The following is a 69,762-nucleotide window of genomic DNA, read 5'->3' as shown; positions in this document are numbered from 1 at the left end:
GCCTGTGCCTGGAATCTACCAGTAAGGGGGTGGGGTGGGGCTCAGTGATGGAGCTCCTGCCTGGAATCTTTCAGTGGAGCTTGGGGGCATGGTTTATAAGTGGACTGCTCATGCAACATCAACAAAGCTTTACGTTCCATTTCTCCCCAAACTACTGCACCAAGAAGGTGGAGTGGCTGTCTTCCCATCTCTGGACGCCTTTTAAACAAAGAGATAGGTCCTGCATCCACCATTTCAGCAAGCCTTAGGAGCTTGCCATAATGTAACAGTGCTTTAGAAACAGCATCGTATTTATTTTTACAGCTGCCTTATGCTTCCCTCAAGGACATACAGCATTTAAATCCTCTTTTTCTTTTTGATATAAAGTGTCACTGTTTAGTCTAGGCTAGCCTCCAACTCTGGATCCTCCTTCAGCATCCCAAGTGCTGGGATTACAGGCGTGAACTACCATCTAGCGGACTTCCTCCCTGCTTTTCTTTTATGAGACAAGAGCTTGCTATGTAGCCCAGGCTGGCCTTGAACTCACTATCCTGCATCTGCTTCCCAAATGCTAGGGTTACAAGTGTATGCCACCACACCTGGAAAAATTCCTTTAAAAGACAATTCTCTAGTCTCTGCCTTTGGCCTTCATTTTCTCCAGCAAGTGTGTGTCTTGGGCAGATCTCTACTGCTGCCAGCATCAAGGGCAAAAATGGGATCTGAACACTTGATGGGTAAGGCGTATGAACAGGGGTAGCATCGGTTCACTCAAGTTAAAGAATCACTCAATTCTAAAACTTTCGGCTAAAACCAAAAATAGAGGCTAGCAGCATGGCTCAGTGGATAAAGCCTAATGACATGAGTGTGATCTCTGGGTCCACTTGGTTGGGGGAAAGAGAGTACTGACCTCCACACAGGGGCCATGGCACACACTAACTAAGCAACTAACTAACCAACCAACCTACTAACTATGCAAATCAATCAATCAATCAACCAATCAGACTGTAGGTGAAGGGCTTGGCAGAGCCCTTGTTGATGCAGCAGCTTGAGGGGCCTAAGTCTAGCTCACCCTCTCCCCATAAGCCCTGAATCTTGTAGTGGGGTGCATCACTGAGAGGGACCCACTTTTCACATTCGTTCAGAGGGACCTGCAAAGCTGGCTTAGTGGTTTAGATCACTTGCTGATCCTCCAGAGGACTAACTAGTGCCCAGCACCCACATCAGACAGCTCACTACCTTCTATAACCCCAGCTCCAGAGGATCTGACATTTCTGGCCTCTGTGGGCAAACTTGCATCCATGTGTACATACCCCTGTGCGCGCGCGCGTGCGCACACACACACACACACACATAATTAAAAAGAATAAAAACAGATCTAAAAATGTGTTCACAGGCAGTTTGTTCACAATGTTGGCCTAGATCCACACATTTTCATCCTTGGAAAGGTTTGTTCAGAGCTCAGGAGACAGCTCCGTCTGCATGAGGACCCCAGTTCAGATCCCCAGCAGCCACACAGAAGACAGGGGTGGTAACACATATATCTAACCTTAGAGCTGTGGGGGATGCAGAGACAAGTAGGTCCCCAGGACTCACTAGCCAGCTGGTCTATCCAATGGGTGTGCTCAAAGTTCAGTGAGAGACTCTGTCTCAAAAAAATAAGGTGGTTGGGGTTGGTGATATAGCTCAGCAGGTAAAGGTGCTTGTCATACAAAACAGGCTTCCTGAGTTCAATCCCCTGAATCCAAATAAAGGTGGAAAGAGGGACTCAACTCCACAAAGTTGTCCTCTGTGCACTGCGGCGTGCGCTTCCCCCCCACAAACACACGCACACGCAAGCACACACACAGATTTGTTCTAAGCTCAGCGTGTGGTGGCACATGCCTGTAATCTTAGTACTCAAGAGGCTGAGACAGGAGAGTTACCGCAAGGTCAAGGATGACTTGGGCTATACTAAAAGAAAAATCCCATAAAAAGAGAGTCCATAGCTCAGGGCTGTGGATGAAGCTCAGCTGGCAGAGTGCTTGCCCAGCATGCACAGTACCGTGGGTTTGATCCCCACCACTGCCCATACCGAGCATAGTGGTGCACACCTGGAAGCCCAGCACTTGGGAGGTGGAGGCAGGAGAATCAGAAGTTAGTTCTAGGCCATCCTCTGCCATACAGTGAATTTGAGACCAGCCTGGGCTACACAAGACTGTTTCAAATGACAAGAGAAGTTACAGGCAAGACGTAGACCGCAAAGTTCAAATTACAAACAGGACGCGACAGTATTCTTCACTTTATTTTCCATGTTCTGTTCCTCCCTTGCTGGCACGTGTATAAAATGTGTCAGGCTGTGCTAGTAAAGGAGAAGCATGGGAGGCAGAGACCGGGCAGGGCCTCAGCCGCCACAGTGGGCAGTCAGGTTAAGTGGGGGCAGGCAGGGGCTGGGGGCCAGGGAGGGCCTCCTCCACCTGCACACCTTCCCACACGATGGTCTGCTCAGACAGTCCCTGCCCCCCAGATTTGGTAAACATGGTTTACAGCCTTTCTGAGATCCCCAGTCCTTGTCCCCAACATTCATCTCACACCCCGGCCAGGAGGTCAGGTCTCCTCTGGCCATCCCATAGCCTGGGCCAGAGACTGCAGCCCCTGGGTCACACGGTGCTGACCACTTGGGCAGCACCTAAGCAGCTGAGGCTAGGCGGGGACTACCCAGAAGTTCTCTCCAGGTTCTTTCCTTCTTGGAAATCTCTGCTTCAGCCACAGGCTCTTATACCAGGGGACAGTAAGGAGGTACAAATGGCTTGGGGACAGTGCAATGGCGGTCCAGAACCTGCTTCTAATGTGTGTAGTCTGGACTCCTGAGGAAGGAAGGTTTGACCTTCCACCTGGAACACGACTTCCTGGCTTTTATTTGCACGTTGGTCCCATTGCCACTGTGACCCTGTGTCTGTGACCACGGGCATTTGCAGCAGAACTATGTCCACCCTCCGGCCTTTCATTCCAACAAGTATTTTCAAAGTTTATGTTACTTACGACAATTCACTGCCTTGACCAAGTTCGCTGTCTTGTGCAGACAGTTCCCTTTCTTTTTTCTTTTTCTTTTCTTTCTTTTTTATTTTTTATTTTTTTGGAGGCAGGGTCTCAGGTAACTCAGGCTGTCCAACTCACAATGTGGCTGAAGATGGCCTCGAACATCTGATCCTCCTGCCTCTACCTCCCAAGTGCTGGGATTACATGTGCCAACCCACGTTTATATTTATATGATGCTGAAGGTGGAACCCAGGGCTTTGTGCTGGGCAAGCGCTCTACCAGCTGAGCTACACCATCTGCCCCTCTCTTCAGGTCCACCTTCAGTATTCAGAATGATCCATTCACTTCCCAGCTCCCCCACACATTGCACATTACATTTGCAGGTTAGTGTTTGGTCGTATCAAACCTCACAAATTATTTGCCACCGGGCAAGTTCTCAGTCCGATGTTCCCAGGATGGGGGTAAAAATCCGGTAGTCCCTCTCACCCACATGGAAATGTTCCCTTGTGCGTGGTTTTGTGGGGGAAGAGTGAATCTGTGGACTTGGTGCATAGTGGGGTCAGGTTTGGGAAAAGATGGAAGTCTTCCTTTCCGAAGGATAATTCAAGATACCCAGAAAGACCCCAAATTGGAGTTAAGACCATGACCTAGGGTCCAGGTGTGGATGGCTCTCACACCACTCAGGGCTTCCCGGATACAGAGGCTTTCTGGGCCCTTGTGGAGGCTCGCGAGGGCGCTGGCCTGGAAGACCGCAGCAGGCCCAGACCTCGGGAGCGGCCTGCCCCGTGCAGCTGGCGCTCATGCCTACGAATCTGCACCTTGTGCTGGAAGCGCTCCCCGCAGTCCTCGCACACATAGGGCCGCTCACCCGAGTGGGTGCGGCGGTGGCGCAGCAGGTTGGAGGAGACGCTGAAGCGCTTGCCGCAGTCGCCGCAGGCGTAGGGCCGCTCGCCTGTATGGGTGCGCTGGTGCTGCACGAGCGCCGAGCTCTCGCTGAAGCGCTTGGAGCAGTAGGTGCAAGCATAGGGCTTCTCGCCCGTGTGGATGCGCTGGTGGGTCACCAGGTTGGAGTGCTGCGAGAAGCTCTTGCCGCACTCGCTGCAGAGATACGGCCTCTCCCCAGTGTGCGTGGCCTGGTGTCGCACCAGGTCTGTGCTGCGGCTGAAACCCCTGCCACACTCCCCGCAGATGGTCGGCCTGTCCCTGCCTCGCCGCTTCCTCCGCTGTTTTGTGGGCGTCAGAGCCCCATCCCCCGTGGGGCCCTGGATGGCCACCACAGTGGGTGTGGCCACAGTGGGCAGCACCATGAGCTCTTGCAGCACCACATAGCCTGGAGGGGCCACCACGACGGTGGCTGGAGCTGGCGCTGCGCCACCTCCCAGAGCAGACACCAGCTCTAGCTGCAGCTCCGGCTGCACGGAGGTCAGCTCCAGCTGCAGCTCTTGCTGCTGCTGGGTGTACAGCTCCACCGGGGTCAGCTCCAGGTGTACCTCCTGTTGCTCCAGCTGCTGCTTCTGCAGCTGCTCTAGCAGCTCCTGCTGCTCCAGGTGCCGCTCCAGCTGATGCAGTTGCTCTTGCAGTTTTAGCTTCAGCTGCTGCTGTTCCTGCAACCTCTCCAGCTCCTGCTGCCTCTCCAACTCCCGCCGCTGCCTCTGACGCTGCCTCTGACGCTGACACTGTCGCTGACGCTCCTGCTCTGACCCCATGTCCACTGGCAGGAGCTCCAGTTCTACCTCTTCCCCCTTGTCTGGTTCCAGTAGAGGAGGCTGCAGCTGCTGCTGTTGCTGCAGCTGTTCCTGCTGATGTTGCAACAACTCTTGCTGCTGCAACTGTTCTTGCTGAAGCAATAGTTGGTACTGTATCTGGGTCTGCTGCTGCTGCAATAGCTGCTGCAGCAACAGCTGCTGCTGTAGCTGTCCCTGTGGCTGCAGCAACAGTACCTGCTGCTGCAATTGTCCCTGCTGTTGTAACAGTAGCTGCTGTTGGAGCAGCTGCTCCTGCTCTAACTGCCCCTGTTGATGATGCTGCAACAGCTGTTGTCCTTGCACTTGCTGTAATTGCTGCTGCAATGCTTGTTCTTGCACAAGCTGCTGCAACTGCTGCTGCAGCAATTGTCCCTGCTCTTGCAGTAGTTGCTGCTGTTGGAGAAGCTGCTGCTGTGACTGTTGTTGCTCTTGCATTGGCTGCTGCTGCAGCAAAGCCTGTTCTTCCAGTTGTTGCTGCAATAGCTGTTGCTGTTGCACTTGCTGCTCAAGTTGTTCTTGTACTTGCTGCTGCTGCAGCAGCAGCAACTCTTGCTGCTGCACGAGTTGCTGCTGTTGAACTTGCTGCTGTTGACACTGTTCCTGCTGCTGTTGTAACAGCTGTTGCTCTTGGCCTTGGGGTTGCATCATCATCATCATCATCTGCTGCTGCTGCTGCTGCAACAATTGTTGCTCTTGTCCAAGTCCCAGCTGCTGTACCAACTGCAGCCGTGGTTTTGGTTCCTGATGACGCTCGGACTGGAAGTTTTCCTGTAGTTCTTGCTGCCCATCTTGCTGCTGCTGCAATTCCGGCTGAGATCCTAACAGTGGATGCGGAGGCTGCTGCTCTTGCAACTCCTTGTGCTGCGGCTGTCGTTCCAGCTCTCGCTGCTGCTCTAACTGTTGCAGATGCAAGTCCCGCTGTCCTGACTGCACTGCCTCGATGCTGTTCCTGGCCCCTACTGGAGCTGTGAGTGCTGGCGGCTGTGGGCTGCTGCTCCCCTCCTGAGCCTCTTCCTCCTCCTGGCTCTCACTCCCACCACTGCCACCTGTAGTGGAAATGGCAGGACGCCAGGAGAGAAGGATCGATGGACAGCTACCTGGACCAGACCCTCGAAAGAATGTACTCAAGATCCGCAAAGGGGCTCCTAGCAGGGACCCCAAAATGAGGGATTGAGTGGCAATGATAACAAGACACACATTTCTAAGGTCCCACTGACCACCTCATTCAGACCCTCTGCTTTGATACCAGCACGAAGCTTTGGGCTCCTGACACCATTCCCCAAGAGGTCTCTAGTACTTCCTCCCCATTCAGGAGAAAGCAGATATTGCAGCAGCTGAACTCTGACCGCATTTATGGTCACACTTTCTTTATTTATTCATTCGTTTGTTTGTTTGTTTGTTTGTTTGTTTGTTTTTCAAGACAGGTTTTCTTTGTGTAGCCTTGGCTGTCCTGGAACTCACTCTGTAGACCAGGCTGGCCTCAAACTCACAGAGATCTGCCTGCCTCTGCCTCCCTGAGTGCTGGGATTAAAGGCAGGTGCCACCACCGTCTGGTGATGGTCACACTTTAAGTGAAATTTGCCTTGTCTATGAATAGTGAACATTTCTGTAAAGATATAGCAAGCCATTTCTAGAAAGCACTGAAGGAATTCAGGGGTCAGGTAGGGAGTCTGTGCCTCCAAATTGGACTGAAGAGCCAGGCACAGCGGGCCACCTGTAACTCCAGTCTCAGAGGGTGCAGAGAGAGGAATCCCTGGAGGAAGCTGGCTGGCAACACTAGCAGTATAGGCAAGCTTTGGTTTTGATTGAGAGACCCTGCCCCATTGACTAAGGTGGAAGAGCAATCAAGGATGATTCATGACATCAACCTGGGGCCTCCAAACGCAGGGGCACACATATCAATGCACATCAACATGACTACCCAAATACAGACAAGAAACATGAATACACGCATACACACCACACATAACCACATACAAAAAAAATGTGTAGATAATTATCTTTTAGGGGAAAAAATCTTTCCAATCACCTTTGCCTCATGAGTCCATTTAAAAACATCTGTGTGTCTTGTATGCTCATGTGTGTGCTTGTGGGAACGTATGTGTCACAGCACACCCATGGAGGTCAGAGGACAACTTTGGGTGTCGGACATCGCCTTCTACTTTGAGGCAGGGTCTCTCATCTGCCACTGTACAGGCCAGCCAGGCTAACTGGCCCTGGAGATTCGAAGGGATTCTCCTGCCATTGACTCCCATTTCAGCATTGGCGCGCTCGGGTGACAGACATGCAGTACTATGCATGATTTCTGGGGATTCAAATCCTCAAGCTTGTAGGGCGAGCACACTCCCCACTGAGGTGCCTCGCCAGCGCCTCAGGTGAATTTTTCAGACACACTTCCACAGAACAGCTGGGATGCTGGGTGGTAGATGAAGACAGCTATGGGACCTGTCTCTACAGCAAGTTCAACTCCACCTCCTCTGCAGGGACAGACCTCACCTCTGTGTGAATCTCCACATTTCTAGCTTGGTCACGTGGTCACTCTGACTTCCTGGGACAGCAGTTTCCACAGAAGCATTTTATTGACCATGTAGTTAGATGTCACCTGAAGTGTATGCCTGCTAGAGTTAAATTTACAATCGGAAAGAGTTTTTGTTCAATTCATATGTTCTCATTTGATCATTTTATCCTTCCATTTCCTGATATTCTCTCTTGTTCATCTCTCTCTCTCTCTCTCTCTCTCTCTCTCTCTCTCTCTCTCTCTCTTTCTCTCTCCCCACTACTATCTCATTGTATAATCCTTGCCTGCACATCACAGGCTGTCAAACTGGGGCCCTCTTGCCTGAGCCTCCCAAGTTCTGGGATTCCAATTATGTGTCCCCATGCCCAGCCCTCCCTGGTTCTCACTCTCAACTCCCTTCAAGACTGCCCCCACACTGTCACGCACCACCTTTTAAAGCACAGAATGTGAAGGCTAACTCTTGTACATCCTTGAGGGCTACCCCTGCAAGGGGCTCAGGGAGAGCACTGGGAAGCTCCACAACACCATGGGTGCCTCTGAGTGGCAGGTGGAGGGAAAGAGATGGGGACAGATATTGGGGAAATGGGAACCAGGGTCAAGGTCACTACAGGCAAGAGGCCATGCAGCCAGTGTCTGAGGCATCAGAGACAGAAAAACCCTCCAGCCCCATGGGAGACAGTGGAGGCCACCTGGGAAAAGCAGGTTAGAGCAAGCCCAGATGTGGGACTCAGGGCTGAGGCTACTAAATCTGTCACATTGTCTCCCTTGGCCTGACAGACACCTCAACAGGTCCCAAGTCAAGTTTCAGGGTAGCTGGGGTTAGCAGGTGTTAGTGTTGCTGGCCACACAGGGGTCCCTCTGTTTTGGCCTGGGCTGTGACAGCTTACAACTCAACTAAAGAATCCTTGCTGGGGGCCCCATTGTCTCCACCCCCCAACCCTCACCTGAGAGGGTGTCAGGCCCTGGACCCCCATCCTCAAGACATCGAAGCTCCAACACAAAGGTCATTGCCGTGGAGCCAAGCTCCATCCTGGCGATCCCACCAGGGTCCTGGGGAGCAGGCTGTGCTAAGAGGAAAAAAGGAAGCTGTTCAGAAGGGGGATGGTGGTGGCTGAACCCCTTCCTACACAGAGTAACCAGCGCTTTTATTTGCTGGACATACACAGGGATCCACCTCAACTGACCAGTGACCTTCCTGCCCTCACACCGAAACGTAACTGTGGGAAACAGCCTCTCCCAAGGCTGGGAAGCCTGAGGGGCGCCTGAGGGTACCCATGGCACAGTCCCTTGTCCCCTTCCAAAGCATGACCATCCCCCAAGCTTCTAAGGTCACATATGTCAGGTGTCATCCAGATCCCTGGGAAGGCAGGTGTCCAGAGCACTGTAATCCATGGCTGGGGCCTTCTGCAGGCCTGTGCCCCTGTCCTCCGTCCACTCTGAAGAAGTGGTCTCCACAATCAGGCGTCCCCACTCCCCCATGCCCGCTGACTCCATCTCCCTCTGGCTTAGGAGCCCTCCTGTAGAGAAGCGCCCCTGCGCCCAGCAGGGCTCTCCCTCCAGGCCTCACCTGGCACAGCATTTCCCGCCGCCGGCAGCAGCCTCTGCGCTAGGGGAGGTGTGGTCACCAGCGCCTACAGGGTGAAGGCCACGGCGGTTCAGCCAGCTCCTTCCTGAGATGCTCCATCTAGAATGAGCCAGGGAGGCTCTGACCACCCCCGGGGGAACCCTTTACCGGCATTTCACGGGATCTTCACTCTCAGAGCTGCCGAGGTCGCCCTGGGCCAAGACAAGGTGCAAAGTGGAGTTTCCAGGCAGAAGTTGGTGAAGGGACAGGGAATGCAGGCAGGACTCCAAATCCCGAGCTGGGATCATGGTTGGTTCGGGTGGCCATGGCGCGCAGCAGGGCCCAAGCTGGAGCCCTAGGTCGGCTCAGTGGGAACCGGGTGACAAGGGTCTTGTGTGATCTCGGGCCACAGGTGCTCGGGGAGCGGGGGGCGGGCGCCGCGGCCGGGCCAGGTCCCGGATCGCTCGCCCGCCCTCCGGTGCTGTGCGTCCGTGCGGGAAGCGGCTGGGCCGGGGCGGGGGCGCTGGGGGGCCGGCACAGGAAGTCCCCCCGGCATCCGCATCCTGTCCCCCGCCCCTGCCGCCCGCCGCGCCCCCGCGCCCCGGCCCCCGCCGCCACCACCGCGGCCGCTGCCTTCGCCTTCGCCACGGTCGCCGCTGGCCTCTCTAGGCCGCGCCGCCAGCTCTGTGGGCTTAACCCTTCCCGGCCCGGTCACTCACCAGGGCCCCCCCCCGGGGGGGAGGTGCGGGTGGGGATGGGGACAAGATGCGTGCGTCCCAGGGCCCGCCGGTGCTGGGCGCAGCGCACGCTGCAATGCATCGCCCGGTGCGGTGCGCGTGTCCGTGCGCCACGGTTGGCGACTGTCACTGAGGCTGCACGGATGGAAGAGAAAGGGGCTTCCCAGCCAACACCCCCACTGTCCTCTGAAGCGTAGGCGTGGCTTCAGGGCGCCCCTCCCCGGACGGGGTTACAAATTGGGTCTAATTGGCACTTAATCAACCAGTTAATGGGGAAGGACCCCCCCCCCCATTCCAGCAGGTCCAGAGCAGCCAACCCAGCCCACATCTGGACCCTTGAGTTGGCTAGGATAGACAGGTGGCGATTGTGCCAGCTCCATCAGGGCCACCTTCAGGAACTGGGGGACCCGTGGATATCTCTTTGAGTTCTTGCTTCCTCTAGTAGCCGCAGGCCCTGCCTCCTCCAGCTTCTATCCTTCTCCAGCCCTTCTTCGCGTTCTGAGCCACAGCAGTCCCAGGGGCTTCTCCCTGTTTGTTTGTTAACATACGCGTTGTTGCCTGTCTAGGGGTGGGATTTGGGGTGGGTGGGGAGTGTTTCCTCCCCCAGGAGGCTTGAGCTGAATGACCATCTGCATGTCTCTCACTCATCTTTAATGGCAGACCACAGGCTTCTCCCATCTGGAGAATTCACTTAAGAAGCATTGCCCAAGTTCTCTTGAAAAGAGGCTGGGGGTGTGGCTCAGTTAGCAGAGTGCTTGCCCTGGCACTCAAAAAGCCCTGGGTTCCATCCCCAGTAGTGTCTAAAACCCACATGGTGGTACATGTCTGTCATTCCAGAACCCAGCAGGAGGATCAGGAGTCCTAGGTCATCCTTGGGTACATAGCAAATCTGAGGCCAGCCTGTCTGAAAGAAGGAGGAGGAGGAGAAGGAGAAGAAGAAATTCTGAAAAACTCAAAGATCTGGCAAACCAGAGCTGCTTCTGATGGAGATGTCCCCTGGAGGGGGACAGGAGCCCTTCATGTGATCACAGCCCCGCTCCTCTTCCTGTCTCCCCGTTTACAGTGCAGTCTCGAATTCACACACCATTACTGTTCCGGCAGGCTTTCCCTGCAGCCAGGCTCAAAAAGCCTGAGTCTGGAGGCTTGACTTGCAGACCAAGCAGCCCACCTTGAGAGGCAAGGGTGCAGAAGGACACAGCTGATGCACTCAGCCACAGGTGCAACAGTACGGACCCAGATTTGGAGGCAGGATAATTTGGAGTCATGAGGACCTCTGGTAGCCTAGTAACTTTTGAGGCACCATATAACATTCCACTGGTGAGAGTGGAAGCAGGCTGGCAGGCAGCAGATAGGACAGCCGAGTAGGCAGTGAACACACAGGTGAAGGATGGGTGTGCATCTTCCCCTGGCCCTAACTGGATGGGAGCCTCCTCCAGAGACATCAGTCTCCAATGTTTCCCTCCTCCCTGAATCTTGTGTGTGTGTGTGTGTGTGTGTGTGTGTGTGTGTGTGTGTGTGTGTGTGTGTGTCTGTCTGTCTGTCTGTCTGTCTGTCTGTCTGCCTGTCCCCACATGCTCATTCAAAGAGATCAGAGGTTTGGATGCTTTTTATCACTCTCCAACTTATTCCCTTGAGACAGGGTCTCTCGGTGAACCTGGAGCAAAGCCAGAAGCCAGGCAGCACCAGCACCCTCTTATCTCTGCTCCAGCCCAACCCTTGGGTTACAGGCACACCAGTATCCATGCCTGGCTTTTTACATGGATGCTGGAGATTCTCATGCTCGCCCTGCAAACTTTCGTACCTGCTGTCGTCAGATCTTTCACCTCTCCCTCTCCTCTTCTGCTGGATTCTTCCCAGGAGTGTTTACACACCCACAGGACCTTTCCATCCTCAAAACAGGCAGCTCCCACTGCTCTCTCATCTGCCCATCCCTCCTTCCCTTCTCCCACCTGGCCTGAGCCCCATCACTTCCAGACAGACGTGTTACTGTTTCACCTTGCCTGCCTAAGGCACCTGACAGTCTAATAAAAAGCTGAATGGCCAATAGCTAGGGAAAAGAGGGACAGGTGGGGCTGGCGGGCAAAGAGAATAAATAGGAGAAAACTTGGCTTGAGAAGGAAAAGGAGGAGGAGAGGGACACTCCCAGGGCCAGAACCTAAGCATGAGAAGCAGGAAAAGTAGGAAAGAAAGAAAGAGAGAGGGAGAGGAGAGAGAGAGAGAGAGAGAGAGAGAGAGAGAGAGAGAGAGAGAGAGAAGAAAGAAAAAGAAAGAAAGAAAGAAGGAAAGAAAGAAAGAAAGAAAGAAAGAAAGAAAGAAAGAAAGAAAGAAAGAAAGAAAGAAAGAAAGAAAGAAAGAAAGAAAGTTAAAAGCCCTGAGGCAAAATGTAGATGAAGAGAAACAGGTTAAGTTATAAGGGCTAGCAAAAAAATGAGCCTAAGCTAGGCCGAGCATTTATAACTAATAACAAGTCTCCATGTCATGATTTGAGAGCTGGCTGGTGGCCCCAAAGAAAAAGCCGGGTAGAGTGCGGACATTAGGATCACTGGGGCTCACTGGTCAGCTAGTCTAGCCAAAAATCTTTGAGCTCCACGTTCAGAGAGAGACACTATCTCAAGAGAATAAGTCAAAGTGTGATAGAGATGGACAGCAGGCATCATCTTCTTGGCCTCTGCATATGTGTACACAAACAGGCGCACGCATGCACGCACACACACACACACACACACACACACACACACCACATGTATGCACCATACATATACACTGCACACATGCACACATGTGTGAACAGATGGAAAGAACCTTATTTCCATCTTGGTGTTGCTGTGTTATTTCTCTCACTGCTGTGATCAAATGTCTGACAAGAAGCAATTAAAGGGAGGAATGGAAAGTTCTGGCTCACACTTTGAGAGGGGAAGGCAGGGCATCATGGCAGAAGGCATCTCAAATGTGGCAGCAGGATGAGGCTGCCTGCCCACATCTAGGATGATCAGGAAACAGAGGCTAGGCAGGACTTGGTCCGGGTGTGGCTATAAACCTCAAGGCCCACTTCCTGAAACTGACTTCCTCCATCTATTCCCCACTTCCCAAAGGTTGTACGGTGTCCTAACTCAGCACCATAGCTGGAGACCAAGTGTTCAAACTCAGGAACTTGTGAAATGTGGGGGTCTTAATGTAAATGTCCCCATAACCTCATAGGGGGTGGCACTATTGATTGTGGCTTTGTTGGAGTGGTTATGGCCTTGTTGGAGGAAGTGTGTCACTGTGGGGGTGGGGTTTCTGGTTTCCTATGCTCAGGATACAGCCCAGTGTCTCAGTCAACTTCCTGTTGCCTACAAGATGTAGCAATCTCAGCTCCAGCATGTCTGCTCCCCGTCATATGATAATGCACTAAACCTCTGAACTATAAGCCAGCCCCAATTAAATGTCTTCTTTATAAGAGTTGCCATGGTCATGGAGTCTCTTCACAGCAATAGAAACCCTAACAAGACATGAGGACACTTCACATTCAGACTGTTGCACTTGTCAGTGCTCACCTGGCCAGACACCCACATTTATCAGCAATCAGTTCTATGTTCTCCAGTGTGGTGCAGCACTCAGTTCTTCCTAGATTCTCATCCTGGCACACAATGACGCCAATGGACCAGTCTCTGAAGACTTAGGTGTTTACAGCCAGGTGACCTGTGTGATGGCTGTTTTGGCTAACTTGATAGTCTAGACCAGTGGTTCTCAACCTTCCTAGTGCTACAACCTTTTAATACAGTTCCTCATGTTGTGGTGGACCCCAACCATGAAATTATTTTCATTACTACTTCATAACTGTAATTTTGATAGTTATGAATCATAATGTAATATCTGATATGCAGGATCTCTGATATGCAACCCCTGTGAAAGGATCATTGATCCCCCCCAGGAGTATGACCCATATATTGAGAACCACTGTTAGTCACCTGGAGAGAGCATCAATGAGCAACTGTTTAGGTCAGCCTGTGGACGCACCTGTGAGGGATTTTTAACTGGGTTGTGATGGTGAGCGCCCCCCACCCCCGTGAATGTGGGCAGCACCATTTCATGGGCTGAATCTTGAAGAGCGTGAGCTGAGCACTAGTGTGCATTTTTTATTCATTCTCTCCGCTCCTGACTGTGGGTGTGATGTGATCAACTGCTTCAAATTCCTGACGCCTTGGCTTCTCTGCACTGACGGAATGTGGCCTGGAGTCATGAGCTAAAGAAACTCTTACTCCCTTAAGTTGCTTTTGTCAGAGAATTTTATCACAGCTATGGGAAAGAAACAAAGACACCTGTCTCCTATGGATAGCTACTCAAGCAATTTTTTTTCCTAATTAAAAGAATTCTGCGCCGGGCGGTGGTGGCGCACGCCTTTAATCCCAGCACTCGGGAGGCAGAGGCAGGAGGATCTTTGTGAGTTCGAGGCCAGCCTGGGCTACCAAGTGAGTTCCAGGAAAGGCGCAAAGCTACACAGAGAAACCCTGTCTCAAAAAAAAACCAAAAAAAAAAAAAAAAGAATTCTGCACTTACCAAGTGGGTGCAGTGAATCCCAATAGAATTGGCATGTGCAAACTAAAACTTATATACAAATGTCCATGGCGACTGTGGTGATTTGAACAGGAATGGCCCCCAGAGACTCATGAATGCTTGGCCCATTGGGGGTGGCATTATTAGGAGGTGTGGCCCTGTTGGTGGAAGTCTGTCCCTGTGGAGGCAGGCTTTGAGGTCACATATGCTCAGGCTAGGCCTGGAGTGGCAGGTGTAGTGGCACACACTTTGAATGCCAGCATTTAAGAGGTAGAGACAGGCAGATGTCTATGAGTTCTGGGCCATCTAGGGCTACACAGTGAGAACTCTTCCCTAAATAAATTAATAAATAAAGGCTGTAAAGCTGGCTCAGTGGTTAAAAGTACATGCTACTCTGGTAAAGGATCCAAGTTCAGGTTCTCAGTACCCAAGTCAGGCGGCTCACACAGCCTGAAACTCCAGTTCAGATGCCCTCTTCTGGCCTCTGCAGGTACTACTGCACACACATGGTGAACAGGCACACATGCAGACAAAGCACCGCCACACACAACAAAATCCTTGAAAACTTCAGACCAAATGAAAGAAGCCAGGCACAAAGCCACATTCTGTACAATTCTCTATTTATCTCCAGAAAAGGCAAACCCATACAGAAAAAGGGGATGGGCGTTGCCCAAGAGGAATAGGTACTGAGGTGTATGGCCATCTTTTGGGGATACTGAAGGATTCTAAAACAGGTGATGCTGGAATGGCCATGTGGGGATACAGTAAGAACCACTGCACTGTGCGTTTCAAATGGATCAACTGCGTGTGTGAATTCTAGCTCAAACGGCTACTTACAAAGCAAACACTGGGGATCAGGAGGGTGGCTCAAAAATGTTGCTTGCTACCAAGAGTGTCGACCCGAGCTTAACCCTGAACCCACCTAATAGGATAATGTTGTAGAATATAATTGGTTTTGTTTTTGCTTTTTTAAGGCAGGGTTTCTCTGTGTGATTTTGGAACCTGTCCTGGATCTCACTCTGTAGACCAGGCTAGCCTCAAACTCACAGAAATCCACCTAGCTCTGCCTCCCAAGTGCTGGGATTAAAGGCATGCACCACCACCACCTGGCTATGGAATATAATTTAAGATGTGTTACATCCTATGGAACATTTGTTTAATGGTGCAAAGATGTGTTGCATTCTTTTTTTTGTTGCATTTGTTTAACTCTGTAAAGCTGTGTTACTCTGCCTGTCTAAAAGACCTGATTGGTCTAATAAAGAGCTGAACAGCCAATGGGTAGGCAGGAGAGAGAAATAGGCGGGGCTGGCAGGCAGAGAGAATAAATAGAATGAGAGGAGAGGCAAGAGTGAAAAAAGGAAAAAGAGGATACCAGGGGCCAGCCACCCAGCCACCCTGCCACCCAGCCACCCAGCCACCCTGCCACCCAGTCACCCAGCCACACAGCCACACAGCCACACAGTCACACAGCCACCCAGCCACCCAGCCAGCTATGGAGTAAGAAGGAAAGAAAGTAGACTAGAGAAAGGTAAAAGCCCAGAGGCAAAAGTTAGATGATGCCGGGCGGTGGTGGCGCACGCCTTTAATCTCAGCACTCGGGAGGCAGAGGCAGGCGGATCTCTATGAGTTCGAGGCCAGCCTGGGCTACCAAGTTAGCTCCAGGAAAGGCGCAAAGCTACGCAGAGAAACCCTGTCTCGAGAAAAAAAAAAAGTTAGATGATATAATTTTTTTTTTTTTTTTGGTTTTTCGAGACAGGGTTTCTCTGCGTAGCTTTGCGCCTTTCCTGAAGCTCACTTGGTAGCCCAGGCTGGCCTCGAACTCACAGAGATCTGCCTGGCTCTGCCTCCCGAGTGCTGGGATTAAAGGCGTGCGCCACCACCGCCCGGCCTAGATGATATAATTTACGAAAAGCTGGCAAGAAATAAGCCCAGCTAAGGCCAGGCATTTCTAAGAAAGAGTAAGTCTCCATGTATTTATTTGGGAGCTGGGTAGCAAGGCCCCAAAGAGTAAAAGAGTTAAAAAAAAAAATCAACTACAGGATAACCAATGCCCACAAATTGTTCTCTGATCTACACACACACACACACACACACACACACACACACACACACACACACACATAAATGCAAAAGAAGTTCAAGGTCATCCGTGATTATTATAGAGTTCAAGCTAAGGCTGGGCTATACAAGACCGTTTTGAAAACAACAAAAACAAACAGGGCTGGAGAAATGGTTTAGCAGTTAAGTGTGCTTGTTGCTCTTCCAAAGGACCTGCGTTCAGATCCCAGCACCCATGTCAGGCTGCTCACTGTGGTGATGTTTTATTTGTACTCTAACAAATACAATTTGCCAGAAGATCAGAGGACAGAGCCAGCCACTAGATTAAACATAGAGGCCAGGCGGTGGTGGCTCACACCTTTAATCCTAGCACTCAAGAGGCAGAGATCCATTTGGATCTCTGCAAGTTCAAATCCACCCTGGACTACACGAGATTAATCTAGTCTAAGAGAAACAGAGCCAGGCAGGAGTGGCACACACCTTTAATCCCAGCACTTGGGATCTCATGCCTTTGCTCCCAGTATTTGGGAAGCACACACGCCATCAATCCCAGCACTAGGAAGGTTGAGACAGGAAATGATATAGCTGGGCGGAGAAAGGCATATAAGGCATGAGGAGACAAGAACTCAGTCCTTTCGGCTGAGGACTCAGAGGCATTCAGTCTGAGGATTTGTGGAGACAGGATCTTCCCTTTTCCGCTGAGGAGTTGGCGAGGTAAGAAATGGCTGTGGCTCGTTTCCTCTGATCTTTCAGCATTTACCACAACATCCGGCTCCTGGGTTTTTTGTTGTTGTTGTTGTTTGTTTTTGTTTTGTTTTGTTTTGTTTTTTCCGAGACAGGGTTCCTCTGTGTAGTTTTTGGTGCCTGTCTTGGATCTCGCTCTGTAGACCAGGCTGGCCTCGAATTCACAGAGATCCGCCTGGCTCTGCCTCCCCAGTGCTAGGATTAATGACGTGCACCACCACTGCCCGGCAGCTCCAGGTTTTTATTACAAGACCAATTAGGATTCATGCAACAGCTCACAACCATGTATAACGCCAGCTCCAGGGGATCCAATGCCTTCTTCTGGCTTCTGTGTGATCCCTGCACTCAAGTACACATACCCACACACACATATACATACATATAATTTAAAAATGACCAGAAACTCCCAAAGGAACCATTCTCCTAGGTCCGAGTCTAGACCAGGCGAGTTTGGTGGAGGCCACGCTGCCCGGAGAGTAACTGAACTTGGAAACTAATGAGAACGGATGGTTCTTTCTGAAACTGTGTGCACCAAAGCCAACCTCCCAGACTAGCCCAGCACTTCTCTCTTCAGCCTCCAGGAGGCATCCCAGAGAACATTCTTCAGTTCCATGTTAACAGATTTACACATAACTATGAAAGACATTTAAGAGGGAACGATAGAGCCAAGCCCCACCCCCTTTTTAAAGCCTTTATATATAGTTCATGGCTCTTTCAACAATTTTTGTTGTTGTTGTTGTTGTTTGAGGCTCAGTCTCATGCATGCTGGCCTCAACCCACTATGTAGCCAAGGATGACCTTGAATGTCTGATCCCCCTGTTACCACCTTCTAGGTGATGGGATTACAGGGGTGCCCCCACATGCCACTTTGTGCGTGCATGTGCACATGTGTGTACAGATGCAGGTACATGCATACAAAGGCCAGAAGACAACCTTGGGTGTTGTTCCTTATTTTAATGTGTTTTTGCTGTCACTGACCTGGAATTCATCAAGCTGGCTAGACTGGCTAACCCATACACACCAATTTTTTAAAACCTGATTAATTAAATATATATATATATATTCCACAGAGCTGGGAGTGCAACTCATTGAAAAAACACCTGCTAAGTATGTGCAACACCATAGGTTTGAATCCCAGCGCCACAAAAAGAAAATTCCATAATGCCTATAAAACTGTTTAGAAAAAATTTATTTTGAACACATGAAAGGAAAATTGAGAGATACCCCAAATAAAACACAGAAGATCCTTTCCAAGGTGACGGGGACCCACAGGTGTCCCTGAGCAGTGCCCGGTGCTGCACACAAGCGCGGGTCTCTCCCTCCGCACTCTGAGCTCATGGAGCTGCCCAAAACTTGGGTTAATGGCAGAGACACGTCACATTCCTGAGGCAGGGCAAATGGACCCGAGAGGCGGCTTACCCGCCAGCATTCCCTGGTGGCGGGCTAAGAGTGTCTGTGCGTGAGTGATACCATCACTCTGGGACCGGCATATTTAAAAACACCCGCAGAGCTCTCGGCAGAGGGTTGAGTGCGCTCCCTTCCATCCATCCAATCTGGATATTTAACAGGACCAGGTAGGAAGCACCCAGGCAACGGCAACTTGGGACATCAGTACCAAGATGGTTCTGCCAGCTGGAAGGACCACCCGCTGCCTTCCAGGGGTCCTTGTTCATGGGGCCAGCACCCCTCTCTGAAGGCTTCCTTGGCCCAGGTGCAAGGCACACAGCCGCTTGGCGGCTCAGAACGGCCAGCCTAGCGGATGGGCCTGAATGGAAATGTCACGCCTGAGATGAAGGTGTGCCCTGGGTGTGTAGGCAGGGCTGGGTGGGCAGCTGGGTGGGCTGGCACAGCCCCATAGGCAAGCGGGGGTGTGTGGATGTGCGGGTAGAAGCCAGGGGGAAGGGCGGTGTGTGGCGACTGCTGCACTGGGCCTGAGATCACCAGCTGGAGTAGGCTGCAAACACAAGGAGAGAGATTAGGACTGAGGCCCCAAACCCTGTGTGGCCACTTGGGCCTCTGGCCTGCTCTCCCAGACTGTACAAGCCTGACAGCACAGGCCTGTCATCCCAGCACTCCAGCTGTTCTGTCTCCCTGAACCTGGTGCCTCACACAGTTCATGAGTCAGGGGCTCCTGGCGGGTGAACTTGAAGCACAGGAGACTAGGGAAGCGATCTGCAGGATCTAGGCCAGGACTGAGAGAGAAGGACCTGCAGGGATAAAGCTACAGGCCCACCAGGGATGGGTAGAGGTGGTCTACACTGGGAACCATGGGCCATGTGAAACTATCCATGTGATGATATCCACACCCCTCAACCCTCAGAACTTGAGGCTCAAGGAAGTAGCCTCTGTGCTGGCTAGTTTTATGTCAACTTGATACAAGCTAGCATTATCAGAAAGGAAGGAGCCTCCATTGAGAAAATGATTCCATAAGATCCGACTGTAGGGCACTTTCTTAATTAGTGACTGATGTGGTGGGCCCAGCCCATTGTGGGTGGTGGCACCCCTGGGCTTTCTATAAGAAAGGAGGCTGAGCAAGTCATGAGCAAGCCAGTAAGCAGCACCTCTCCATGGCCTCTGCATCAGCCAGACTTCCTTTAATAATGAACAGTGACATGTCAAGCCAGGTGGTGGTAGCACACACCTTTGATCCCAGCACTCAAGGGGCAGAGGCAGGCGGATTTCTGTGAGTTTGAGGCCAGCCTGGTCTACTTAGTAAATTCCAGGAAAGGCTTCAAAGCTACACATAGAAACCCTGCCCCCCAAAAAAACAAACAAACAAACAAAAGTGTAAGCCAATTAAAATAAAGCCTTTCTTCCCCAAGTTGCTTTGGTCATGGTGTTTCATCACAGCAATAGTAGCCCTAAGACAGCTTCCATGCCAGCCTGGGCCAATGCCCATTCACAGCGCTATCTGAGGACAGCAACATGGCCATCAGAAAAATGTCAATCCTGATTGAGTCTTGACTGCATTCCATACATAAGCCCCACAAAAGTGGCTTTTCAAACGACCCTGAGATCCAGAGTCCAATGCATCTCAGCCCCTGGTAAGCTGAGGCGCCTACTCCCCAGCCCCAGGACCCTCTAGGCCAGCCCACACCTTCCCCACTCAGGACCCCGAGGCTCTATTGTGAACCTCACCAGCACCTCTTCTTCCTTCCCTTCTCCATTCCCCACCTTCTGGAATTCCCCATCAGTGCTGCTTTGAAACTCTGGTTCCTTTCCAACCGTTGGCGTGATCAGAACCTTCCTGCTCTACAGCTGAGCACATCCATCTTCCTGAACTCAGTCTGCAGACCAGCCCGGGCTCTCCCTACTGAGGTCACAGGCCACCTCCAGCCTCCGGCTTAAGTCTCTGCTACTGACACAAGATCTCTGCTCACTCCTGTCCAGACTCCCTGAACCTCAGCCTGGCCATGAGCCTGGAGTCCATGCTGCTCTCTCTCACCACCAAATCCAGCCTTCCAAGTGGTCCTCTCACCCACTTGGTCCCTAATTCCACCATGCTGCACCTCCCAGCATGCTGTCTATATGATGCAGCTGTATGCAGTGACAGCCTGCCCCCAAGTGGACCCTCCTGCTCTTTGGATGCTGTCTTATCCTTCTCTAAGGGGGATGGTGGAACTGTCACAGACCCTCCTGCAGCATACATGACCCAGCGCCCACAGGAGATCTCAGACAGTACAGTACACTGTGGGTGTGAAGAGAGCTGGCACAGTTAAGGGGCCGAAGCTCCTCTAAGGCCTTTTCAAAACCCCAAAACCAACAACAAAAACCACACAGATTTATTTTTATTTTATGTGTATGGCTGTGTATGTAGCCTGCAAGTATGTCTGTGTACCACATGCATGCAGTACCCACAGAGGTCAGAGGAGGGCACTAGGTCGCCTGGAACTGGAGTGAGAGCTGGTTGTGAGCTGCCAACCCAGGTCCTCTGCAAGAGCACCAAGTGTTCTTAACCACTGAGCGCTCTCTCCAGCGCCTCTCAGCTATTTCATCACGTTTTCTTTTTGTTGAGATAACTCTGGCCAGCAAGCAGGGCCGTGGTGGTGGTGCACACCTTTAATCCCAGCAGGCTGAGTTCAAGGCCAGCCTATTCTACAGAGTGACTTCCAGGATAGCCAGGGCTATGCAGAGAAACTCTGTCTCAAAAAACTAAAAACCCAAAACCAAACAAAACAAAAACCTCTGGGCAAGAAGCTCAACTAAAACATTTACAAGCCAAGTGATTCCAGACCAGCCTGGGCTACATGAGACCCTGTCAAAAGAAAGAAAGAAAGAAAAAGGAAAAGGAAAAACAATGTATCAAGCCAGGAGAGCAGCACTACGGCTGCCAAACTGGCACGCCCTTGCAGAAGTGCCCAGTCCGGCTGGACAGCAGACTCACAGCAGTCCACGTGAGGTTCAGTTGTCTTCTTTCCCAAATAACGACCGTGACTAGGGAGAGACCCATGGGGCAGAGGAGACAGACTGTCAAGCAGCATTTCATCTTTCCTTCGCTGTCACCCCACGAGGCAGACACCATTACCAACCCAGAGGGAAACGAGACTCAGAGACACACACAGAGAGACTGCCCAAATGCCACCAAAAATCTCTCAGGAGCCAGGCCCCTGCTGAAAGAGGCCACCAGCACACCTGGCTCTCGGGTGGAAGCCCTGCCCCTTCCAGACAGAGATGTAACTCGAAGTCACCAGAGAGTGACAGCACACCGTCCTTAGAACATACCAATTTTGGCTTCACTTCTAAGGACGGGTTGCGAGGGACATTTGACCAAGCACTGCACCAACAGCAGCACCCTGGTCTTGCAGCTTGCAGTGACAATGGGGGGGGGGGTGTCACTGTGGCCTCTCCCACTCCAGCAGCAGCAGGGCCACTCTGAGAGCCTCTGCTCTCCCCTGCAGAAGGCTCATCAGTGGGAACTCTGCCCCCTGCAGCCCAGCTTTTCCCAGGACCGACGGGTCTGTCCTGCTTTGCCTCCTACCATCCCCACCCTGTTCCAACAGCACCAACCCACTTAGAGACTGGGACACCTACTTGTTGTGGGGTAGCCGGGAGCACAAGGTTCTCAGGTCATCTGAAACCAAGGAGACATGAGATTAGATCTGGGGAGACCTGGGTGCTGAGGCCTCAACAAGAATACCGCACAGCCGGCAGCAGAGACTGTCGCAGCAAGTTCCCAGCCCTTAGAAGCTGGGCTCTCCTGGGTGGCAGTTTTCACTCTAAATAACAAACCCCACACGGAAGGAACCATTTGGGAAGGGGTTAGCCCTACTGCCAATTTGTTGAGCATCTGGAAAAGAGCCCAAAGTCAGGGCTCTCGTCGACTTATCAAATGCCCAGAGTAAAATGGGGAGCTCATCACTGGTAACCCTTTGCTGAGGATGCAGGCACAGTCCATCGGACAGCAGACACAGGGCTGTCGCCGCCGCAGCTCGGGGTAGAGTGCTCACCTAGCACGCACGAGGCCCTAGCTCAGCCTCTAGTACTGCCCACCCTCCCGCCAAAGGAGGCAACCGGACAGCAAACGTATCTGGGCATGGTGGCTCACTCCTGCATTCCTAGCTCTCAAGCGCAGAGGCAGAAAAAGTGCCACGAGTTTCAGGCTAGCCTGGGCTACAGAGCAGGCCCCTTTCCCCCTCTCTCTGTCTCTCTCTCTCACACAGACCCCAAACCTTAGTCCTCCAGAGGAAACATTCTGTGTAGAAACATCCAGCAGCCCTGTGCCAAAGAGCCAGGCAATACTAAATGTCCTAGCTAGAGCACATCAGCACCGATGAGGGGACTCTGGGGATATCCTAGGACTTTCCACCAGCCTCCCTTGTAGTCACCAGGACGGGGAAAAGTCCTAAAATAAGCAAAGGAGGTGTCTGTCTAGGATGCCCTGCCTTCCTGCCTACACCACGGGGCCCCGGGGTCAGTACTCACCTCTCGTGCAGAGCAGGGCTCCTGATGCCATGGCGACCTGCAATGCCTGGGCCAAGCGGTCCAGTGCAAGCTCGATCTCCTGGGAGGCATTGAGGGGGTTCAGTTCATCTGCCAGTCTGTTGATCTCCTCCACAAGCGGGACCATGTGGTCAAACAGGATGAGTCCCAGGCGCCCATACAGATTCTTCTCGGTCAGGTGCAGTTGGAGCGTCATAAGGACCTGCAGGACACTCAGGTGAAGCTTCGAGTACAGCAGGTGTGAGTCTCTGTCCGTGCCTGTGCCTGAGTCCTTGGCGGCCTTGTGACCAATGTGGCCGTTGGAGAGGCAAGGCTTCTTCCTTTTGTAAGCCAGAGGGGCCTTCACGCACCAGCGGATCAACCCAATGAGGGGTGTGAGCTCTAAGAATCCTATGGGCAGGTTGGCGGCAATGGGAGTATTTAAAAACGTGATGAGAATCAACCTCGGGTCCTCGAAAATCCAGCCGACAATCATTTCAAGCAAGTCCAAAGGTGGGATGAGGTCATCTGCAAAGAGACATTCAGTTGGGAATGGTTCTGGCCTTGGAGACAGGAGCCGAGTGGACAGTGGGCGATGGATGGAAGTTTACGGCCTTCCTGTCTGGTGCCCAAATGTCTACTGCCCAAGGTCCCCCATCTTCCACCTTCTTTCCCACACCTGCTCCATGGGTTAATGTCCTGTCCCCGGTGTCCCGACCCTACGGCCAAGGTCAAGACTCAAACACATATATACACACACACACACACACACACACGCACACAAACCTCAAAGCGCCCCAGTAAGCTGAACTCCATTGAACTCCATCACTCCCCGACACACATGTATTTAGTTTTTTTTTGAGGAGGCGGCTTGTGTGCCGTGGGGCACATGTGGAGGTCAGAGGACAACCTGCAGAGCCCCTTCTCGTCCCCCTTTATGAGGGTCCCAGGGATTGTCAGCTGGGTGGCACACGCTTCTACGCACTGAGCCCTCCCACCCACCAGCTCCTAGCTCAAAACTACTGGCATACGTCATCTGTCTCTGGGTATAGGTTTCCACCCTATATCCAGTGTCTCCTCCACAGTACAGTGAGAGCTATGGCGGCCTTCAAAGAGTAGCCTGGAGTCTTGTCAGGCATCTGCCAACTGCCAAAGGCCACCTCAGCTCCAAAGCTGGAACCCTTATCAACAAACCAGCGGGACTCCTGAACAGCATTGATGAGGACAGAGTTGGCACTAACTCTGGGCCCATTATGTGTCAGGTGCTGGTCCTGGTCCTTTATACAGACCCAACCACTTAACCCACGCAGCACCCCAGACTGATGCCCCAGAAAACACAGGCAAGGTGCTGTTGAGTCCTTTCTTGGGACTCTAAGAAGCACACGGTGGGCTCGTATCTGAGCCTGGCTTTTACGCCACCAGGCTTCACTGCCCAATCAGCTGGTATGTGCTCAGGCTGGCTGTGGCCCAGCCTCCTCTCTGGGAAGAAGCATTCATTCTCAGCTCACGGGAAAACAAAGCACGGCAGGGCAGGACTTGGGGAGCACAGCACATGCTCCCTCTATTGGAATAAGGTCTCCAGCCTCGTCCCCTGCAGACGGTCCTTTCTCAGACTGTCCCTCCTCTGTGGTACACGCGTCCCTCCAGCAGTGGGTAGCAGCTGTAGTCTACAACCTCCCTATGGCAGTCCTGCCTCTGCCCCTCGATTCCCCAAGGAGTTCCTCTCTGAGTAATGCCATCTCCATTCCCAACATGTTCCCAGGCCTCAGTAGAGACACTCGCAGTGGCCAGAAGGCAGCATGTGCATAGGTGAAGGTGTGCATCTGCGCCCTGGGCATGCATGCACAGGGAGGGCATGTGCTCAGTGACTGAATTCCCCGTCTCCACACAGGAGACCTGTGCTCTTGAATCTGTCTAGCAAGAGGTGGTGCCGCGTGGTTAGGGGATTCCTTCCTTTTGCTGGCTTGCAGAAACAGACCACCCCATATGCTGGCGGCGGCAGCATCCAAAGGCAGCACTGCTCGCCATTCTGACAACTGTCTTCAGGGCTGAGCCAGTGCTGAGTGGCTGGTCACTGTGGCTTATATGAAAATATCCTGTCTTGGACACACAACACAACAGTGGCTCCCGAGCCTGACTTCCCATTCCAGACACAGTTCACCCGCTCTCAATGTCAAGGCCAGCTTCCATCCTGTTGGTCTAAGGTCTGTAAGGAACTGCAACGAGGTGAACTAGGTCTAGTGACATCTCTGCCACAGGACCTGCCAATCTCAGAGGCAGACTGCTGGAGGAAAGAGCATGGGGCTACAAGGGAATGCATCCCCACACTATTTCCAAATGAATGTTCTAGAGAGTAACACAGTTTAGGTTTATTTATTTTATTTTATACACAAGTGTTTTGCCTCCGTGTGTCTATATGCACTATATGCATGCAACTCAACCTGCGTCCTCTGTAAAAGCGACAAGTGCTCTTAACTGCTGAGCCATCTCTCCAGCCTGAGAGCAATAAAGTTTAAATGCAATAAAAAGGATAAGAAGGGAGACCCACATATAATAAAGGGGGTTGATGAACAGAAATAGGAAATGTTCCCGAAGGCTCTCAAACAAGTAGTGTCCTGTGCATCTGCCTCTGCCCCTGAGCACAAAAGCAGGCCCAGAGCTTCACTCCACAGAAAGCCACACATACACATACCTTTCCATTGTGGGAAAACAGTGAGCCTGAGCCACACAACACTGCGGGGGCCACAGGGGCCACAGAGGTGCACAGACTTACGCAGAGAAGCCCTATTTATTGACCTTGTTCCTGGAAACCTGTCCATGACAGAGGAAATGGCTGGCAAAGCCTGGGCTGTGGAGGCCTCAGCCCTCTACCCCCATTTAACCAGTCAGTCGACTTCTACTGTTTGTTTTTAATGGGGAATCTGACCAGAGAATGCTACTACTCGACAGGGACAAGGGACACTTGGGATTCCCTGCTCAAAGCCAAATCTCATGGCTCGCCTGGGAATCTCTACTGACAGCTGCTGAGGAAGTCTCAAAACTGTCTTAAATAGAAAAACTGGGACCGAGGAAGAATTGCAGCTAAAAAGGTTTACCTGACAGCGCCATGGTGCAGGGGGCAAAGGTACTTGGCGCCAAGCCTGACAACCCGAGTTCCACTCACAGGACACAAATGGTGGAAGGAGTTGTCCTCTGACCTCCTCACACATGCAGGGGCATGCAAGTGCCCACACATATACACACACAAAATAAATAAATGTAACATGAAAAAAAAAAAGGTTTAACTCCAAGGCTGGAGAGATGGCTCAACAGTTAAGATCACTAGCTGCCCTTCCAGAAGACCTGGGTGGCTCACTACTGTCTGTAATTATAGTCCCAGGGCATCCGACATCCTCTCCTGGTCTTCATGGGCACCAGGCATGCATGTGATGCACAGATATACATGCAGGCAAAACATCCACACACAGAAGAAAAAGAGGAAGAGAGGAGGAAGATGGGGAGGAGGAGAAGGAAAAACCTTAAAAAATAATAAAATAGCCAGGTGGCGGCAGCGACGCACGCACACCTTTAATCCCAGCACTCAGGAGGCAGAGGTAGGCGGATCTCTGCATTTGAGGCCAGCCTGGGTTACAGAGTGAGTTCCAGTCTGGGCTACAGAGTGTGTTCCAGGACAGGATCCAAAGCTACACAGAGAAACCCTGTCTCGATAAACCAAAAAAAAAAATAAAATAAAATAAAAAATAAGGCCGGGCGGTGGTGGCACATGCCTTTAATCACAGAACTCAGAACTCGGAGGCAGAGGCATGTGGATCTCTGAGTACCAGGCTAGCTTGGTCTAAAGGGTAAGTTCCAGGACAGCCAGGGCTACAGAGAGAAACCTTGCCTTGAAAAACCTAAATAAATAAATACAGAAATAATAAAATAAAAAGAGCACTTGCTGCTCTTCCAGAAGACTTGAGTTTGGTTCCCAGCTCCCACAAAGAGCAGCTCACAACTATCTGTGACTTCAGCTTCAAGGAACTTGCACCCTCTTCTGGCCTTCCTGGGCAACCACTCTTACCTATACCTACACCTACACACACACACACACACACACACACGCACGCACGCACGCACGCACGCACGCACGCACGCACGCACGCACATAACTAAAAATGAATCTTGGGGGAGGCAGGTCATATGTCTATGGAAAAGGACCCATCTCAGCCCCAGGCCCTAGCTTTTTATGCTTATTTTCACCACTCAGACCCAAGCAACTGAGAAGAATTTAACAAAGTCCCTTTTAGCAAATGGAAGAGGTCTAGATGCCAACCTTTAGGCTTAGGCCCACAATAAGGATGCATATTTCACAGTTAAAAGTCAATGCAAGGGGCTGGAGAGTGGTTAAGAGCACTCATTGCTCTTTCAGGACCTGAGTTCAGTTCCCATGCTGGGACAATCTGTAACTTAGCTTGAAGGGATTTGACATCCTCTTCTGGCCTCTGTGGGCACTACACCCTTGACACACTCATGCACACAAAAATAACAAATAACAAAACAAAAGCCAATGTAGTCACTGGTGCACGGGATGCAGTTCCATGGCCGAAGGCTTGCCTAGCATGCATACAACCCTGGGTTCCACCCCCTGCACCGCTAAGAGATAAATACACAAGGCTGGCCTTCACGAGGGGCTGCTTTGACAGGAACAGCCTGCTTGACACTTACCTGATGACAGGTCATAGAGCGCAGTCACGGACGTTATGAACTGGCAGCAGAAACGGGGACTGGCACTGAAGATCTGCTTCAACGTCTGAACCGAGCCTGGCACCAAACAGCAGTAGTCATCCACTAGGGCCCTAGCAAGTCTCACGCAGTAGACCACAGGCGTCCGCTGGAAAGAAGCCACAGTCCAAGTCACTAAGGGATCCTGAGCTAGCAGGTAATAGCAGCATTTAAACAGTGAACCTACATACAGGAGTGGATGGAGGCACTTGGAGGACAGGGAGAGGGGTGTCCACGGAAGCAGTCTGCCTCCTACCCATGCATGAGCACAGCTCCACTGGGATGGCCATGTTCCTCCGCCTGCTATCTCAGGCTGCTCCTGCACTTGAGGGCAGAGGTGAGTCCTTACCACAGGGATCATGCAGCTACAAAGCTGGAATATTTATGTAAACATTCTGCAGAGAAGCCAATTTTGGTAAGATGGTTGCTGAGGCCAGACACCACAGATCAAAGTTAACCATTATTACCACTCTGAGGTTCGGAAGAGTCTGTGAACTGTCACATGATGAAATGTTTGTTACAGCTGGGCATGATGGTCCATGTCTTAATATCAGTGCTAGGATGTCAGAGGCAAAAGGATCAGGAACTTTAGCTAGCCTAAGCTACTTAGCTAAATTTGTCTTAAGATTTTTCGGTTTTTTTTTTTTTTTGGTTTTTCGAGACAGGGTTTCTCTGTGTAGCCCTGGCTGTCCTGGAACTTGCTTTGTAAACCAGGCTGGCCTCAAACTCAGAGATTCATCTGCCTCCCAAGTGCAAGAGTTTTGTTTTGTTGTTGTTGTTGGTTTTTTTTTTTTTTTTTGGTTTTTCGAGACAGGGTTTCTCTGTGAAGTTTTGGTACCTGTCCTAGATCTGGCTCTGTAGACTAGGCTGGCCTCGAACTCATAGAGATCCGCCTGGCTCTGCCTCCCTAGTGCTGGGATTAAAGGTGTATGCCACCACCACCCAGTAAGATTTCATTTTTTTTTCTGGTTAAAATTTATGAAATTATTTATTTTCTTTCCTTTTATTTTATTTTACAATACCATTCAGTTCTACATATCAGCCACGAATTCCCTTGTTCTTCCCCTTCCTGCCCCCCTCCCCTTCCCCCCAGCCCACCCCCCATTCCCACCTCCTCCAGGGCAAAGCCTCCCCCGAGGACTGAGATCGACCTGGTAGACTCAGTCCAGGCAGGTCCAGTCCCCTCCTCCCAGACTGAGCCAAGCGTCCCTGCATAAGCCCCAGGTTTCAAACAGCTAACTCATGCAACGAGCCCAGGACCTGGTACCACTGTCTAGATGCCTCCCAAACAGATCAAGCCAATCAACTGTCTCATCTATTCAGAGGGCCTGTAAGATTTCATTTCTAATGGTATGTATACCTGTGTTTCTGTGTATGTGCATTCATATAGACCAAAAGAGACGGACTGATCTCTTGGAGCTGGAGTTCTAGGCAGTTGCAAACTGCCCGAACTGGGTGCTAGGAACTGAATGTGGGTCCTTGGTAACAGCAGTCTGTGCTCTCACGCCCTCCCGCCAGGCAGGGTTTCTCTCTGTGTAGCTTTGCGCCTTTCCTGAAACTCACTCTGTAGCCCAGGCTGGCCTCGAACTCAGAGATCTGCCTGCCTCTGCCTCCCGAGTGCTGGGATTAAAGGTGTGCGCCACCGCCGCCCGGCCATTCTGTGCCCTTAACCACTGAGTCATCCCGCCATCCCTCTGCATACCATTAAGATCGAATCATTTTGCCTAAGAAACAGATTTTTCATTTATTCTGAAGATGAGGCATTTTTCTTTATTAAAAAATAATTTGGGTGTTACAACCTTTAATCTCGGGAGGCAGATCTCTCTCTGAGTTAGAGGCCAGCCTGATCTACATAGTGAATTCAATGTCAATCAAGGTTATACACTAAGACCCTTTAAAAGAAAAATAAAAATGGGGGGTGGTGAGATGACTCAGCCAGTAAAGCTCTTGTCCCACAAGCCTGACAACCTGAGATAAAACCCCAGAACCCACATAAAGGTAAAAGGAGTTGGGGCTGAAGAGACAGTTCAGTACTTAAGAGCACTGGCTGCTCTCCCAGAGGACCCAGGTTTGATTCCCAGCACCCACATGTTGGCTCCCAACCATCTGTAACTCTAGTTCCTGGGATCTGAAACCGTCTTCCAACTTCCTTGATTGGTGCACCAAGCATACAGGAAGTGCAGACATACACACAGGCAAAACACCTACACATAAAAAATACTTTAAAATCAATAAATAATAATTTAAAAAAATAAAGGTGAAAGGAAGCCAGGTGTGGTGGCCCACATCTTTAATTCCAGCACTTGGGAGGCAGAGGCAGGTAGATCTCTGAATTCAAGGCCAGCCCAATCTACAGAGGGAGTTCCAGGACAGCCAAGGCTACAAAGAGAAACCCTGTCTCCAACAACAGAAAATAAAAAAAGGTGAAAAGTAGTGAACTGACTTCACAAAGTTGTCCTGACCTCCACAGATGTGCTGTGGTACAGGCAACCACACACATACACATACACACACACACATCATACACACACAATAATAATAAAAATTTTAAATAAGCTGGTTGGGGGGGAGGCATATACCTTTAATCCCCAGCACTGGGGAGGTAGAGGCATGTGGGTCTCTGTGTGTTTGAGGCCAGCTGGTCTACATTTCAAATCAGACCCTGTTTCAAAAACAAAACAAATTGTAACCATTTACTACTGGGTGCATAAGAAGGCTACAATTCCAGAGCCAGGCACAGTGGTGCCTCTGCTCCTCAGGAGACTCAGGCAGAAGAGTCATGAGGTTTGAATCCAGCCTGGGCTACATACCAAGTCCTTGTTTCAAACTAACAAACGTTATCGTCCATAAAAAACGGGACTGGGTGTAGCACACAGGCAGCAATGATCCACTTCATCACACACGTGTAAAATACCTCTACTGACATCCAGCTACGTCCAAACTCTTGTTATCCTGTCTATGGAGACTGGGAAGTAAAACTACTTTGAAAACAGTACCTGGAGCCAGGAGGCCGCACATTCCAACACCGGGATCCGACACACAGCCACGGCCATGGAGACCAGCTTTCCCAACAAGCTCATCCGGCTATCGTCGGCTTTGTTCCCTTGGGGGCTGAAAAGGGAGGAGAAAATGATCTGCCGCACAGAGTCCTTGCTTTGCTCCTGGAAATAACTGCACATGATTTCAAGAAGCTGGAGCTCCTGGAGCGAATTCAGTCTCTGTAAAAACAAACCCGGGAGAGAAGCTGTGAGAGATGGGGGCCTGCACCTGTCCCTTAGTTCCCACAGTAAAGGGTGGCTGCTCTTTAGTTCCCACAGTAAAGGATTCGGGGAGTGAATGCCTGAAATCCCAGCACTTACGAGGCTGAGGCTAGAGGATCTTGAGTTCTAGGCTGGCCTGCGCTACATAGTAAATAGTGAAGCAGTGTTTAAAAAAAAAACAAATTCTGTTTTCCCCCCCCCGGGAGTACTTTTTCACCTTTCTGAAGCCTTAAGAAAAAGCCGTGCATCTAATTAAGCAACATCCCAAAGGACTCAGGTTGGAAACTCTAGTGATGTTAATTAAGTAGCCAACTCCCAAAATTCTTCTCCTGGATCCTTGGTAGGCGACTGTCACACGCCTGCCCAAAAAGGCACGCGGCTGAGCATCGCCGCGGGGCTGCAGGACCGGGGGGCTGGAGGAGAGAGACCTCGGGGCGAGCGCTTGTCACCGAGCGAAGGCACGGTCGGGGCGGGCACCTTGGGCTGCGCGCCGCGCTCCTTGGGCACCTGGAACACGAACTCTTCCAGCAGCTCCACGGGGCCCTTGTCCACGATGGGCAGCGGCGCGCTCTGCAGCTGGCTGCTGAAGTAGATGTCCAGGTGGTACAGCACCTCCTTGGCGGCGCTAAGCGCGTCGCGCCGCAGCAGCGAGTGGCGGATGTCGCTCATGGTGCGGCCGCCGCGTCCCCGCCGCGCGTCCCACTTCCGCCCGGAGACAAAGAGGCGCGACCAGCCCTGGGCTCCGACGCGGGCAGGGCCGCGGCTCCCGCCCGCCCGCCGCTACCTGGCGCCGACCTGCTCAGGGGGCCATCGTCGCCGCCGCCGCCTCCGTGGGCCAGCGGGCGCCCTGGGTCCGACTGCGGCGCCGCCCAGAGCCGCGGGAGCCGACGCCGCTCGGCCGAACCGGCGGCGGAATGCCGGGGCGGCGACGGCGGCCCGCAGGGGCCAAGCTCAGGCCGCGGCCGCGCGCTCTCGTGGGCGCCCCCTGGCGGTGAGGTCCGCACGGGCAAGCACGAGGGCACGAGGCCCCGCCCCGCCGCCTTGGCAAGTGTTTCTGATCCTCCACCGTGTAGGCAAGCCTTTTGGTGCTCCCCACCAACCGGGGCATGCTCTTAACCCCGGGGGCCACTAGGGTCGATGATGCTGGTAAGCACCACCGCCCAACCCCCGACCTAACGTCCTGCTCCCACCTTCTGTTCCCAGAGCCAGTGTTTCCAAACTCTCTCCTGGTTGACCCCTAGGCTCTAGCCTAGCCCAGGAGGACTATGGGAATCTTAGCACAAGGTGCAGCCCACATGCCTCCTGCTCCTGAAAACCCTACCACCCTACAACAAACCCCCACTCCCACTCCAAGATTTTTATACAATCTATGGGCAATCATTTACACTTTATATTGGAGATTTCTTAACATAGCCGGAAAAGTCTTGAATGTGGCCCACAAGTACAACAATGAATAAGAGGCCTATGGCTGCCGAAGGTAGACCTAGGCGAGGATTTGGTTAAGGTGATGAAGAGCCCCTGGACGAGAACATACTAGGGAGAGAGTGCCCCAGGGCACAACCCTGAGACGTGGAACTACCAAGATCCTGTTATACATCCAGGAATAAGGTCGGATGGTCCTTGTTCAGATGAGAGAATGCAGTGAGAGACAAAGGTCTCCTGGTCACCCATTTGGACAAGATATCTCTCGACCCTCCTGACACGAGGCCCTCAGAAGCTATTGGTTCTAGTAGAAAATCAGCGAGCCGGCGGGCAATCTGCCACGGCGCTGGGCAAGGTCCACGGAAATCAGCAATTTCCCTTCCCTTCCTTGCTTCCCCATAAACGCCCATTCACACTCACACAGCAGAAACCAACACAAACAGTGCTTAGAAAATAAATATCCATCTGTACAAAGAGATGTGTACTGTATTCAAAAGAACACTTCCCGTTCTATTTCTTCTTTTTCTCATAGCAGGGGATGGCAGGTAGAAAGATCTCTTGAAGGTTGCTCCAAAACCCATGGGAGTGAATGTTCTGGTAGATGTGAGGCTCAGCTGGTGGGGACCGGGCCACTAGAGGGCAGTGCTGGCACCAGGCCCAGTCACCTCTACACCACTCATTTGTGGTCTGGTTAGTGGCAGCCAGGTACAGAGCGAAGCACAAGTAGCCGGCCAGGAGCAAACTCAGAACCATGACAAAGCCCAGCAGGAAGATGATCCTTGGGAAAGCCAGGAACAGGTACTGGGGACAGAAAAGCATGAGTGTTAGCAAACAGACAATGACACCAGTGAGCAGCAGCCCTGACTCAATGTGAAGACGCTGAGTCACCTCCTCAGCTCACCCCCTGCATCACATCTGACCCACCAGGCAGTACATACAGCTCAGAGTTACAGCAATGCCATAGCATTCATGAGGCCCTGGGTTCAAAACTCTCTTTCTCTCCTCTGTGTGTGTGTCTCTCTCTCTCTCTGCTGAACATAAATATGAGTCATAGTCAAAACAGAAAAACAGCCCAGGAATAATCCTAGTGTGTGCAGGGGTTTCTTGCCGAATAACTGAGGTGTTCACAACCCAGGCGAAAGACGACTCGAGACACAGCCCTTTGCCAGTGCGATATTTACAAGATAAATGGTGAAGACATTTCATGCATGAAACTAAAATCCTGCAAGGCACACCAGTGCCTCTCTTAAACCACTGAGCACAAAACACCAGCACAAGGACACTGATGGCAGCGCCAGCCCTTCCAGACTCTTCTTACGCACAATGGTGTGGGCTGGTGGGCACAACACTCAGAAGGCTGAAGCAGGGGAATAGGAAGTTTCAGGCCAGCCAGGTTGCAGATACCTTGTCTCAAAAAAAAAAAAAAAATCAAATGACCATGCATAAAGAAGAGTAAAACTTTGGGTCTGTCACACTACAGCACATCAAGGAGCCATTAAAAATCAAGTCAGGTTGTGGAATATTGCCCAATGAGATAGGTAAGCCTCAGGGCTCTCACTGATTCGTTATGTGAGTACGGCACAATGACGGTGAGGGTATAATAAAGGCAGTCTGGGAGTCCATGCCCAACTTATGTGCCAACTAGAAGACGGACTACCTCTGGGAACTGAAACTGGGGGTAGGGGTCTCACATTGCAGTTTTTCTTTTAAACACTATTTTTTTTTAAATCTCTGGGTGTGAGAGTTCAGGTGCTCCTGTGCATGTAGAGATCAGATATCAGGGTCGGGCGTCCGTCCTCGCTTTCTGCCTTGCCTGAAGCGGTGTCTCATAGATTGCCGCTGTATTGCCACGTCAGCCTGGTTTGGCAGCTTCTGGGATTCTCCTGTGCCTGCCTCCCAAACTCTCACCTAGCTGCAGGAGTGAACTACCACACTGTGCATGGGTTCTGGGACCCAAACTGAAGTCCTCAGGTTAGTGTGACATGTTCCTCACCCAATGAGCCACCTCGATCCCCAAGCCAAATACGACTTCTTGGTTATTTGAATATCATGTTGTTTTTATAAAACGCAGGGTGAAAAAATTTAGAAGGATTTCAATGTTTTTGGAAGTCAGAAGAGGAAAAACCACTCATCAAAACTCTTGACGAGAGCAACTGTGTAGCTCAAGTCACAGAGAGGAGAGACATGTGAAGGATGACTCAACTTTCTTATACCAAAACTCGTACACCAACTGGGCATGGTGGTAATACATGTATCCCCAGCACTTGGGAAGCTGAGGCAGGAGGATTGAGTATCTGAGCAAGCCTGGGCTACATGGTGATACCCTACCCCCAAACCAAACAAACAAAACCTTTAAAGGTAGGGAGCTAAAAGTATTGGTGAAAATATAAAAAAAAAAAACCTAGAAGCCATACACTGCTTGTAGGAGACATTCGGGCTGCTGTTCAAGTGGTTAAAAGCTCCCACGTGACCTTGTAATTCAACGCCTAAGCACACACCCAAGAGAAGACATGTTGACATGAAATGTATATGCACTGTTCACAGCAACATTACTCAAAAATAACCAAAAGTGGAATAGCCAAATATCTGCCAACTTCTGAACATATAAAATATACTATATATAATATAGTATTGCCTGGCCACAGAAAGGAATGAAGAACAGACTCCGGCTACAGAATGTACCTTCAGAGCACTGTAAGGAGCCAACGCATAGGGACACATACTGCATGACTGAATCTATGAAATGGCCAGTTCAGAGGTTCTCAACCTGTGGGTGGGGACCCCTTTGGGGTCAAATATCAGGTATCTCACATATCAGATTATTTACATTACGATTCATAACAGTAGCAAAATTACAATTATGAAGTAGCAACAAAAATAATGTTATGGTTGGGGGTCACCACATGAGGAACTGTGTTAAAGGGTTGGAGCATTGGGAAGGTTGAGAACCACTGGTCCAGTTAAAGGAAATTCATAAAGACAGGAAGCAAATGAATGATTCCCATGGCCCCAGGGAGGATGGAATGAGGAGTGATTTTTCAGGGGTAACAAAATGTTCTCAAATGTAAAAGTGGGAATGGGAACACCACCCTGCTACCCTACCACCACTGACTTGTACATTCACATAGCACTGAGTTTGATCCGCAGCTCTGCATAACCCAGGCTTGGTGGTACACACCAGTTATCCCAGCACTCAGGAGTGGGAAGCAAGAGGATCAAAAATTCAGAGCTAGCCTGACGTATATGAGACCCTTCACAATAAATAAATTATATTAGTTTAAAAAAATGTCAGCTAAGTGTAATGGCACATACTTTTAATCTCAGAACTCTGAAGAGAGATAAACGCAGATCTCTCTGAGTTCAAAACCAGCCTGGTATACATATCAAATTCCAAACCAGTCAGTCAGAGACTGAAGAAAATAAAAATACATAAATAAATGACCTAGAACCCAAGATTGGGAGCTCAACACCCCCAGGGATGAACCTACTACTATTATTTTGCTAAATGGACACAGTATCAAACTACCCTCTAAATTCATATTTCTCTACTCATAGGTTCGTGAAGATCTCAGGCCTCATCAGAGAAAAATCTTCCTAGTGGACAGTGGCTAGTGCAATCAACTGGTCAAAGTGCAGAGTCTGTGGAGGGCTCAGCTCTAAACAGGACTGAACCCCTCTCTCTCTCTCTCTCTCTCTCTCTCTCTCTCTCTCTCTCTCTCTGTGTGTGTGTGTGTGTGTGTGTCTGTCTGTCTGTCTGTCTGTCTCTCTCTCTCTCTCTGTGTGTGTGTGTGTGTGTGTGTGTGTGTGTGTGTGTGTGTGTGTCTCTCAGAGGACAGGAAGGATTGGAGTTAAGCAGTGTCTTCTGGACATGACAGGATCATGATCTCAGAGCAGGTGAAGTTGTTTGCACAAGATCAAGCCAGGCAACATTCCAGCATAGAGCAGGGAGGGACACACGCCCCCACCCCTAGCGAGGAGCTGTAGATGGTTGATGGCTTCTGGGGGAGGGGGCAGTCAGTTTCCTTTACGGGTGTGGCTCCTGGGAGGGAGGTTGACATGATCCAGTGAATGACCTCACCACTACGAGTATATGGGCAGCACAAACCAGACCCCATGGGTTTAAGAAAAGAAAAGAGAAAAAAGGACACAAAGTTGGGAGGGGCAGAAAACACTGTATGTGTGTATGAAATCCTCAGAGTTCATCAAAATAATGGAGTTTTTAAAAAGAATAAAAGAGTAGCTTTACGTTTTACCCTGGGACCCAATGCAAAATTACCTGAATAAGAAAGACTGTGTCCACAGACTGGAAATGCCCAAAGTCATCAATGTAAGTTTCCTGGTACAGATCCGACACTGCCACTAGTCGGACCAGAAAGGCAGCGCTCAGGGTGGCTATGGTGGCAGCCGATGCCGTCAGCGTCAAGAGGTAGATGAGGAAGTACCTGGTGTTCCAGGCCCCGATGCAGTTGTTCACCCAAACACAGTGATGATCGAATCGGTGCACGCACCAGTCACACACCCCTGCAAAGAAAGGAAGGTAGCACAGCCGGTCTGCCCTTGCTGAGACAATGAAATCAGGCGCCCTCCCTGAGCCCTCACTGGAGCAGGCGGCTCTTGTCACCAAGCTTCTAGAGCTGCAGCTTCTGATGGCTCAGGGTGTGAATGCTTGCTAGGTGAGCATGCCAGGTTCACAGACGCACAGACAGACGCCAGGCGGGTTTGCGGCCTCCCTGAGCAAGCTGGCTACCTAGACTGCCTGAACGAATCAGAGCGCTCTGGTTCAAGTAAAAGTCCAACCGTCAATATATGTGGTGAAGAACGATAGAAGACTCCCAGCGCCAACCTCCGGCCTCCACAAGCACAGGCCACACACCTACCCACACCCACGGGAACATGTGCACGCACACACGTGTATGTATTTAAAGAAGAACTGCAGTGTGTAACTACTACAGTCACTGAGCACCAAGTAGGGACAAGAAAAATCTGAAAAAAAAAATCGTTTCCTGACATTAACAAATTTAGTGGTTTTTTTACTTATGCAAAACTCTTGAATTCAGTGTGAACACCACAGTGGCACAAGAGTGAGTCTACTACTTATTGTGGACAATTAGCTTCCTTTTTCCCTGGAGGTGGGGATGAACTCAGGCCTTGTGCTTTTGTGAGGTGTGCATTCTACAACCTCTGACCCCCATGTCAGTCCACTGTTCCACCAATCGTCTCCTCGTCAGTGTGGCTGCGTGAAGGGAAATGTCTTGGTACTGGGTTCAGCTGTGGGAAACCGTGGAGAGTGGCCAACACGGAGCTTGGTGTGCACTTCCTCAGCTAGCATGGCCTTGTGGCTAGATGGGTGTGTGCTGGGGAGGGCAGTGGAGCCCCAAGAGACACACTCACTGCAGTGCTTGGACCGGGCTGGTTTCCTCAGGTCACAAGTGGAGCACCTCGAGTTCTCTGGAAACATTACATCATCGAATTCATAGACTTGCAGAAGTAACGACTCGTTCATTTTATTGATGGTGCCTGAGAAGAGAAGGGACGTCAGTTTTAAGCAATATGGTTGACCAGGCCAACGAAACCCAAACCGGCATGATGCAGCTAAACTTGCGGTACTTACTATTTAAAAAAAAATCACTTTACGTTCTGTGGTGTTCATGTGTGTGGATGCACGCGTGTGTGGAAGCTGGAGGCCACCTCCAGTTTTGTTTCCTAGGTGTCAGCCAGACAACTTTTTTCTTTCTTTTTTTCTTTTTCTTTCTTTTCTTTTTTTTTTTTTTCTTTTTTGAGCCAGATTCTCTCACTCACTCGGAGCTCAGCAATTAGGCCAACCTAGCTGGCCACCAAGCTCCAGGGCTGCTCCTGACTCCGCCTCCCACTGCACCCAGCTCCTGGGTTGTTTGTTTGTTTTTAATGTGTTCTGGAGATTGAACTAGGGTCCCTACACTTGCACAGGAAGCACCTCACCAACACAGCAACCATCTGGCCTCGAACTCACTTTGAGTAACTGGCTTATTGAGACATAACTCAGGAATCCAATTCGCTTCTTCGTTGTATTTGTGTAGTGTCCTGTGTTGGGGTGACTGATGTGTGTGGAGGCCAGAGAGCAACTGTGAGGACTCAGGTCTCTCCCCCCACTGTGTCTCCTAGGGATCAAATTCATTGCCAGGCTGAGCTTGGGCCGCACGCAAGTGCCTCTACCCACTGAGGCATCTCCCTGGCCCTTTACTTGGTTTCTTGAGACAGTTTGCACACTGTAGCACAGGCTGGCCTTGAACTTGATGCAGCCCTGCTGCCCCAGCCTCTCAAATGCTGAGATTATAGATGTAAGCCAATTTAAAGCACACTCGGTTCTGTGGTTGACGGGGCACCAGGGTTGTGTGACCCTCCCCGCAGTCAATGCTGGAACACTACCATCACCCTGAAAAGCACCTTTGAAACAGTCAATCCCAATTCCTCTTAACGCACTTACAGAAATGGAGCCCTGTGGCTGGGAGTCAGTACAATGGCAGAGCACTGGCCTCGCATCCAGAGGGCCTGAATCCAACCTGAATTCAATCCCCAGCATCATTACAAAAGAGAAGAGGAAAACCGGGCCGGGGTGGCGCACACAATTAATCCCAGCACTCCAGAGGCGGAGGCATGTGAATCTCTGTGAGTTCCAGGACAGTACGATCAACAAAGTGAGTTCCAGGACAGCCAGGGCTGTTACACAGAGAAACCCTGTCTGGAAAAAAACAAATCAATTAACTAATTTAAAGAATAGAATAAAATAAAAAGGAAGCTGTGTCATACTGACCATGGCTCCAAGTGAATGGACATTTCAAAAACTAAAAAGTGTATTGAAACCAGTACATGGCTGTGACCCCAGCATGGTGGCACATGGCTGTGACCCCAGCATGGTGGCACATGGCTGTGACCCCAGCATGGTGGCACATGGCTGTGACCCCAGCATGGTGGCACATGGCTGTGACCCCAGCATGGTGGCACATGGCTGTGACCCCAGCATGGTGGCACATGGCTGTGACCCCAGCATGGTGGCACATGGCTGTGACTCCAGCATGGTGGCACATGGCTGTGACCCCAGCATGGTGGCACATGGCTGTGACCCCAGCATGGTGGCAGAAGTAGGAAGCTCATGAGTTCAAGGTCAGCCTGAGACACACCGCAAATCCCTGTCTCAAAATAAACAATGTACATTGGAAGATTTCACACTAGTTAAATAACCCATGGGTCAAAGACCAAGAATAAAACAGAAAACACTCAAAACTGAAAGAGCGGAAACGTAAGAGGGGGCATCTTCTGCCATCTTCTAGGGAGCAGTGTTACCTATGGCATGATCAGCAAGAGGCCTGAGCTGGCACTAGCCTGATACCTGACTTACCCGGATTGGCTGAACTAGTCAGGGTGAAGAACACCAGGTTCACGCCCAGCAGCAGGTAGGGCAGGAGAAGGTAAGGCAGATAGAACTCCAGCTCCTGGCAGTAGCCAAATATCTCCACGGTGTACTCAGCATAAACTAGCCCTTGCAAGAGCAGGTGCAGGACAATGAAGGCGGGGTTGCTGGAAGGAAGCACACGTGGCTTAAGCTCGGGCCACTCCAAGAAGAAACCACATGAGCCCAAGGACCATCCCTAGGCCAATCACTTCCTGTAAGAGTTCAATAAGGGCCCAACACGATAGACATGCCTGCAATCCCAGCACTTCGGGGATGAGCCAGGTTTGCCTTGAGTTTGAGGCCAGCCTAGGCTACACAGCAAGTACAGGCTAACCAGGGCTATATAGTAAAAGCTCTTGTCTCATAACCAAAGTAAAAGCTAGGCAAGGAGGTGCAAACCTTTAATTCAAGCACTCAGGAGGCAAAGGCAGGCCGATCTCTATGAGTTCTACATAGAAAGTTCCAGGCTAGCCAAAGCAACATAGTGAGACCCTGTCTAGGATAATAGTAGTAGTAGTAGTAATTGGGGTTGGGAGGATGGTTCAGTAACTGGGTGCGTGTGCTGCTGTTGCGGTGGGCCAAGCTCAGTTCCCAGCATCCACACAGGGGCTCACACCCTCTGTAACTCCAGTTCCAGGGACTCCAATGCCCATGTCTGACCTCCACTGGCTCCTACACGCATGTGGTACATACACACTCAGGCACATACACATAAATGTTTAAATGAAACAATAAACGAAAAACCAACACATTTTGCACAGATCTTTCAGAACTATTTAAGAACACTTTCCTATTTCTTAGGCATCTTCACTTGAAAGCAGACTTGATGGCAGTAGGCACAGTGGCTCATGACTGTTAGCCAAGACAATATGGGAGGCTGAGGCTAGGGGACTATCGTGAGTTTGTCTGGTCTATGTAGCCAATTCCAAGCCAGCTATAAGCTCACCTGAGCTATAGAATGAGACCCTGTCTCAACAAAACCAAAGCAAAGTGGCCATGTTGGTCTGGGGTTGTATTTCAGTGGCTGAGGTAGAGAGCTTGCCACACATACACAACATCCTCTGTTTAATCCCCAGCACTATAATCAACCAATAAATGAAAAGGTAAAAGCAGGCATCTTCAACGCTCTGGAAGCTTCCAGCCTCCTTCCCCTTTCTAGGCCGGAAACCACAAGGCACTTCCAGCAGCTACAGCATGGCAACACGCAATCCTGCAGACTGAATGCGGCGGCGGCCATGTTTAAACCCCGACCCACAAATACCGTGTGTGGAAGAGCTGACGGAGAAGCCTCTGCGCAGCCCTCTGAAGGCCCTGCGGGATTACACAGGAGCACACCTGAAATCACAGGAGAAGGGTCAGTCTCCCGCCCCGGGCCCCTCGCTCCCACACAGACCGGAAGCAATCGAGAGACTCAGGAGGACTTGCTTCCACTGCCTTTCCTTTCCACGTTGTTATGGTGCGTGTGTGTGGCGTGTTCCTGTGCACCCGTGTGCACATGTACGTGCTCAGAGGTTGGTGTCAGGCGTCCCCCTTGACGGCTCTCACCTTATAGACTGGCACAGGGTCTCTCGGAGTTCACCTGTTTGGCTAGTCCAGCCACCAGTTTGCACTGTGGCTCTCCTGTTCCTGCTTCCCAGGTCCTGAAATTACAGCTTGGCCACCAGCCCAGCCAGCACTTATGTGCATTCTGGAGATCTGAACTCCAGTCCTTCTGGTTGCACTCTATAGACCACTCAGCCATCACCGCAGCTCCCCCTCTATTTTTTGAAACAGTCGCATTATGTAACCTAAGCTAGCCTGGAATTCACGATCCTCCTGCCTCAGCTTCCTAAGTGTAGACAATTTCTGCATTTCTACTTTGACTGCAAAGATGTATACGTCAGAGTCTTTGAAGAAAAGGGAGTGGGCAGAGGCTGGTGTGAAAGCTGCCTCTCCTTACCCTGGGTCCCCATGTTCAAAGTCCAGAGCCCCAGGGTCCTCCCAAGTCAGCCTCTTCTCATGGCTACTTGCCCCCATTTTGCTTTGGCCCCCAGAGGAAGATGGAGGGTATGACGTCAAATGACGATGGACAGCCAGATGCTCAGTTTACTGCTCGCATGTCACCCACTTCTAGCTTCACGCCTGCTGCAAGCATGTCTATGCAAACACTCTTGGCATCCCTGCCCAACTACAAGGTGTTTAAAAAGCCAACCTTGAAAAAAAACTAGACCTATCTCAAAGCAAAGTAACTTTTTGTTTGTTTGGAGACAGGGGGTCTTTCTATGGAGCCCCAGATGGCCTTGAGCTCTCAATCCTCCTACATCAGCTTCCCGAGAGCTGGGATTAAGGCAGGACTCACAGCACCTGGCCCAGTGAGCCGTTCAGACTATAGCTAGTACAGTATTCAAACTTCAGCAGTATCCAAGGATCACTGTACCTGTGCTCCTCCCAGGACCAGGCCTTTCAAACGCTGGTTTTTTGTGATGATGCAGATCATGACAACACCAATCAATAAGAAGGCCAGGTAGAACAAGAAGAGAACCAGGAAGTCCATGCTGGAAGCTGTGAAGAAAGACACAGCGTGAGTAACTGCTGTGGAGGGATTTATCTATCCCCCAGCACATATCCCAATCCCTGAGTTTACTCCTGCACTTGAGATTCACACCCAGATTGGTGGGCATTAGTCCATCCTCAAGATGAGCACTGTGGTCTGCCTTCAGGGCAACAAATCCCTTTTATTAGTTTGTCTGTGGGCTGTGTGTATACTTGTCTGTGTGTGCACGTGTCTACAGGTGTACACGGACATGTTTATGTATGCTCAAGCCAGAGGTTGACATATCTTCCTCAATTATGCTCCACTTTATTTTAAATTATATTTTATTTATTTGTCTCTGTGTGTATGTGGGTGCCACAGTGTGTGTATGTGTGTGTGTGTGTGTGTGTGTGTGTGTGTGTGTGTGTGTGTGTAGGACAACTTTTGAGAGTTATTTCTCTCTTTCTACCATGTGAATCCAGGGAACTAAACTCAGGTTCATCAGGCTTGGCAGCAGGTGCCTTTACCCACTGAGACATCTCACTAGCCCTAGGGCTTGGTTTTATTTTTGTTATTGTTTGAGACAGCGTCTCAATATGCAGATCAGCCTGGCCTCAACAGCCTGCCTCTGCATCCTAGGTGCTGGGATTAAAGGCATGTGTAACTATGCCCAGACTTACTTTTAATTTCTGAAAATTCCTTTGTGTATGTGCATTTGCCTAAGTGTGGTGGATAATGTCTTCTGATGGCACACGTATGGCCGTCAGAAGACAACCTGAGGTGCTAGTCCTTCCCCTCACACTTGTTGTTTGCTCGCTGTGGTGTTTGCCAGGCCAGCTGGCCCGTGTGTTCCTGAGGATCCTCCCACCGCACAGTGGGAGAACCGGAATTACAAAGATGCATGCTACGACATCAGGTTTCTAGGAATGTTCTGGGGATTTGAACTCTGGTCTTCACACTTGCAAGACAAGTGCTTCACTCACTAAGCTAGCGCTCCTTCCCAAAGTATGGGTCAAGGCAACCCAAGTCAATGGGGTCCTTTCTTTCCCCTGTCAGTACTGAGAACTGAACCTAGGGCTTCATGTATGCTGGGCGAGCAGTCTGTCAGTGAACTACCACCCCATCCCTTCTCCACATTTTTTTTGAGGCGTGCTCCCTCTCTGAACCTGCAGCTCACAGATTCAGCTACACTGGCTGGCCAGCAGGTCCAACAGACCCCACTGTCACCTCCTCCCCTGGGCTGGGATTATAGACCTGTACTGCCCACCACATTCTTTCTTAAGTAAGATGAGAAGGGCCTTCTTATTTTACTGTTTATTTACTAATCTGTTGCTGAGGGTGGGTGCATCATGGCCTATTAAACAGGTCGGTGGAACAATGTTACAGATGACCATGAGAACCAGAAGAAATACAAAGGCCTGTGTTAAGAAACTGGAAATGGTGTGTGCCGCCCCACCCACACACACACACACACTCAGGAGGCAGAGGCAGGAGGATCTCTGTGAGTTCGAGGCCAGCGTCGTCTACAGCATGTGTTCTAGGACAGCCCAAGGATAGACAGTGAAACCCTGTCTTTAAAAAAAAAACTGGAAATGGTGGCACTGGCTTTATTTACCAGGCAGGATTCTGGGCCAGCATTCCAACTCAGATAATCAAACCAGAAACTATTAACTAATAAAAGAGGGAACAAAAAAAAAAAAAAAAAAAAAAAAAAAGCCGTTCTCACAAGGTAACAGAAGGTCTCCCGCCTACATATTTCTCTTGGTCGGACACTGTTCAGCGGCACCTCTGGCATTCATTCCTCTTTGCCACATCCACGGAGAATTCAGACAGCACCCCCGCGTGGGAAGCGCTGTGCGTCTGGAACGTGCGAAGATGGCGGCATGGTTGTTCCAGAGCCGGCTGCGGAGACAATCAAGTGCAACGCTTGCTTACACGGGGGCAAATAAGCTCAGTGGCGGGATGCATTGGGGAAGGTGTTTGGGAGTAAAGGAGACTGGACCGCTGCTGAACGGGGACGAAAATGTACAGTGCAGTAGCTTTGGGTCTACCATCCCCTATGGATGTCACTCTCACGATCGGTATCTCCGCGGCGCCCGCATCGGGGTCCAGACACAGGGCGAGGTGGCCTCCCTGAGGTCCCGGATAGTTTTCCCTTGGTGGACACATTATAGTCAAGACCCTCGCGCACTTGAGGTCACAGAATCTACCGCTGTTGGTGACAGCAGGGGAGGAGGGTAGTGGTGAATGGAGCTCATCTACAGCCAGACCCGGGATGCAGCAGGCTCTGGGTGGGAGACGGCAACTGCGTCCGGAGCCCGGAATGAGCACCAGGCGGACAGCCGACCGGGAGGGGAGCACACGAAGCGGGGTGCCGGGGGGCTCGGAGAGGACTGTAGCCCCACACATAACCAGGAGGCTTAAACATGGGGTGCCGACGGTTCGGGTGTCACAGAGCCTCCCGACGCTGCCTTACCCCAGTCCCAGACAACTGTCAGCCGCTCGCAGCTGGCGCCATCCAAGCGCTCCCCGAGACTTCCGGCGCGCCCACGGCGTCATCTGTGCCCGCGATAAGGATAACTTTCGTCGGAAGTACTTGTCCGAGGTCGGAAATTATTGCGATTGCAGTCTTGTGCCTGTAGGACATTGTTTTGTTTTGTTCTCACCTATTTTCGTTGATTTTATTTCTCTTTTCCCCTCCTTCTCTTTTAACATGTCTCCCTCCCTCCTCCTCTCCGATCTCTTCCTTTCTTCCTTCCCACCTTTACTATTACTTGACATTTTCCTACGTGTGTACAACAAATCTCGGTCATCCCCCCCCCCCCACTGCTCTCATCCCTCCTCCTACCGACTCCCTTCATTTCACCAAACCCCCAGCCTATTTTCGTGGCTTTTATTTGATTCGTGTGGGTGGGTTTGCTTGTTGTTACCCACTGAGTTTAATTCGGATTTCTTGTATGAACATGGTTAGAAAAGCTATTTTCTTGTTCTTTTAAAATTTTTATATCTGGGTTGGGGATTTAGCTCAGTGGTAGAGCGCTTTGCCTAGCAAGCGCAAGGCCCTGGGTTCGGTCCTCAGCTCAAAAAATAAAATAAAATAAAATGCTATCTAAAACTAAGGTCTCCACTAGGCATTGTGGCGCACGCCTTTAATCCCGGCACTCGGAGGGCAGAGCAGTTGCATCTCTTTGAGTCTAAGGCCAACCTGGTCTACATAATGAATTCCAGGCCAGCCATGGATACATACCTAGAGCTTGTGTAAAACAAAACAAATGAAAGTCCCACCGCATTATACCAGGCTGACCTTGAGCTTTTGCACCTCCTTGTCTCAGCCTTCCTTTGTTGGGATGACAGGCATACACAACCACACCCAACACAGGAAATGGAATTTTCTAGCACTTTTGCCAGAAAAAAAAAAAAAAAAAAGGAGAAGACTGTCTTGGGCCTGGTGCAGGAGTACCGCTGGGCTGTACAAAACAGCCTGGACCTTCTCTGTGTCCTGGGAGGAGCTTAGTAGTGGCTCCTGACAACCCAGCAGGTACCCTAGACAGTGGCATCTGTGCCTTACAGGTGGACAGTTTACTCACAGTCAGCCACATCATTGGGACCTGGCCCAGTCCCAGCATCTTCCACTACAGAAGTCACTTGTCCCCATTTGAGTCAGATTCTGCTGTATGCATGTCCCTTGCTCCTGCCGTCTCTGTGTACAGCTCTGAACATCCTCCCTGTGGGGGGCAGTGACTAGTGTTAGGCCAGAATCCTTGAGGATAAAAGGGCTATTTTGATAATAGGCAGGCTTGGGGTGAGAAGAGCTACTTCCAAACATAGCACCGAGAAGGTCCCTGTGAATGTTGCTTTGCTCTGAATGCCTGCAGGTCCTCTAAGAACTATTCTTGACACCTCTGAAAAACAGGTCCCTTTGAGGAAAAATGTCTGATCTCTGGCCACCTACCTCAAAGCTCACTTTTCCTGTTTGCTTTGCTGCCTACCCCAGCTTCTTGATTCCTTTTTCCTTTTAGAAAAAAAAATTGTACCTTTCTAAATATATTGCATCTAAGGCCTTTGCAAACTTGGGAACACAGAATGGCCAGCCATGGTGAGACCTGGAAGATTGATTGCATACAGAGATCATCTCCATCCACAGTAGGTAGGCTGGATCTCATCAAGGTCTCCAGCAGAGTCCAGCCTGCCGCTTACCACTTAGCTGATAATTATTTTGAATTTTCTTTTTTCCCTCACATGAATGCAGAGCTTTAGTCCCATCTCTTTCTGGTTTCCTCCAGATAGTTTCAGTTCAGACTAAACTTGAATCTCAGGTTCAGTCATCCATTTTGTCTTGTATTTTGTTGCCTTTCATTAAACACACAGAGAAGGGGGGGATGGAAATGAGTCAAATTAGCCCAAACAAAATCTTTGGTGGCCATCTCTTCCAAATCACACTCCCATGATGGAATTATCCTTATTTAGTAGGTGTCCTGCAAACTACTTTCTTTCTTTTTTTTTTTTTTTTTTTTTTTGTAGGAGAGACAACTTCTCATTGTGTACCCCAGGCTGGCCTTGAATTCACAGTCCTCCTGGGTCTGCTTCATGAGTGCAGGGATTACAGGCCTGGCCAAGACTCGTTTTGCATTTATGTATATGTGTTCATTCAATAAACACATATTGACTAATAAGTGCCAGCTGCTGTTCTAGGTCCAGGGAACATAACAGTCAAGTGAGGAAGTTGCTGGCGTTGGGACTGGGGCTACTGAGGGTAGCCAGGTGGTAGAGCTGGGGTTCCTTTGCAAGAACAACGCAGAACCTAGCACATGCATATAATGCCACTACTGAGAAGGCGAAGACAGAAAGAGTGTAAGTCTAAAGTCATCCCAGCTACAGGACAAGTTTGAAGCCACCCTGGGTTACATGAGACCCTGCACTTGGTCTGTGGGCCACAGGTTGGACATACCTATCTCTAGACAGATCTAAATTGTTTTTTGTTTTTGTTTTTCCGGAGCTGAGGACCGAACCCAGGGCCTTGCACTTGCTAGGCAAGCACTCTACCACTGAGCTAAATCCCCAACCCCCAGATGTAAATTGTTACGGTTAGTGAGTACACCTGTTTTTTCACCTCTAACATAGTGGATTTAACATTCTTATTGTGGGCAGTTAGTTGTGATGGCATACGCCTTTAATACCACCACTCCAGAGGGAGGCAGAGGTGGGTGAATTTCTGTAAGTTAGAGGCCAGCCTGGTCTACATAGTGAGTTCCAGGACAGCCAAAGCACATAGTGAGACCCAGTCTGGAAAACAAAACAAAATAAAAACATCTTACTGTGAGACATTATGTTCTCTCCTACTTTGTAATTTTTTTTTTTTGCTGGGGTGGGGGTTGAGACAGATTTTCTCTGTGTAGTCCTAGTTGTCCTAGAATTCACTCTGTAGACCAGGCTGACTTCAAACAGAGATCTGCCTGCTTCTGCCTCTGTAGTGCTAGGTTTAAAGGTGCTTGGCTACTTTGTAGTTACAGGTAGTGTTTCAATGATACATTTATCGCTTTAAAAAATATATAGCCCGATCCAGTAGTACAGTCCTGTGACCCCAGAGCAGGGTGCAGAGGAGGAGGCTCATGAGGGTGAGGAAGAGAATCATGAGTTTGAAGTCGCCATGGACCACGTGGATGCTGTCCTGTAATCCAGCACTCAGGAGGTTGAGATATCAAGGGAAACTCAGGTTCTGTATAACAGAACCCTGTCTCTAAAGTCCAAGTTCTGGATAAATTTCTCAGTGCTTTGCTGGCTTTTGAAAATCAAGTGCTTCTCGGGCTTTCTTTTTCCTCTCTGCCCCTCAGAACCTCCAGTCACAAACACTGGTGTCTGTTTTTTAAGAGCTTAGGAAAAAAACCACAGAAGCCCAAAACCAAGGATTTTACTCAGGTCTTCTAGAAAGGATTGAGTTGCCTTTGATGCGTGGAGCAAAGAATTCTCCTTAGAATTATTCTTAGACCTTCCTGTCAACCCCTGAAACTGGACCTGTGATATCAAGTTGGTTTTCTTTAACCTGTCATGAGATCAGTTGACAAGATCAACCACCTTTTACACCATGATCTCTTGTCCCTGGGAGGAATGTCTGAGGCAATGTGGAAATGGGATAAAGACTTCTCAGCTGGGCTGGGGGAGATGGCTCAGATGGTGAATACCTGCCACTTAAAAAATCAAGCATAGCCAGGTATAATAGCACATGCCTTTAATCACAGCACTTAGAAGGCAGAAGCACGTGGGTTTTTGTGAGTTCAAGGCCACCCTGGTTTCCATAGCAAGTTCCACGACAGCCAGGGCTATATATAGAAACCCTGTTTCTGGGGGAGGTGGGAGCCAGGCATGGTGTCATGCCCTGTAATCCTAGTACTGGCAAGCCAGAATCAGGAAGATCAAAGGGACTGGCCAACTAGCGTGTCTAGGCTGATGGGCAAGCTTCGTGTCCCAGTGGAAAACTCTTTAAAAAGAAAGTGGGAACTGGCAAGATGGCCCAAGGGGTAAGAGAGCTTGTTTAGCAACCTTGAGGACCAGAGTTTATCTCCCAGTATTCCTATACCAAGGCAGAGGTGGTCCCATGTGGGCTCTCAACCCCAGCCCCGAGGGGCTGGAGACAAGAGGACCACTGGAGCTTGCTGGTTGTCAGCCTCGCTGGAAAAAACACAAGCTCCTGTTCAGCAAGAGATGCTGCTTCCAAGAAATAAGTGGAAGGTGGTAGAGAATGACACAGCGAATCCTCATCTAGTCTCTATATACAAACAGGTGTGTGAGCACCATTACACATGTGCATGTACAACACACACACACACACACACACACGCATGCACGCACGCACGCACGCGCACACACACACACACTTTTAAAATATAAAGACAAAGCGGGTGTCTCCTGAGGAATGAGGTTGACCTCTGGCCGCTACACACATGCTCACACAAGCACACAGAGACCTAGAGATTCTATAGCTGTTCGTTCAGGAAACATGTATTGGTCATGGGGAATTTTTCCATGGGAAAACAGATGGGTGTGGGGAGGAGTGTAATAGGAGTTCATTTCTTGGTGGGTGCTTTTCTGGCGTGTTTTGGTTTGTCATGATATCAATAGCAACTATTTTAATGTCTCACTCATAGTAGATGCTCAATACAAATGGGCTGGATGGGGAGGGGTGAGTTATACCTGATGAAAATCTATACCGCAGAAAATATTCAAACAGGGCCTGCCAGGTGGCTCGAAGGTGCTGGCTGCCCTAACAACCTGAGTTTCATCCCCAGAACCCACATAATGGTAGGAGAGAATTGACCCCCACAAGTTATTCTCTGACCTACACACACACACACACACACACACACACACACACACACACACACACACACAGAAAAACAGCAGAACAAAAATTACTCTGGCCAGTAGGTGGTGCCACAGTGTGTTGCTGTTCCCTGGCTTGTGTCACAGCTTGTGCGTGTCCAAGTCACACTTTGCAATTTCCACTTTCCTCTGTTTCTTCGACTGGTGCAGTGTGCTTCAGAACCTCACCACTGAGGCTCCTAAGCACCTTGACGGCGAGGTTCCTAAAAGTGGATGGTGAGGATAGAATCTCTACTTTGGGTCTCACTTTGGGCTGCTCTTAAACTGCATAGTTCTCCGTGTCTTGAATACTTAGGTGTACGGGTGACCTGCTGGAGACAACTTAAGCAAGGGAGGATTTGTTTGAGCTCACGGTTTCAGAGGGTTCGGATTATATAGTTGCTTGACCCCATGCACTTGGGGAGAATACCACGGTGGTGGGGTAGTGTAGCAGAGGGTGTACCTCACTTGGCAGCCGTTGACAGGAAGCAGAAAATGAGACAAGGAGGGGACAAGGGGTAGAAATAGTTCCCCCAGCTGGGGTCCAAGCATTCAAAACATGAACCTGTGGAGACAACTTGTATTCAAGCCAACACCCAGCATTATCTTGTCAGCATCAGCTGTGGTGTCTCTCCTCAGCATGAGGCTTGGGAAGGAGAAGGCACAGCATCTCAAACCTATAGGGAAGAAATGAGTGACCGTTTTTAGTTCATGCTCACGGTCATGTGACTCAACACATCATAGTAATCTTCATTGTCAGCTGGACTACATTCAGAATCACCTAGGAGACATACCTCTGGGTGTATCTATGAGGGCATTTCCAGAGGTTTAGCTGAGGAGGGAAGACTCGATTTGGATGACACCACACTATGGGCAGGGTTTTTTTGAAAGTGAGCTGAACACTAGCATTTACCTCTTGCCATCCTGCCTGCAGATCCAATGTGTTCAATCATCTCAAATTCATATCGCCATGACTTTCTAAACCAAAGTACTGTCACCCTTCTGAAATCATTAGTCAAAATGATACCCTGGGGGCTGGAGAAATTGTTGGTTTTAAATGTGGTGCTTTTACTCTGTGAGGAAAGGTCACGTGGCACAACAAAACCCAGTATCAGAGCTTTATAGGTGGGGGGACAGAAGAGAGCATGGCCAGGCCTGTTGGAGAGAGGTGGGGAGGAGGAGGGAGCACAAGAGAGGGGAGGAGTCTGTGACCAGATTTTTTTTAATTAATTAATTTATTTTTTAAATTACACTCATGATATTAATCACATTTGTGGTATTCATAGATTACATTCGCAGTATTCATTCAAATTTATTTAAAATTAAATATATATATTATATATATATTTATATTATTATAATTATATATTATATATATAATTATATATATATATTTAATTTTAAATGTCGAATGTCATTTCTTGAAGGGGTAGGAGGTCTTAATTACAGGCTTACAGCACAATGGGAGGACCCCGGAGGGCAGAAGTTCGCTACTGATGTTTTACAATCTTGCATCTAAGCTGTTAACGCCCATTTTTCAGGATACACAGACAAGGATCTTCCCTTAAGCATTCAGGAGGGTGGAACCTGGCAGGGAATTAGCATTGGGAGGATATCAGGGTCAAGGGCCGCAAGCAAGGCAACAGTTACCCAAAATGGGGGCCAGGGCCCTGCAGGTCCCCCTTTTATTAAAAAATGAGTTTCTGACTTGGGTTGCATGGGACCTGTGACCAGATTTTTAAGGATTTTCCTGCACATGTGCATGTAGGCTTACAGAGCTACACCACGCATGCAAGATTGCATAATCATGCAGCACACTGATGATGTAAGATGTAAGACCCCTTACTTAGCTACTGAACTGCACATGTGTGGTCATATAGCTGGAGGAGTGGCAGAATCCTAACAGAAATGACTCAGCAGATAAAGTGCTTGACACCCAAACATGGCGACCTGAGTTTGGATCCTCAGAACCCATATAATGCCAGGTTGCCATGAAAGCCCACCTGTAACCTCAGCACATAAGATGCACAGATGGGTGGCTCCCCTCCACACCTCAGCAAACTGGCTAGCTGATTTGGCAGGTTCTGGCTACCAGTGGGAGACCCTGTCCCAACATATGAGATGGAGAATTATTATGGATACCAACCTTTGGCCCACACGCACATATGTACATGTGTGCTCACTGACACAAAAACAAAAATTAACAAGCCTTCCCTTAAGTTGCTTCTGTCAGATACTTTCTCACAGCAGTGGGAAAAGTAACTAATACAACTCTTTGGACGCCGAGTACATCTTGACCCCCACTGAGCTCTGCTGAGGACTGACCAACCAAAAGGTGATTCCAACAAGAAATACAGAATGAAAATATTGGGAAGTCAAGTAAGGGTAAAGAGTGTGCGTACAGAGCCAGGCATGATGGTACATGCCTGTGATCACAGCACTGAGGAGGCTGAGGCAGGAGGATTGTGAGAGTAAGGACTGCCTGCTCTACACAGTGAGATGTTGCCTTTAAGCTAACCTTTACAAAATCGGGCCTGTTGACATTCTGTCTTGAATTCACTCTTGCCTGACATTCTAGAGGCAGTAAGCAGTTGCTGGGAAGGGAGAGACTTTTCCTTTAAGTGGTGTTACCACTGTCAAGGCACTGATACGCAGTCAGATTTCTGGGCTTCTGATGGAGCATCCATGTCTGCCACCTGTGTGGCTACAGGCACGTTCCCTAACCTCTCTGTTCTTTGGTTTCTTCGGACTCGAAAGTAAGAATAAGAGAATCTGCTTCAATGGGTTACTGTGAGGATTAAACAGGGAAACATCCGCAAAGCATTTTCAGTAAACGTTGGCCACTGATGTCATAGACACAACCCTCCATATTGACAAATGGAGTAAGAACAGAACAAAGCAGGAAGGTTCTGGAGTAAGAGCTTTTGGGTGTGTGAAGGTCAATCGCTTAATGGTCAGCTTGACACAAGGTAGCATTGCCTAGGAAGAGAGTCATGGGGAGGTTTTGTCCAGGCTTTGGTTGGCCTGGGGACATGTCTATGGGGGATTGCCTTGACTGTAATTGACGTGAGAGGATGAGCCCACTGTGGGCAGCACCATTCCCTGGTTCTGGACCCTGGACTGTGTAAGAGTAGAGAAAGCTAACTGAGTACTTAACACACACACACACACACACACTCCTTTCCTTCTGCTCTTGACTGGCTGTGACTAGCTGTGTTAACTCACCTGCTGCTCTGTAACCTGGAATTATGAGCTAAAATAAACCCTTGCTCACCTAAGTTGCTTTTTGGTCAGGCTATTCTCTCATGATAACAGAAATAAAACTAGAACAAGGTGTTAGGATGTTTAATTTGTTTTCAAATGTTTATTTTTTTTGGTTTTCAGTGTGTGTGTGTGTGTGTGTGTGTGTGTGTGCGCGCGCGCACATGTGTGCAGATGCTCATGGAGGCCAGAAGGGGGAGTCTGATCCCTTAGTTAGAGGCACTTGGATCTGAACTCCTGGCTTCATGATAGAACACATGCCATTATGCTCCCACATTCATAGACAGTGAGAGGAGTGAGGGAAAGCCAGGCAGCCTAATATATTCCTGCTGGGAATACTGAAATTCACCTTGCTGGGGTTAGCTCCAGATATAATGTTCACCCTTGAACCAATGACAAGGGCAAGAAAATAGAAAGTGTCCCTTAGCTTGAGTTGTATAACCTACTGCCATGCTGAAGCAGTTTGTGGATGGGTGGGCAAGAGAGAATCTGCTTCCTCTCAGCCCAACAGCTGCTTAGAGAAGGGGATAACCCCAGAAAGGAGGTTTGGCGCTGGCAGGAAGAAGCACGAATCCTTTGTAGGTAGTCTATGCATAAGTATATAATAAGTTATAATATTTGGAATGATTGGAGGACTATATCAAAAATGTCCCCAGATTCAATATTGACCCAAGGATGCAGTAGTGCGAATTTTGGATACCACGGGGTGAGGTGAGAATGTGTGGAGTGTGTCCTCTAATTTCTGGACTCAAAGGCAAATCTATTAATAAGTTCCTTCCTGGCAGCTGTCTCCTGGTGCAGATTCAAGGAAATGTATATTCAAAGTCAGGAGAAGGAAATTTTATCCACAGAGCTGCCATTTCACAGTGGTGCAAGGTCAAGGAGAATGGATGCCATTCCTTAGGAGGAGTGAGAGAGAAGAGGCAAAGATGCCGTATCCTCACAGGGCCAGCAGGACAAAGCGGGATGTAAAGCTAAGGAGATGGCTCAGTGGCCAAGAGCATGAGAACCAACTTCAAATCTCCAGCATCTGCAAAAAGACAGGCATAGATGGCCGTAACCCCCAACACTAGGGAAGGACAGACATGAGCATATCCCAGGAGCTTGCTGGCCAGCCAGTGTAGCTGAAATGGGGAGACTCTGTCTCCATGGAATAAGGCAAAGAGTGACTTTTCAGTCACTTAATGTCTTTCTCTGCCCTCTATATGTATGTTCATAGGCACATACAAAGACCACAAACACAAAAATAATGTGGAAAGAAATTAAGGAAGACAGTGTCAACTCTGGCCTTCACACATGTATGTGTGCATGTGTTGTGCTCATGCGCACGCGTGCACACACGAACACACACACACACACACACACACACACACACACACAAAGGAAGTCAGCTGGAGGTGTGCTCTGATCTCCCCTGGGAAGTGCCAATAGATAAGGCCAATGAGAGGGGCTAGAAAGAGCCTCCCACAGACCCAGTGGAATGGAAAAGGATGTTAGGTACCCCGCCATCCTGGCTCCAGTGATGGTCGCAGACTAGCTCACCAGGTGCTCACTACTCAATTTAAAGGATCCTTGTTTACTGTAGGGAGAGCTATAAATATAAGCAATGAGATCATTTCTAAAGACATAGGGAAAAAAAAAGATAAAGTAATTTTGAAGTGAATGTTAAGAGGGGAATAAAACCAACTGAAAAAGAACGGAAGTGAGCCAGGTGTACTAGTGCGCTCAGTGAAGTCAACCTTAGCACTCCCAGCACTGAAACTTGATTATATGAAGCCATTGAAGTTGGAGGCTGCTTGTTACAGCACCTAGAACTAATGATGCTAATCTACCACCCACACTGGTTCAGTGAAGCCATTGAAATTGATGGCTATTTGTTACAGCAGCTAGTGTTTTTTTTTTTTTTGTTTTGTTTTTTGTTTTTTTTTTTTTTTTGGTTTTTCGAGACAGGGTTTCTCTTGCGTAGCTTTGCGCCTCTCCTGGAACTCACTTGGTAGCCCAGGCTGGCCTCGAACTCACAGAGATCCGCTTGTTACAGCAGCTAGTGTTAATAATACTGACTAATATACTACCCACATTGTTAGGGAAAGAGTTAACATGTCCCAGTGATGGCACTTGTCTTGTTAGGGTTTCTAGTGTTATGATGAAGCACCATGACCAAAAGAAAGTTAGGGAAGAGAGGGTTTATTTGGCTTACACTTTCACACTGTAGTCTATCACTGAAGGAGGCCAGAACAGGAACAGGAGCAAGAATCTGGAGGCAGAAGCTGATGCAGAGGCCATGGAGGGGTGCCACTTACTGGCTTGCTCATGGCTTTCACAGCCTGCTTTCTTATAGAATCCAGGACCACCAGCCCAGGGATGGCACCACTCACAATGGCCTGGGCCATTCCCCATCAACCACTAATTAAGAAAATGACGTACAGCTGGATCTTATGAAGGCATTTTTCTCAACTGATATTCCCTCCTTCCTTTCAGATAACTCAAGCTTGTGTCAGGTTGACATAAACTAGACAGAGCAACCATCAAGCCTCCAAATATTATTGCATTATTCACTGGTCAACTTCAACTCATTCATGAAATTGGCTAATCTTCTCCCTGTACAATGGTTTTGTTTTGAACAGGATCTCATGTGACTCAGACTAGTCTTGATCTCACTGTATCATATAGTCAAGGGTGACCTTGAACTATCATTCCTTCTGCCTCCACCTCTCAAGTGCTGGGTCTACAGACATAACACAACCCAACATACCCTGCCTGACAAGCCAAGATTTGAAAAGCACAGTACAGGCACACACAGGCTTTGGTCAGGAATGCTGGACTGCAATATATAAATTTTGGCTTGGCCTCTGTCTTCAGGGTGGCTGGATGCATTGGATAGACTTGGCAGAAAGAGAACAAGACACTGACTTATTTCAAGCCAACGTCTGGGTTTTCCCAGTAAATTCCTGTCTGACTTCATTTGCTCTGCTGGGCAAAAGCTTCTTCCCCATGGCCTCATCACACCCTGAATGAAGAGCCTTTTGTGTGCAAATAGAAGTCTCCCATAATCTTAGGCTTTGCTAGGGCCACCAAGCAAAATGCCACAGATGGAGTAGCTTCCACAGCAGAAATTACTTTTGTTTTGTTTTGTTCTCAGAAGGGTCTCATATAACGCTGTCCTTGAATGTCTTATGTAAACCAGAATGACATTGAACTTCTGGTCCTTCTTCCTCCACCTCCTGAGAGATGATGGGGTTACAGACATGGACCACCATACTGGGTTTATGGTGCTGTGAACGAAACCCAGGGCTTTGTGCATGCTAGGCAAGCATTCTACCAACTAAGCTACAGCCCCAGCACTAAGGTTTATTTTCTCACAGCTCTGGAAGCCACAAGTCTGATTTGTAGTAACAGTTTGTTTCTTCTAAGGCCACTTTGTGGCTTGCTGATAGCTAGCTTCTTGCTGTGTCTTCATCTGGGCATCCTCTGTGTATCTTTGTCCCGACTTCTTCCTCTTATAAGAGTACTACCTTGGCATCTCTAATCCCAGAAATTGGGAGGGAGAGGCAAGCAGAGCTCTGTGAGTTCAAGGCCAACCTGGTCTCCATATAGTGATCTCTAGGCCAGGCAGGTGTGTGTGTGTGTGTGTGTGTGTGTGTGTGTGTGTGTGTGTGTGTATAGAAATATATATTGAAATATATATATTGAAAACAACAAACAAACCTATTAACAAGTATTTTTCTGTCCCACCAGCCAGCTCCCAAATAATGACACAGAGACTTCTTATTAATTATGAAAGCTCAGCCTATAGTCTAGGCTTGTTCCTAACTAGCTCTTATAACTTAAATTAACCCATCTATATTAATCTATGTTCTATCACATGGTGTTACCTCTCTTCCATCTTGCACCTCCTGTTTCCTCTCTGTGTCTCCCGATGTCTCCTGAGCACCTAGATTCCTCCTCCTCTTTCTTTCTCTCCCTGGAAATCCTGCCTATACCTCCTGCTGTTCAGCTTTTTATTACACCAACCACAGCAATATACCTTCACATAGTGTGGTGATGATATATTGTGTACCCTAATAAACTTGCCTGAGGACCAGAGGACAGAGCCAGCCACTAGATTAGACATAGAGGTCAGGCAATGGTGGCACGTGTTTTTAATCCTATCAATTGAGAGGCAGAGATCCGTCTGGATCTCTGTGAGTTCAAGGCCACACTGGGCTACATGAGATTGATCCAGTATAGGAGAGAAACAGAGCCAGGCAGTGGTGGCACACATCTTTAATCCCAGTACTTGGGACCTCATGTCTTTCCTTGGGAAGCACAGACACCTTTAACCCCAAGAAGTAATATGGCAGGGTGGAGAAAAGTATACAAGGCGTGAGAAAACAGGAACAATCTTTCTTTTTTGTCTGAGGCCTTTCAAGTGAGAACTCAGAGATTTTCAGTCTGAGGATTCGTGGAAACAGGATCTACAGGGGAGTTGGCGAGGTGAAGTTGGCTCTGCTTCCCTGATCTTTCAGTTTTCACCCCACTATCTGGCTCTGGGTTTGTTTTTTGTTTTTTTTTTTAATTATTATAAGAACCATTTAGGAATTCGAGCAACAACATGATGTACAAATATCCAACAACAACAATCAAACAATTAACTAACCAGGATGTCAGGTGTGGCAGTGAGAGCCTTTGGCTACTCAGTGATCGTGCCAGCCCCTAGGATCACAGTTTGATCACAGGACAGAGGCAAAAAGCAATCAAACAAACAAATAAAAGTCAAGCCATGGTATACTGCAATTCCAGAACAGGAAGGCAGAGTCAGGAGGACCTCTGGGGTTTATTGATTGACCAGACAGGTTGGCCTACTTTGAGATCCCATGGATGGGCTGGAAAGACAGCCCAGTGGTTAAAGTGCATATTGATTTTGCAGAGGACAAGTTCAGTTACATAAGGCAACTCACAACTGCCTATGACTTGAGCCCCAGGGAACTCAAACACCCTCTACTGGTCTCCTCTGTCACAACACTTACGTTCATATGCCTACATGGAAATACACATATTCACACATAAATAAATTTAAAAAATCACTTCTTTTATAAAGGGAGGGTACCTGAGAAAAAACACCCAAAGTTGACCTTTGGTACACACACACACACACACACACACACACACACACACACACACACGTATATACACAAATAATAAATAAATAGCCAGGCATGATAGTGCATAACTTTAATCCTAGCATTTGGGAAGAAGAATCAGGTAGATCTCTGTGAGCTCGAGGCCAGCTTGGACTACATAGTGAGTTCCAAGCCAGTCAGATCTACATAGTAAGGCCCTGTTTAAGGGAAGATAAAACAACACCCCACACACACATATGTATGTATATATATACACACACATACATACATACATATGTGGTATAGGCCATCTGTAATCTTAGCACATAGGAGACTTAAGCATGAGAATTGTAGGTTCACATCCAACCTGGGTTATGTAGTGAGAACTTGAGCCAAAACCAAAAAAAAAAGCAAAACAAAATCAATAAACTTAAAGAATACATATGAAAAAAATAAAGGGTACAAATGAACAGGCAGATGGAGAGACTGAAAGGATGAACAGCGCTGGTTGGTCAGCGGGAAAGTCACGGGCCATGGCTACCAGAGTTAGAATGGGCTTTATTAGAAAGAAGAGGGCATAGGAGGGAGAAGCCAGGCCTGGTGGGGGACGGAAGCGGGGCAGAGCAGACAGCAGAGAGGAAACAGAAAGACAGGGTGGGGGTCTGTGTCGGGCTTTTTAAGGCGGGGTCGCAGTCGCCCACGCACCCGATGATGTAAGATGTTAGACCCGGAAGAGTGAGAGCAGGATCCTAACAGAGACATTTTTTAAACTGTTTTAATCACATTTATTTAGTTAGTTGTTTTTGTGTGGGGGGGTATAGACGTCTGTGGGTGTGCCACAGAGCACATATAGAGGTCAGAGGACAATTTGTAGAAGTTGGTGCTACTTTTACTTCTACTCTGTGGGTCCCAGGGATCAAACTTAAGTCCTCAGCTCTAGCCGCAAGCTCCCTTACTCACTGAGCCATCTCATTTGCCCCGAAAATCCATATTACAAGGTTTGGGAAGGTCCTGTGCGCAGCAGTTTCTGTACCCACGGAATCAGGGCACACAGCATTCCTTTCCCAAGCACAAAGCCTTGTTCTTGTCCCCCAACCTAGTCACCCTTGGAAACCTGTCCTTCAGAGTTTTCTGGTGGTTCCATCGATAGCGTGACTAATTATAGGGGTAGAATTGAGAGTTCCAACCCTCTAATCACATGTCTGGTTCCCCTGGCAACCAGCCCCCATCCTGTGGTACCCAGAAGCCCACCAAGAGTCATTTCATTAGCATAAAAGACACTCCTGTTCCACAGGAAATAAAGTCTTAAAAACTCTGTGTCAGAAGCCAGGGCAGAGAGCATAGGATGGATTTTTTCACATGAGTCGGGTGGGGGGGGGGGGCCAGGGGTGTGTGTGTGTGATGCCTGTGTATGTATACATGTGGGTGTGCGGGTACAGGAGGATGCCAGAGGCTGACACTGGGTGTCATCAATTGCTCTCCACTGTGATCTTCCTGTCATCAGCCCCAGCATTCCCCCAGGGCTTGAGCTACTGATGGACACATTTGGCTTTACACAGGGATGCTGAGGATCCGAACTCAGTTCCTCATCTCTGCAGCAAGCACTTTACTCACTGATCCATCTCCTCAGTCTCTGTATATTTATTATTTTCCCCAGTGGCAAAAATTTCTGGATAGATCATGAGTTCTGGAGTCAAGAACAAAAACAGTCTTAGTCACTCAGGTCTATGTGACTTGTGACACATTCTGTAATCTCCCTGACACTCTATTTTCTCTTGTTTAAACTGGACTCATGGTTCTGGGTTACTTAGAATTGTGACAACTGCCGGGAGGTGGTGCACCCCTTTAATCCCAGCACTCGGGAGGCAGAGGCAGGCGGATCTTTGTGAGTTCAAGGCCAGCCTGGTCTACAGAGCGAGATCCAGGAGAGGCGCAAAGCTACACAGAGAAATCCTGTCTCGGGGAGAAAAAAAAAAGAATTGTGACAACCGAGTGAAGTAAAAGCTGTATGAAAACTATCTGCTGTAAGACTGGCTTTGGGGGCCAGCAAGATGGCCCAGTGGGTGAAGGGGCTTGCTGTCAAGCCTAACGACCTGAGTTTGATGCTTGGATACATGTGGTAGAAAGAGAGAACCTCTTGTCAGCCACAAGAATATATTATAGAGATTCAGCTTGTTGTGCCCAGGTGGCAAGACCACCACAGAGCCAATATCCAATGCAAGCACACAGGTTTCTAATAACAAAACAAGCAAGCTTGGTCTGCCATCCAGCATCCGACACAGCGGGTGGAGGAGAACAGCCCCGAGCACTCACTTTAAGGGGTTTCTATAGGAGAGGTTCACATACAGGATGTTATGTGAAGGCCTAGGCTTAACTTTACAGGCTCAGGAGTATGCCATGGTAACTCAAAGGGATACAGAGCAGTATCCTCCTGCAGACATCCTGTCTGCTGTTTAAAGGAAAGTTTAACAGGATCCACATACTCCTGCAGACATCCTGTCTGCTGTTTATACAGGAAAGGAGATACTCCTGCAGACATCCTGTCTGTGGTTTATGGCCCTTGGAGATATCTAGATAATCCTGCTGAGCAGTCCAGATAATCCTGTTCAGCGGGTTGTGGTTTCGCACCCAAAGTCTAGACCAATAGTTTCAAAAAAATCACCTTGCTCTTTCTACCCAATCCCAAGTTGCCAATACCCGGCTTGTGGTTTTTCCATATAAAAACTCTCTACACCTGGGCTCGTGGACGTCGCCACATTTCCTTCCATCTGCTATGAGGCGGCCCAGGTTGAACCTGAATAAAAGGACCCTTATGTGCTTGCATCAGAGACGGGCTCCTTGGTGGTCTCTGGGGGTTTTGCAAAACAGGTACAACAGTTACATATCCTCGGGGGCTAGGGATGAGGTAAGCATAAGTTCAACGTATGGTCAGTTGAGCCCATTACTCTTTATATCTTGTTTTGCCAAGTCTGGGATACACAGATTTATTGTCCCAGCCTTATCTTTCCCATGGGTTCAACTTTTGGTCAATTCAAAAAATGCTGGTCAGCAAATACCTTTGGAGGAGGGGAGGGGGAAGCATCTCTCAAGATGGCTACTGATTTTTCCCTTTCAAGCTGTGTATTAAAGCTATACTTTGACCAGCCAAGGGTCTGTCAAAAGGCAAGCCATTTATTATGGAATATTTGGTGTTATCCAGTTTTTAATGTTTCAGCTGTCTTCTGCTATGAAATTCTTGTGTGCCCAAATACTATAGACCATTTGGCAAACAGTTAAGCTTCCCAGACCTGCTGAACTTCTGGATAACTCCCTCGTTGAGCCTAGGAGACAAGCAGACTTCTAGATGCACAGCTTTGTTTCTTGTGCAAATGAAGCCCAGACCACCCCCTTCCTTCATGCCTAGGGGCACGGCAGAGAGACTGACTGAGGACAACAGGGCTTTTTGCATAACCAGGTGCAATAAGGACTGGAGTGGAATTCCTGAGGCAGACACAGACCCTCCTAGCCAGATAGAGTAGAGGGTAAAGTAGATCTCTTGTGGGGTTTATCAGGGCCAGGAGTAATGAAAGGTTCCTTTCCTTAGAAGGAACAAACGATGAAGATCAGGTCAGAAGCATAAGAGCTTACTAAAACTATGACAGGAAAACTGGGCACAGAGAGGAACTGAATGAAAGGACAGAGCTGAGACTGTGTAGATAGAATTGACTTAGAAGAATACAGTGAATGGACTAAAGAACTTAGTGTGCTTAGATTCATTTGAGATCCCTCAGATAAGTATCCTTGGCCACTTGCAGCATCTGTTCTGGACCCTGATAGAAATCTCCTCAAGGCAGGCACCTGGGGGGAATTCATTAAGAATCATTCCTACGAGCTATCCTCTGACCCTGACTTACATGGAGCAACACCCCCCCCCAAAAAAAAAATAAATATGTTTTTAAAAGACTGGATCTGGCCAGGCCGTGGTGGTGCATGCCTTTAATCCCAGCACTTGAGAAACAGGCAGGCAGATCTTTGTGAGTTTAAGGCCAGCCTGGTCTAAAGAGTGAGTCCTAGGACATCCTTGACTACACAGAGAAACCTTATTTCAGAGAGAAAAAAAAAAAAACTGGATCTGGCTCAGTATCCATATCCCCCCCCCCACGGTCCCCCACTCCCCACCCCCTGCTCTTTAGACTACAGATTTAGAAATATACTCCTTAAAAAATTCACGGGTTTTTGTTATTTTATTTTTATTTGTGTGTGTGTGTGTGTGTGTGTGTGTGTGTGTGTGTGTGTGTGTGTGTACTGTGTACTAGTATGTGTGCAGAGGCCAGAGGTCAACCGTGACCTCTGTTCTCAGGAGACATCTATCTTATTTGTGGAGACAGTCTCACTGAGGAGCCCTGGGGATCTTCCTCCATCTCCTCAGAGCTGGGATTACAAGTGTGCACCCTACCTTGGCTCTTAACATGGATGCTGGGAATGGAGCTCAAGTTCTCCTGTTTGTGTGGCAAGCACTTTATTGTCCTATTGTCTGAGCCCCCTTCCCCCCCCCCCCCCCCCCCCCCGCATTTTCTTTTGTTTGACAGGGTCTCTCTTAGCCCAGGCTAGCCTTCAATTCACTATGTAAACAACACAGGGTTTGAACTCCTGACCTGTTCGTCTCTACCTCACCATTCTGAGATTAAAGAAGTATACTACCACCGGGCGGTGGTGGCGCACGCCTTTAATCCCAGCACTCGCACTGGGGAGGCAGAGTCGGGCAGATCTCTGAGTTCAAGGCCAGGTTACAGAGTGAGTTCCAGGAAAGGCGCAAAGCTACACTGAGAACCCTGTCTTGAAAAAAAAAAAAAAAAAATATATATATATATATATATATATATATATATATATCCATGCCAGTTTATATAGTGCTGTGGACTGACCCAGAAGTCACCTAATAGTCTAGGCTGAATGATGAGCAAACCCCAAGGATCTGCCTTCTCCACCTCCCCTACCCTAGGATTACAAGCATGTGCTCCCATCCTGGGCTCTTTTACACGTCTGAGGATGGAGCATCAGGCTTGCAAGTCCAACCCTTTTACCCAGTGAGCCATTTCACCCGCCCTGGGGGCATGCCTTTGATGGACACATCTTATGCCCCGCCCCCCTTCCCTCCCTACAACATCCTGCTCCTACGCCATCACTACCTGAACAGTTCTCGACTGCTGTGCCGTGGTGTTCCTCCTCCCCACCAGAGTAATTTTGCTCAGCTCTTTCCTCTGTGTTGAAGCACCTCTTCCTCAAGAGAGGAGGCTGAGAAAGACTCCTGAAAGCTCGGGAAAGTCACAAGACCCTGAAGCTCAGAAAACTAAGGACTTCTGAGGCCCATCCCCAGAGTCCTGTGAGCAATGAACAGTTGCTGGAGAGGAACGGATTCTCAGCTGAAGCGGCTTGCAATCGGGCACGAAGCTCTGGGGACGCAGGTTCTGGGGGCTTTTTGCTGACGTAGCAGCCTTTGAGTCCCAGTTCTTCCCCAGCCTCCTGTAGGTAGCCCCACACCCCCATAAACTAACCGGTTTACCAAGTTAGACTTGGGCCGAATAGTTTCTTCAGTATGCTGTCAGTTCCCTATCTGGAGTTAAAAGATGTTTGTACATGTGTCTTCAAGACAAGTCACGTGATACATTCATTCTCTCGGGGACTATTGTTTGCCACAGCAACAGACCTCTAACACAGTACTGCTCTGAGCATGTCTAAGGCTATGTATGGAGTTATGTCTGCATTTCTTTTTTTTTTTTTTTCTTTTTTGGTTTTTTTCTAGATCGGGTTTCTCTGTGTAGCTTTGTGCCTTTCCTGGATCTCGCTCTGTAGACCAGGCTGGCCTTGAACTCACAAATATCCAGCTGCCTCTGCCTCCTGAGTGCTGGGATTAAAGGCCTGCACCACCACCGCCTGGCATGTCTGCATTTCTTTAAGGTAAATTCTTTTTTTTTTTTGTTTGTTTTTTGTTTTTTGTTTTTTTTTTTGGTTTTTTTGAGACAGGATTTCTCTGCGTAGCTTTGCGCCTTTCCTGGAGCTCACTTGGTAGCCCAGGCTGGCCTCAAACTCACAGAGATCTGCCTGGCTCTGCCTCCCAAGTGCTGGGATTAAAGGCATGCGCCACCACCGCCAGGCAAGGTAAATTCTTATAAGTGATATTGTGAACGAAATGTATGTGTCCTATCCAAATTCTTTTTAGTTGGTTTGTTTTTTAGAGACATGGTCTCTCTGTGTAACCCGGCTATCCTGGAACTTGATCTGTAGACCAGGTTGGCCTCACACTCAGAGATCCACCTGCCTCTTCCTCCTGAGTGCTGAGACTAAAGGCGTGTGCCACCACTGCCTAGCACCAAATTGATATCTTAAAATCCCAACCAGTGTGCTTGAAGATAAGGCCTCTGAGGCAGTGATTAAGGTTAACTGGGGTTATCAAGATGCGATCTTGGGATTGGCAAGATGGCTTACTGGGTAAAGGTGCTTGCCACCAAACTTGAAAAACTGAATTCAATCCCGGAGGAACACATGGTGGAGGGGGAAAACTGACTCCTAAACACTGTCCTCTAGTTTCCACATGTGCTCATGAAGACACACAGTAAATAAATGTAATTGTTAATTTAAAAAGAACGAGACCTTGATTTGATAGAATTAATGTCCTTATCCAAGCATAAAACAAAACAGACTGGGCATGGTGGTTCAGGCAGAACACCCGAGTTCAAGGCAAACTCGGTCAATACAGCAAGTTCCAAGCCACCCAGGGCTGGAGTGTGGCTCAGTGGTAGAGCACCTGCCTAGAGTCCTCCAGTGAGGGGCTGGGGTGTGGCTCAGTGCTAGAGCACCTGCCTAGAATCCCCCAGTGAGGGGCTGGGGTGTGGCTCAGTGCTAGAGCACCTGCCTAGAGTCCTCCAGTGAGGGGCTGGGGTGTGGCTCAGTGGTAGAGCACCTACCTAGAATCCCCCAGTGAGGGGCTGAGGATGTGGCCCAACCTTTAAAGCTTTTACTTTGCATGGCCAAGGCCCTCAGTTCAATTTCCAACACACAGCAAAACAACCTCTTGGATGTGTGAGGAGATCAAGACAGGAAGTTATTTGTAGTTTTGACCATCAAGATGGGGCTATGTGATTTCTAGACTCACTGTACCTTAACATGGTGTTCTCTCTCTCTCTCTCTCTCTCTCTCTCTCTCTCTCTCTCTCTCTCTCTCACACACACACACACACACACACACACACACACACACACACACACACACAATCTGTAGTCTTTCATCTTCTACCCACTATAAACTCTCTACTGTGGGGCTTCTATGTGATGCTGCATGAGCAAGAGCGGTCCAGAGCAGGGCAGGATCTGAGTGTCTGATCAGATTCTGTTGTAACAGAAGACACCTCAGAGCAGCGCATCAAATGCTTCATGGGCTGCTTAATTGTTGGGCGGCACAGCAATTAGACAGGAACAGCAGCAGTCACATGAATAACTTGGCAAGCTTTTTTGTCTTCTCTATTAACAAACTAGCCAGGTGTAGTGATGCATGCCTCTAGTTCCAGCACTTGGGAGGGGGAGGCAGGAGGATTAGGGATTCAAGGTCATCCCTGACTACATACTGAGATGAGCCTGAACTGCTTAGAACCTTGTCTCAAAAAACAACAATGAAGCCAGGTGTGGTGGCGGCCACCTTTAGTCCCAGCACTCAGGAGGGAGAGGCAGGCAGATCTCTGTGAGTTCGAGGCCATCCTGGTTTACAAATCAAGCTCCAGGACAGCCAGAGCTGTAACACAGAGAAACCCTGTCTTGAAAAACCAAATACCAATAATAATAGTTTTATCTGTAAAATTATGTATATATGTGTATGTGTCTCTGTGTGGGTATATGCACACTAGTACAGGTGCCTGTGGACGCCAGAAAAGGATTGCTGGATCCCGTGGAACTAGGTAGTCAGGGCCATCCGGTCTAGGTGCTGGAAGTGAATTCTGCTCTTCTGCAAGAGCAGCATACAGTCTTGACTGCTAAGCCATCACTCCAGCCTCTAAAATAAACTTTTAATTCTTAAATACTTTCAGCTTCATGAAAAGCCCCTCTAGAACCCACATCGTATTCCCTCATTGTTCTTGTCTTATGTTACTATGGGGCATTTTGACACAACCAATGAGTCCAAACTGACTTATTATTATCAGCCAATTCAGAGGTTAGCAAAACTTGGATAGAATAGTCCCCCAAACACTCATGGATTGGGTTGGGTCTCCAGCTACTGGCACTATTGAGAGGTGACGTCCGTATCAAGGTACTGAAATAATTGATGGGTTAATCCACTGAAGAGTGTTCTTCTAATTTCATCTCCACAGCGGTGATAAAAACACTCTGACCCAAGGAGACTTGGATTGGGAAAGGATTTATTGGCTTACAAATCCAGGTCACAGTCCATCCTTTATCACATGCCTCTCCTGCCATGTTGTCTCAACACTAGCTATAAACAATGGGGCCAGACAGAAGCTCTCTGGCTGCAAGCCAAAATAAGTCTCCTTGTTTTAAATTGTTTTTCTAAGGCATATTGTCACAGGATGGAAAGCGAACACAGAGTTCCTCAGATATCCCCTGCTGCCATCCCAATGTCCCTTCGATCTTTGGGATCCTTGAATCTGGGGCAGTTTCTCAGGATTTCCTTATATTTGATGATCTGCATAGTTTTCAAGTATTACCTGAACTTTGTAGCCTATACCTGTGATCCTAGAGCTGAGGAGGCTGAGACAAAAGGGTTGTGGGTTTGAGGCCAGCCTGAGATCCTTAGCAAAGTCATGTTTCAAAAATATTAAAAAAAAAAAAATCCTGAGGGAAAAAAGCTCCATCCATAAAGTGCTTGCCTCTTAAGCACGAGGACCTAAGTTCCATCCCCAGCACCCACTGCCAGATGTGGTGACACATGCCTGTAATCCAGTGCTAGGGAGATAGAGACAGGAGGGTCCCTGGAGCTTGCTGGCCAGCCAGCCTACCATACTCTGTGAGCTCCAAACTAATGAGACCTTGCCTCAATGGAGGCAGAAAACATTTGTGAGAATGAAACCCAGGGTTGTCCTTGTCCTCTGGTCTCCACGTGCATGTGCGTGTACACACACACACACACACACACACACACACACACACACACACCTGCATCTATCTGTGCACACATGAACACACGCACACCTACATACGCATGTGTTCTAGTTTGTTTTGATATGATAAACACTGTGGAAAAACAGCTTGGGGAGGAGAGGGTTTATCTCATGATACAACTGCAGGTCACAATCTCTCACTGAGGGAAGTCAGGGCAGAAACTCAAGGCAGGAGCCTGGAGGGAGGAACTGAAGAAGAGACCAGGGAGGAAGGCTGCTTACTGGCTTGCTTCCAGGATCACATTCAGGTGATTTTCTTACACATCCCAGGCCCCCGTGTCTAGGATGGTGCCACCCAAAGTGGGTTAGGCTCTCCTACACTAACTAGCAAGCAAGAAAATGCCCCCACATACACGCCCACCTGTAGTGGGTAGCCATTCCAACTTTGATCTGGAAGTTCCAATCCCCATTGAGACTCTGGCAACTGTCACACCTACAAGGTGGGGCCAAGGGAGGCACCTGGAGACCCGAGATCTGGATGGGCCAGCGCTCTCTCTATTCTGGGACCCTAGACGGTGGAGGTTGACCGAGCAGAGCTCCAGAGAACACCGCTGGACTGCGATACACCTTCCCCAGACCCCCGCAATCTACCTATCCCTTCATTTGTAAGTCACCCACTAAATAAATCTTCCTCTTAACTACGTGGAGTGGCCTTAATAATTTCACCAATACCCACCAGCCAGCTGATGGAGGTAATTCTTCAGCTGAGGCTCCCTCTTCCCAGGTGTGTCAAGTTGATAACTAAAACCAACTATGACAACATGCGTTCAAAAGGCAGTGGGGCCTGGTGGCATGGCTCATCAGGTAAAGGCACAGAGCCTGCCAACCTGAGCTCTATCCCTGGAATCTATAGGGTGAGAGGAGAGAACCAACTCCTGCAAGTTGTTCTCTGACTTACAGAGAGAGAGAGAGAGAGAGAGAGAGAGAGAGAGAGAGAGAGAGAGAGAGAATAAGTAAGTAAAGAAATAAATGTGGGAGGTAGACAGGCCCGGCGGCGGCAGCCGACAGGGACATTCAGGCCCAGCGGCGGTCCACAGAGGTAGACAGGCCTGGCGGCGGAGACAAGCAGACGCAGGTAGGTCCGCGGCGGCGGTGGCCAACAGGGACATTCAGGCCCAGCAGAGGCGGCCGACAGGGACATTCAGGCCTGGTGGCAGCCGGCAAAACCATACAGGCCCGGCTGAAATCAACGAAATAGAAAACAAGAGAACAATACAAAAAATCAATGAAACAAAGAGTTGGTTCTTTGAAAAAATCAACAGGATAGACAAACCCCTAACCAAATTAACCAAAAGGCAAAGAGAGAGCACCCAAATTCACAAAATCAGAAATGAAAAGGGAGACATAACAACAGATAATGAGGAAATCCAGAGAATCATCAGATCATACTTCAAAAACCTGTACTCCACAAAAATGGAAAACCAGGAAGAAATGGACAATTTTCTGGATAAATACCAGATACCAAAATTAAATCAAAACCAGATAAACCATTTAAATAGACCAATAACCCCCTAAAGAAATAGAAACAGTCATCAAAAGTCTCCCAACCAAAAAAAGCCCAGGACCAGATGGTTTCAGTGCAGAATTCTACCAGACTTTCAAAGAAGAACTAATACCAATACTCTTCAAAGTGTTCCACACAATAGAAACAGAAGGAACACTACCAAACTCTTTTTATGAGGCTACAATTACCCTGATACCCAAACCACACAAAGATGCAACAAAGAAAGAGAACTACAGACCAGTCTCCCTCATAAACATTGATGCAAAAATACTCAACAAAATATTGGCAAACCGAATCCAAGAATACATCAAAACAATCATCCATCACGACCAAGTAGGATTTATCCCAGGGATGCAAGGATGGTTCAACATACGAAAATCAGTCAATGTAATACACCATATAAACAAACTGAAAGAAAAAAACCACATGATCATCTCCTTAGATGCTGAAAAAGCCTTTGACAAAATCCAACACCCCTTCATGATAAAAGTCTTAGAAAGATCAGGAATACAAGGAACATTTCTAAACATAATAAAAGCAATTTATAGCAAGCCAACAGCAAACATCAAATTAAATGGAGAGAAACTCAAAGCGATACCACTAAATTCAGGAACAAGACAAGGCTGTCCACTCTCCCCATACTTATTCAATATAGTACTAGAAGTTCTAGCTAGAGCAATAAGACAACATAAGGAGATCAAAGGGATACAAATTGGCAGGGAAGAAGTCAAACTTTCACTATTTGCAGATGATATGATAGTATACATAAGTGACCCCAAAAACTCTACCAGGGAACTCCTACAGCTGATAAACTCCTTCAGTAAAGTGGCAGGATACAAGATCAACTCAAAAAAATCAGTAGCCCTCCTATACACAAATGATAAAAGGGCTGAGAAAGAAGTCAGAGAAACATCACCCTTTACAATAGCCACAAATAATATAAAATACCTTGGGATAACACTAACTAAACAAGTTAAGGACCTTTTTGATAAGAACTTTAAATCTCTAAAGAAAGAAATTGAAGAAGATATCAGAAAATGGAAGGATCTCCCATTGTCATGGATAGGTAGGATTAACATAGTAAAAATGGCAATCTTACCAAAAGCAATCTACAGATTCAATGCAATCCCCATCAAAATCCCAACACAATTCTTCACAGACTTGGAAAGAAAAATACTCAACTTCATATGGAAAAACA

General features: G+C 49.0%; 3 protein-coding genes across 11 annotated transcripts; all 3 read right to left on the bottom strand.

Moving 5' to 3' along the window:
• Positions 1-2,242: 2,242 nt before the first annotated feature.
• Positions 2,243-9,383, bottom strand: Znf853 (zinc finger protein 853). 5 transcript variants are annotated; one of them, XM_042268032.2, is made up of 4 exons: positions 8,990-9,383; positions 8,825-8,888; positions 8,202-8,324; positions 2,243-5,785 (listed from the first exon to the last, which is right to left on the bottom strand). In XM_042268032.2, the coding sequence occupies exons 1-4, from the start codon at positions 8,993-8,995 to the stop codon at positions 3,675-3,677; spliced, it is 2,304 nt and encodes a 767-aa protein (XP_042123966.2). In that variant the 5' UTR covers positions 8,996-9,383; the 3' UTR covers positions 2,243-3,674. The 5 variants fall into 5 exon arrangements, 2 of the variants coding, with proteins under 2 accessions (XP_042123966.2, XP_042123967.2); XM_042268033.2 differs by having other exon boundaries at positions 8,202-8,319; XR_013047881.1 differs by lacking the exon at positions 8,990-9,383 and adding an exon at positions 7,236-7,354 and having other exon boundaries at positions 5,649-5,785; positions 8,202-8,319; positions 8,825-8,843.
• Positions 9,384-18,066: 8,683 nt separating this feature from the next.
• Ints15 (integrator complex subunit 15) lies at positions 18,067-31,741 on the bottom strand. Of its 3 annotated transcripts, none has more exons than XM_006982645.4 (6): positions 31,314-31,741; positions 30,573-30,794; positions 27,520-27,685; positions 22,819-23,343; positions 21,928-21,967; positions 18,067-18,850 (listed from the first exon to the last, which is right to left on the bottom strand). In XM_006982645.4, exons 1-6 carry the CDS (start codon positions 31,503-31,505, stop codon positions 18,649-18,651), a joined length of 1,347 nt encoding a protein of 448 aa, XP_006982707.1. In that variant the 5' UTR covers positions 31,506-31,741; the 3' UTR covers positions 18,067-18,648. The 3 variants fall into 3 exon arrangements, with proteins under 3 accessions (XP_006982707.1, XP_015856688.1, XP_015856689.1); XM_016001202.3 differs by having other exon boundaries at positions 31,344-31,741; XM_016001203.3 differs by lacking the exon at positions 31,314-31,741 and adding an exon at positions 31,054-31,206.
• Positions 31,742-32,726: 985 nt separating this feature from the next.
• Positions 32,727-44,781, bottom strand: Zdhhc4 (zDHHC palmitoyltransferase 4). 3 transcript variants are annotated; one of them, XM_006982647.4, is made up of 8 exons: positions 44,676-44,781; positions 43,926-44,101; positions 42,104-42,228; positions 40,949-41,022; positions 39,634-39,812; positions 37,650-37,775; positions 36,535-36,779; positions 32,727-33,059 (listed from the first exon to the last, which is right to left on the bottom strand). In XM_006982647.4, the coding sequence occupies exons 3-8, from the start codon at positions 42,218-42,220 to the stop codon at positions 32,769-32,771; spliced, it is 1,032 nt and encodes a 343-aa protein (XP_006982709.2). In that variant the 5' UTR covers positions 42,221-42,228; positions 43,926-44,101; positions 44,676-44,781; the 3' UTR covers positions 32,727-32,768. The 3 variants fall into 3 exon arrangements, with proteins under 3 accessions (XP_006982709.2, XP_076417134.1, XP_076417133.1); XM_076561019.1 differs by lacking the exons at positions 40,949-41,022; positions 42,104-42,228; positions 43,926-44,101; positions 44,676-44,781 and adding an exon at positions 38,722-38,976 and having other exon boundaries at positions 39,634-39,763; XM_076561018.1 differs by lacking the exons at positions 39,634-39,812; positions 42,104-42,228; positions 43,926-44,101; positions 44,676-44,781 and having other exon boundaries at positions 40,949-41,028.
• Between the last annotated feature and the right edge of the window lie 24,981 nt (positions 44,782-69,762).

The sequence above is a fragment of the Peromyscus maniculatus genome, chromosome 23, assembly GCF_049852395.1.
Source record: "Peromyscus maniculatus bairdii isolate BWxNUB_F1_BW_parent chromosome 23, HU_Pman_BW_mat_3.1, whole genome shotgun sequence".
Classification (NCBI taxonomy): domain Eukaryota; kingdom Metazoa; phylum Chordata; class Mammalia; order Rodentia; family Cricetidae; genus Peromyscus; species Peromyscus maniculatus.
The sequence above is the reverse complement of the archived record's forward strand: the minus strand, read 5'-3'. Positions and strand labels throughout refer to the sequence as shown.

Bases quoted from the DNA above. Each gene is read 5' to 3' on its own strand.
- Znf853 (XM_042268032.2), bottom strand. The intron at 8,325-8,824 runs GTGAGGCCTGGA...TTTTCCTCTTAG, and splicing joins GGCGGGAAATGCTGTGCCAG to CACAGCCTGCTCCCCAGGAC. The intron at 5,786-8,201 runs GTGAGGGTTGGG...TTTCCACTACAG, and splicing joins AGGGCCTGACACCCTCTCAG to GTGGCAGTGGTGGGAGTGAG.
- Zdhhc4 (XM_006982647.4), bottom strand. From the start codon at position 42,220: ATGGACTTCCTGGTTCTCTTCTTGTTCTACCTGGCCTTCTTATTGATT. The intron at 41,023-42,103 runs GTACAGTGATCC...CTGTGATTTCAG, and splicing joins TGGTCCTGGGAGGAGCACAG to GTGTGCTCCTGTGTAATCCC. The intron at 37,776-39,633 runs GTAAGTCAGGTA...TTCTCTTCTCAG, and splicing joins GACTAGTTCAGCCAATCCGG to GCACCATCAATAAAATGAAC.
- Ints15 (XM_006982645.4), bottom strand. From the start codon at position 31,505: ATGAGCGACATCCGCCACTCGCTGCTGCGGCGCGACGCGCTTAGCGCC. The intron at 30,795-31,313 runs GTGCCCGCCCCG...TTGTTTTTACAG, and splicing joins AGCGCGGCGCGCAGCCCAAG to AGACTGAATTCGCTCCAGGA. The intron at 18,851-21,927 runs GTAGGTGTCCCA...TTGTGTTTGCAG, and splicing joins TCCCGGCTACCCCACAACAA to CCTACTCCAGCTGGTGATCT.